General features: G+C 44.3%; 1 long non-coding RNA gene across 1 annotated transcript; it reads right to left on the bottom strand.

The window, feature by feature from the left end:
- Positions 1–16,611: 16,611 nt before the first annotated feature.
- LOC112547416 (uncharacterized) lies at positions 16,612–61,632 on the bottom strand. The gene is made up of 3 exons (XR_012906598.1): positions 61,477–61,632; positions 58,083–58,187; positions 16,612–17,008 (listed from the first exon to the last, which is right to left on the bottom strand). It is a non-coding gene; the product is annotated as an uncharacterized LOC112547416 (long non-coding RNA).
- Between the last annotated feature and the right edge of the window lie 7,846 nt (positions 61,633–69,478).

Here is a 69,478-nt window from a genome sequence, read left to right as displayed (position 1 = left end):
TGGAGCTTTTTTGGGGAGGGGTGGAGGGGACTTGTCCTTCTGCTTTAGGGATTCTGAGCAGCAAGAAAAAGATACCTTATGAGCAAAACCAATTCACAGCTTTATAAAGATGTTGTCACCACTAATCTAAGAATCTGTCAACATTGTTTGCAGTCTAATAGACAACATGGCCCAAGATCTATATTGCAAAGAAATTTGATTCAAGTATCATCAGGCTACTTTACTATAACTGAGCAGGCCTATTTCTTACCCCAAGTAATAAAGAAAACCCCTCAAAATCAGCAGAGACTCTAGCACAGACTAAATTCATAGGGTAAGTGACTTTCAGAAAAGTGTTATAGCTTTTCAGAAATCTGTGGAATGTTGGGTTAGGGTATTAAGAGCCATCAGTTATTTCAGAGAACTGCTTGTTACAGAGCAATAAACATCTAATAACATACAATTTAGGTGTAAGTTCACTCAACCACAGGCCTAATCCAAAGCCTGTAGAAGACAATGGCCAGTGTCCTAACCTCCATTTGTATCTTTAGTATAAAGATCCTCAGCTGGTGTAAATCTAGCCCTCTGTGTTCCTTAGCCCTCACCCCACATTGTTTAGTTTCCTTAGCTTGGTAAATTATCTGTCCCTTTGCTTTTCTAGTGTACTGCTTGCTTAATATGAGGCTTATGGGCTTCTCACTTTAAACCAGGAGGGAAAGGAGGGATGTTCAGTCTGTTTAAATTGTAAGCTCATTTCCAACCAGATTTTATATATTTGAATTATTCTTTTAAAATCCTGCCACTGTTAGGGTATGTCTACACTACCCTCCTAGTTCGAACTACCGTTACTCCTCGTGAAATGAGGAGTAACGGTAGTTCGAACTAGGAAGCCTAGTTCAAACTACCTAGTTCGTGCCCCGTGTAGCCGCGCTCCACGGGGTTCGAACCAGCGGGGTTTTAAAAATGGCGGCTCCCCGCTTATGCAAATGAAGCCCAGGAAATTCAAATCCCGGGCTTCATTTGCAAGTGCGGTATGCCTACATTACCCTCCTAGTTCGAACTAGAAGGGTAGTGTAGACATTCCCTTACTGAGGGTAAAATCCTGGTCCTTGAGGTAGCTACGCAAGTGAAAAATGTATAAAGGATATAAATCCCCATGCTTCATGATATAAACTATCCATTCTAGTGAAGTTAGGAAGCGATCTTTGTGACAGTCTCCTTGGGACAGGGGACTCTTTGTCCTGCAAACAGCTCTCACCGCAGACTTGACCAATGCACTACACCAAACACATGTCACAGGACATTTATTCATAAAGAGTAAAATGTAAGAGCTATAGAAAGCTCGTGATATGTGAAGATTCATGGCCATTGTGAGATGTATACACAGGAGATAAGGGAGTCACCAGGGATTAATGGCTCAGTGGTGGTGCATCTAACAAAGTGGAGTCGTCACTCTATCCTGGTAAGCTGGTGATGCAACACAAGGGTAAATTGTTTAGACTTGCCCAATGCTAAAACTTTCCATTGAAAACCATCAGAGGCAACTGCACCCAATCAAAACCACCAGAAGGTTTTAGAAAAAGGAATATTCCAGGAAGATGGGTTTGCCAAGTCTGTGAAGATAAATTAAAGTATAATCCCAAGGAGGGAGAAACATACTCTATCTACTAACAAAGCACCTTGGGGAGTGGGGGTGGCTTCATGAATGTCTGGATCCTGCTGGATCTTGTAAAATCACGAGCTCTGCAATGGACTGAAAGTTAGGGAAGAAACCTACTTTGACAGACAAAGGTAGCTATTGATAAAAGTAGGTAACCCAGGTTTGCGTTTTGTGCCTTTTGCTGTTGTGTTACAATCAGTTGTTTCCACTTCCGTTGGTATTGTAACCATTTATAGTTAAATCAGATTTATCACGAAACAGAAGGGGATCGTTAAGTGCCCCCAAATGCTGTGGTTTACAGGAGCAGTGGTTTAGTGCATTCCTAGTAATCTGGGGTTCACTGCACCTGTGGGGGAAGAGGATCCTGGACTACTGTGCGGCTGTATATTGCAAAAGTAGGCAGGGACTGTGCATAATGCAAAAAGATGCAAGGACTGGGATGCACCTATTAATCTGCAAAGCCACGCTGAGCTGGCATAGCCCTGAGGAGGGTGCTTGAGTCATTGATGGAAAGCTGCACCAGCCAGGCATGGGCAAGACTCTCCCACTCTGGAGCCAGGGTAACAAAATGACTTTCAGTTCCGGCTGCCCCAAGAACTGTCACAATCTCCATGGGCAGCTTATTGCCCCTTTCTCTGAAGCATCATTATTGACCACTGTTGGAAAGCAGGATCCTGGCCTAAATGGACCATTTCTTCTGATACAGCCATTCCTGAGCATGTGAACTCTGCAGAGAGGAACCACACAGAGCTGAGGTGTAAGATGGTATAGCTTCCTTGAAGTGAATGACATTTGTGTTAATTTTCACCAGCTGAAGATCTGCCCGCCAAATCTCCTCCTTTCATTCCCTCTATTTGGGATTTTGTCACAAAGTAGTGGATTATCCTTTGGACTGCAGTAGCATGTGGACCATGCTGCATCTCCTGCACAAGGGGCTAGGATAGCAGAGCCATTTAGCTCTTCAGCCGTGGGCCAGGCTCCCAACCTCCCGCTCTGTAGTCCATGGTGGAGATCACGGCTGGTGATCACAGCCCTGAGCAAGTTCTGTGGTGGAAGCACTATAAATACCATTGACAGTCATGTTCCCTGGGGGCTATGGAGGCTCCTATCGTAACTTATCTACACCCAGCTCCTCAACATGCAGCAAACAGTCAGAACACTCTCTACTGTTAGAATGTCCCTGCACTATTTTTTCTCTTTGCTGCTGCAGCCAGCCAGGGAACAACCTCTATGCTTTACCACAAAAGGCAGGGAAGCAATACTGCAGAGATTTGGGGGCTTCTGTCTAAAGAGCTGGAATGGGGAACAGGGAAAGGATGGGGAAAGAAGCATGAAAAGGAGACTGTTCTAAAAAAGGGAAGGTCAGAAACCCAAATGACCTATAACAGAGCAGATGACCATCACGCCCCAGCAACGCAAGAGCAATCAATAAAATAGCCTCTCTGGAAACAAGTGGGTGGCTGTGGATTTTATAGTTGAGTCAAGTTCAGCATGAAGTGCAGCATTTCCATGCCCAACATGGTAAATTTCATAACTTCTTTTGGTCATCCTGTCAGCTGCTTCCTCCAAATCCCCATTAAGTTACCCTCATTTAACAAGCCATGCACCATTGTGCCTAGCTCTGCTCAAAAGGAGCAAGGAGACTGCCCCAGGGGAGTGAGAAGGGGATAGACAAGACTGAGCTGGCAACACAGGGAGGGAATTTTACACTGCAACCTGAAAAGGGGAGCCGCAGGATCATCTCCCATCTATACTAGAACTATCTGTATGCTGGGACAGCCACGTGCACAATGCTTCTGGGAAGAGCTGCCAGTCTGTAGCCCCCCTCGCAATGTGAACAGTGGTTTAAACCTACAGTTTGGATGTACATTAGCTTACTTTTCTGAGGGGGCAGTGGGTTTCCCCCTTGAGAGGATATTAGAAATATTTTCCGATCCCTCCAGCCAAGGATTCTCCAAGATTCTACTCAAACCAAGTTCCAACCACTTCCGTGAATACCAGATTAGCTCATGGAAAAACTAACAATTTTATATTCCATTTGGTGTGGAACAGATTTTATTTCATCCTAGAGGTAAATAGAATTTCATTTGTTCACTTAAGATGTGTCAGGTAAACATAAGACTTAAGCTTTTGGAGCTATATAAGGCTTTAAATCTGATGTTCTGGGGGAATGGCTGTGCAGCTAGGATTATGCCATGTGTCTTCCACAGGCAGCTCCATGTGGTACTGAAACATTACATGTGGCAGCTGGAAAGAGACTTCGTTTTTGGCACAGATCAGTCTTCATTTTCAAGGTGTGCTCTCTGCATTCATGAGCAAGGTAATTGTGAGCTCCAGCCTCAGAGAAAGCTCTGGTCAAGGCTCTAGAGGCACTGATACAGTCGGAAATCTGTGGAGGATCTGTTCACACACTATGCATTCAGTGCTGTTCCCTGGGCTTCTGGTTCTTTTGTGTAGCAGACTACATCGATTTTAATCAAAATTGGAAGGCCCCTGGAAAGATTAACGGGCCAAATTCTTCTTTGTAATGCTCCCTGTGTAGTCATTTTCACTAGCAGAAAATGAATGTGAAAGGGGTATAAAATGCCATTGAAAGGAAATGGTCATGCCTTATGGTCACATTGCACATGGGTAAATGACTAAGGCTATGTCTAGACTGCAGGCTTCTTTCGAAAGAGGCTCTTTCGAAAGCATCTTTTGGAAGAGCCTCTTTCGAAAGATCGCGTCTAGACTGCAGGCGGATCTTTCGAAAGAGAAATCCGCTTTTTCGAAAGAGAGCACCCAGCGAGTCTGGATGCTCTCTTTCGAAGACGGCCTATTTACATTGAAGAACGCCTTCTTTCGAAAGAGGAACTTTCGAAAGAAGGCGTTCTTCCTTGTAAATTGAGGTTTACCGCCATCGAAAGAAAAGCTGCGTTCTTTCGAAATAATTTCGAAAGAACGCGGCTTGAGTCTGGACGCAGGGGAAGTTTTTTCGGGAAAAGGCTACTTTTCCCGAAAAAAACCCTGAGTCTGGACACGGCCAAAGTTGCAGGTCCATGGAGACTTAGACCCTAGTGTCTTTATGCCCTGTCTCCCAATTTGGGTACTGGCCGTAACCAGAGCAACAAAACCTGACAAGTGACACCACTGTGGAATTAAAGTAATAATTTTACTAATCAGTAAATTAAAGAGAGGGCCATGGGGGAAGATGGAGGAGGAATTGCATCTGTTTCAGACAGGCCTTTATAAAAGTAAAACACAACAGACACATTGTTTAAAAAATTCAGCTGAGCTGCTAGCTTCTAGCTCCGCTATCCTGATAAGCCACTGAAGTCAAGCATGCCTTCCAAATTAAAAAGCTGATGATGTTTTTGTCATGTGTCTGAAGGCTTCAGTAATTCTGAATGGATTTTCTAATCTCACCTTGATATAGCATTTTTGCCCCTTTCAGTTCATCACCTTTTCTCAATCATTTTATCCTAGTTATCCAGACCTCCTGAGAGCTTTCAAAGTAACTAGATTGTAGGAGTTTTTTTTTTCAAAGTAGTAGTTAGCTGCTATATTTTCTTCTTAGCCTGGCTTTGCAAGCAGATTTGTTGTTCTTAGCCAGTGGAAATGTTAGGTGCTGAGGGAAGCTAAATCCTGACCTGATGCAAAACAGCCAATTGAAGTCAGTGGATCTACCATGATTTCTCCCAGCTAAGGATCTGATCTATGAGCTTTTAATTCTATATCAATATTGATTTGTAGCATAAACATTGCTGAGCAATTTATTGGTCCTATTTTTGCACACAGCCCAACCCCTCATCTCTGGATTTCATTTCCCTGATGTTTTAATGTGATCCCGCTTTCCAAATGGCATCTGTCATGTCACCTTTCCTGTGGGTCAGGACAATGGAAAATGTGACCATCTGTCAGGCATTAAACTAATCTACCAAGTCACCAACAGAAGGTGCTGCATAGCTGCCCAGGCAACATGGCTCCCTTTCTCTCTGACATGTCAAGTAACCCAGATGTGAGCTACGTTTCCTGGCTCGCTCTGAGCTCCCATCACAATACCCAGGAAGGAGGGGCTGGGACCTTATGAGTTCTGGAACCCATGTGGTGAGAGTGTGCAGTGTGACAAATGGCACGCTGAGGAGAAGACAACAGGAATCCTTCTCTCCTGGCCCCGGCTAGGCCCCTGTAAGCTGATCTGGCGTTGACACAGAGAATGGCCTTGTACAAAGAAGTCCCTTGATACACAGGGGTTTGAGAGGAGTGAATTGGCCAGCAGCCAGTGAATGCAGCAGGCAACGGGGCACCAGCAGTGCCCACTTGCACTTGGAAATGTTCTTTATGCTGCACTAGAAGGGGTATGGCATCAGGACGGACTGGCAATCAAAATAGGCCCAGGACATGGGTTGAAAATGGCCCATGTTTTCACATCAAAGAATTTTTTTTAAATTTACTCTTTGACCCCCATTAGCCACACCCCCTGAGTCCCATTAGCCAGGCCTCTAGAGGTAACACTCTCGGGGCAAGATGGAAATACGACCAGAAGTAAAAGGTGTCATGTGACCCCTCTCTAAGGACTTTTCCCACCATCCTCCTACCAATAGGGATTCGTTTGGCCTCCACCAAGCCCCCCTCATGCAACATAAAGAAGGACTAGAGGACACCAAAGGAAAGGAATGGGTAGCAGGCTTCAAACTAGTAACAGAAAGTTGTTCTTCACAAAGCAAAGAGTCAACCTGTGGAACTCCTTGCTGCAGGAGGCTGTGAAGGCTAGAACTAGAACAGAGTTTAAAGGGAAGTGAGATCAAATCATGGAGGTTGGGTCCATGGAGTGCTATTAGCCAGGGGGTAGGAGTGGTGTCGCTGCCCAAGGTTTGTGGAAGGCTGGAGAGGGATGGCACGAGACAAATGGCTTGGTCACTGTCTTCGGTCCATCCCCTCCAGGGTCCCTAGGGTTGGCCGCTGTCAGCAGACAGGCTACTGGGCTAGATGGACCTTTGGTCTGACCCAGTATGGCCATTGTAAGCTCAGGGCTCAGGGTCGGGGGTCTCAGTGGACCACCTTGATTTTCATGCACACCTGCTCCTGGGTGGCCAGGCTGGCAGCTCTCCTGCCCTAGACAGCCACTTTCCTGTGCCTAGTGTGGAGGCCGTGGATGAGGTCCACGATGTCCGCACTAGTCCAGGCGGGTGCCTGCCTCTTGCGGTCCCGGGCAAGCTCCCGGGAGCCGCCAGCCTGGTCCCGGGAAGAGGGGGAAGGCTGGGGGGCATCGGGTGGGTGGCTTGATCCGTGCCAGGTGCAGGGTCTTCTGGCTGGGTGCTGGCAGGCTTGCACCTGGCACGGGCACCATAGCCAGCCCGTGCCCCTTTAAAGTGTCTGGGGCCGGGAGGGGTGCAGATGAGTTTCCCTGGTGTTGGCCAGAGTGGCCACCAGGGAAACCTGGGGAGGGCTAGCCTCCCACTAGTTCGAATTAAGGGGCTACACACCCCTTAATTCAAACTAGCTAGTTCGAACTAGGCTTAATCCTCGTAAAATGAGGTTTTCCTAGTTTGAACTAAGCGCTCCGCTAGTTCGAATTAAATTCGAACTAGCAGAGCGCTAGTGTAGCACCTATGAAAGTTAGTTCGAACTAACGTCCGTTAGTTTGAACTAACTTTGTAGTGTAGACATACCCTCCAAGAGTTTCCTCCCATAAGCAAAATGAATTTTGTGTTGTGCACCAGTAATGAGTTCAAGTGGCTTGTTTGGATGTGCCACTGTGGCACTCAAGTTATCAATAAATATCTTATAACATTCTACATTTCCCTCTGCTGCCAAGTCTGCTCCCCTTACTCCATCAGCTCCCCTGATGCCTGCTGCCCCCCAACCCCTCACCCTTCTCTGCTGTCCTGACTCCTCCCCTTCTCACTGCCCTCAGCCCTCCTGCAACCTGCCCCCCTTCACCAGCCCTTCTCTCCCCCAGTGCCCACTCCTCCAGTAGCCCCTCTCTGATCATGTGAGCTACCCCTCCTCATCCCCTCTTCTAACACCTCCCTCTACACACCTACCCTGCCTCTCTCCTCTGGTGCTGGTCCCTCCCCTGCAGGTGCTTGCCCTTCTGCTTCACCCCCCACAATCTCCTGGCACCTGCACCTTCCCTTACACCTGCACCCTCCTGGTGCCCCCCTTCCCTCACTGCCCCTTTCCCCTTTGCCCTCTTTTTCCCCGATGCCCACTCCCTCACCACCCTCATGCACCTGTGCCCTCACACATGACTTGCTCCATCCCCACCTTCCTCATGCCCACCCCTTCTTTCAAGCCTTCTCCCAGCACCTCCCCTTCCCCCCTCTAGCTCCCAATGCCCTTACCCTCTCCTCTCCCAGCATAACCCTGTCCCCCCTCCCACTGACACCCTCCCGCCGCCCTTTTCCTCATTGTCTCCACTTGGCCCCCTGGGATTTGTCTCTCCTCCACTCTGTCCCTTGGTGCCTTCCCCTTTCTTTTCCTGACCTGCCCCCCTACCCTTGGCACAAGCCCCTTCCCCCTATTTTCATCCCTCTTCCCCTTTCCCTCCCCCCGACTTTCTGCCTTCAGTTTGCGGCACTTGAGTCTGTGATTGGGCCCCAGAAGTCTCCACAGCCCTGGCCCCAGCTGCTTCCAGGGCTCCAGACCACTTGCCGGACCTGGAGCTGGGTCACACGGTGCAACTCTGGGCTGGGCAGTTTTAAAGTCCTGGGCCATGACATCACGCCACACCTGGGTGTCTCCCCTTTCAGCTGTTGCGTGGCATTTGAGCATGCCGCTCATGCACTCCCTCGGCCCCTCCATGCCCTGTATGGGGTCAGCACTGGGGAATTTAAAGTGCAGGGCTGCAGCGCCCCGTCACAATCCCCCTCCTCCTCCAGCAGCTGTCAGCCAGCACTTTGGCTGGCCCTTCAGAGGATGGCCTACCAGGAAATTCCCGGTATCCCGCCGGGCCAGTCCATCCCTGTATGGCATAGCGCTAGTACACTGGCACTACACTGCCACTAATTCTCATTAGCCTGCTCCCAGGGAATCTGTCTGGCCAAGATGGTTTCTGGCTGTTTTGGTCCCAAGAATCAGGCACAGACTGAGGGTATGTCTACACTACCCCGCTAATTCGAACTAGCGGGGTAATGTAGGCATACCGCACTTGCAAATGAAGCCCGGGATTTGAATTTCCCGGGCTTCATTTGCATAAGCGGGGAGCCGCCATTTTTAAAACCCCGCTGGTTCGAACCCCATGCAGCGCGGCTACACGGGGCACGAACTAGGTAGTTCGAACTAGGCTTCCTAGTTCGAACTACCGTTACTCCTCGTGGTGTACCGGTAGTTCGGAATAGGTGTTCCACGAGGTGTTCCACGAGGTGTACCGGTAGTTCGGAATAGGTGTTCCACGAGGTGTTCCACGAGGTGTACCGGTAGTTCGGAATAGGAATCCTAGTTCGAACTACCTAGTTCGTGCCCCGTGTAGCCGCGCTGCAAGGTGGTTCGAACCAGCGGGGTTTTAAAAATGGCGGCTCCCCGCTTATGCAAATGAAGCCCGAGAAATTCAAATCCCGGGCTTCATTTGCAAGTGCGGTATGCCTACATTACCCCGCTAGTTCGAACTAGGAGGGTAGTGTAGACATACCCATAATGTGTCAGTTCAAAGACAATGTGATGAACTGTTCAGGGAAGGGTGAGGAAGGAAGTATTTTTCATTTATCATTAATAAAATAAGTGACCAGGTATAGCTTAAATAAAGGGATCCCCTTACAGAGAGCAGCTCTAAGGGACAGGATCCTGCCTTCCTGGTGAACGTCTGAGCAGAGACCCGCTAGTGGTGTAAAATGAGTAGCTCCATTGATTACAATGGATCATTTGATTACAATGTAGCTATGCCAGTGTATACCAGCTGAGAATCGGACCCTTTCCAGTGACTTCTTGAAAAGGGGTGTTTTATATTTAAACAATGCCAAAGGACTTTTGTTTTGTTAGCAATACTTTTGCTATCTTACCTGTGTCAGATAGTCTTTTTCATATATTAATTTGTTGTATCAATCTGCCTTTGCTGCATTAAATTTTCTTCTGAAATCAGAGGGTTTCCTTGATGGAGCCCGCTGGGCAGCAGCAAAGCTGCTTGGTGCAGCGTGAAGCCCCAGGTGGCAGCAGGGTTCTGGGGGGGAGCGACAAGATGCTAGGCAGCAGCAGAGCCATAGGGGAGAAAGTGAAGGCACCAGCAGGAGCACAGAGCTCCAGGCAGCAGCGAAACTAATAGGGAGCGTGAAGCTCCAGACTGCAGTGGAGTTTCTGGCCACTGTGGGAAGAGGGGAGCAAAGAAGAGGGGGCGGGGAGTAGAGCTCCGCCTTCCCCCACACTGTGGGGAGAGCAGAGTTCTGGTGGCAGTGGAGCTGTCTGGGGGAAAAGTGGAGTCCCCGGGCAGCCAGTGGAAAAGCAGATCCCCTGGTCCAGGACCACTCAGGTCCCGAAGATGCCGGATGAGGGAGGTACAACCTGTACTTGGTTTAGCCCTGTGGAACCCCTCTGGAGTTGCACAGGGAATTGCCTGCCGACAAGGGGTGGGGAGCAGAGGCGAAGGAGGCAACTGTCCTCAGCTGTCCTCGGCTGTTCCTGTCACTACTTCAGCAGCTGGAGCCCTGGGCCCTTTAAATTGCCACTAGAGAACCATGTGACATGCTCCACATGGCTCTGAGTGCTGCCCGGGGTGGGGCACAGTGGAGCAATAAGGGCTGGCTGGCTGTCCCATCCCTGCCCCTTCTGTCTGAGGTTCCACCCTTTCTGGGAGCATGGAGCCTCACCTTGCCCAAAGGTGCGGCAATTCTGATGCCACTTCTGATTTTAAAATTTAAGGGACATATACCATGAAACATCAACCGCTGGCTGCCTGGGTTTAGGAAGAAACTTCTCCCTGGGCCGATTATTGAAAAATTGTTCATAGTGCATTATTGGCCACTGCTGAAGATGGGCTACTGAACTAGATTGACTGTTGGTCTGAATTGAGATTACATTATTCCCCTAGGAACTACTATGTATCAGTTGCTAAGGAAACAGCTCTTCTTTTATTGAACTGTAGAATAAAAAGTAATTGTCACTGTGAAATAAATGTGCAGCCTGCCGGGGTGGGGGTGCATGCGACTCTCACTAAAATGGAGCAAAGAGTAAGTGATTTGCCCAAATTCGCATGTCCTTTCAGTAGAAGAGTTGAGAACAGAATCCAGGAGTCCATTCCCTGCTCTAATAGCTCAGTGTGGCAGAATCACAAACACCTGTGCTTTTCTACTTATACATATTATCTATGTGACATTGTTTCCATCTGTAAGCTGGAGAGAAATAGCCATCTTAGATATTTATAGAATATCATTCATTGTAGGTGGTGTAAATTATCACTGATCAAAAACACTAGCTTTCTATTTCTTGAAATTATTGCATAGTTTCATTGAAACATCGGGGGAACCATCTCAAAATGGCAGCAAGACTGGGTTTTCTCACTGGAGTCTCATTTTATTTTTCTTACCCTGGTGAAGATCAGAAGTAACTCCAGGAAAATCTGAAATTGTTTAAGTTGCATTCCCCTTCTAATTTGTCTCCCTGACCAGTCCCAATCAAGGAGCAATGAAGAAGACTTGTCAGGCACAGTTCATAAACAGCTTCCACTTTCTCTGATACATGGGGCAATGGCATCAAAACCATAAATGTGCAGGTTTCAGAATGTAAATTGGTCTTAATTGGTCCTATAGGCAGGGGTGAGAGGGTCTTCCTTCTCCAGGATGTTGCATTGCACAATTATCCAGGTTCATCTTTGTTGTCATGGAAGGGTGGCTCCACCTTTTTTTCCTCTTTTTTTAAACTATTTTATTTGTGCAGCATCAGCAAGAGGCAGGATTCTAGACCAGTTGGTTTCTATCCAATACAAACTAAAACACTTATGGACCTAGTTACCTATGAAATCAATTCATGCAAACCTGTCCCAATGCAGTCATAAGCAGAAGCTGCATAACAGGGCCCCTGTGCAACAGGTATGCCTCGCTATATAAGCGTCACTGCGGAGTCACCAGCAGAATGTGACACATCCCATTTGTCTTCCTTTCAGGTACATCAGACAATTGGGAAATAATGAATATCTAGCTGGGAAGGGCAAATCTTTTGAGATGGGGGAAAGAGCTCGTCTTCCATTGTTACTCTTCTAGCCTCAGACTCTGTCCATGGTGCTGAATGCTCATGCAGCTACGTGGTTCAAACCCTGGCACTAGGATTTTGGTTTTGTTTCATGGCTCCTGGACATGATGCCTGACCCACACTTCTCTAGGGTAGCCGCTTACTTAAGTCAGGTGACTGAATTGACTATGAGTATTTGGGAGTTAACCCAAGCATGGTGTGGATTAAGACTAAATGGACCCTGGCCAATACAACAGGAGGGTTTTGTCTTCTGTAGAGTCTTTCTAATTCTTGCCCTATCCCATACAGAAAACAATTCAAAGGGCCTCCAAAATTCTATACAGACAAAAGTGGTTCTCTGGATAAATACAGAAGAATCCTGTTTTACTAAATGTTTTCTGCATCCTTTCCCCACTATTTATAACTGAAGGATCACCACTTCCAGACCCATAAAATCATGAGCTTACTCTATCCTGCATGGGCATACAAGTAAAATCTCTACCTTACAAGGACAAAGTGAGCTCTGGTAGATATTTTAATGCCAAGGCTATATGCCATACAGTCCTTTGCTACTGAGCTGCCATCAAATTAGTGGGAAAATCTTTCTTTCCTTTGAAAATAAAGAAAATCACGGTACTACGTTGTCTCAGAAGTGAGGTTGAGTGTATTGTCCTTCCAGAGAGAGAACTGCAAGTCTAAAATGTTGTTCCCTCACTCGAAGAACTCCCTCAGTGGGATATGGAGAACAGGGCTTGGGGCAAATGGGTTTGGAGCCAGGGACCAAATGGACGCTGTGGTCCCCTCTCCGCCCCCCTGCCTCCCCGCGTAGCTCAGATAGTGGAAATCTCAATAGGAGTCAATGCTGCTTGTCTAGCCATGCCCCTAACAAGCGGAAGGGGTGGATTCATTGGAATCTTTTACTAAGCGACCCATGTAGAGTTTCTTGATGCCTTAGGAGGAGAGTGTCTGAGTACCTCTTGCTTACAACCAGTGTGAGGAGGGGGCAAACACATCATCGCATATCAGGAAACCCAAAAGGCTTGGGGAACATGATTACTGACTGATGCCACTGAACAGTCCCTGTAAACTCTGGTGTCTAATCCTGAATCCAACTCCTGTCAGTGTGACTCAAAAACAAAAGCCCAACAGAGGTCCTAATTGTGACTGTGTAACTGTCAGTTGCTGCCTCGCTCTTCAGAGGCAACAGGAATGATACAACCTAGTTCAATAGCTGCCAGCCTGAGAGTTTTGGACACTTTCATGTTTGCAAAGCTACTAGCTTAATATCTTGAATTCCTTGAAACTAATAGAAAACCCTTTGAGGAAACTTAATATAGGCAGAGAGTAGATATTCTGGCTTGGGTAATGAACAGGACTGGTACTGAATGAGATGAGGGCATTAATTTATGAGCAAGGAAGCTCTTAATAGAATTACTGAGCAAATTCCACATGGCGTGCAAACAAATCCCCTTAACAATTTACATCCATAAAGAGCAGAGAAAGCTATTGTATTTGGAAATGAAGGGGGAAAAAACTTCCATACAGTCCTGAACTACATTTATTTATACTCCCTTTCAGCAACATGTCACTTACATCAGCTAAACTGATTTAAAGTTTAATGAGAAAGCAAAACCAAGGCATTATGACATTAATCCCAGATATCAGTTCGCTGACAGACTTTTCAATGCTAAACAGCATATTATGAAGTCAGCACTTGACAGGATTAATTGTATACTTAAGAGTCAGTTTAACTCACAGTTTGTTCCTTCTGGGGTAGCAGCAGCTCAGAATTAAAGATCTCAGCGGATCTCACTGTAATGTTTCTTTATTCTGTAATTAACTCTGCCATGTTTATGCAAAGTCATTTTTATAGGATTCCAGAAAATGGAGCTGTGATTACACTTACACACACACACACACACACACACACACACACACACACACACACACACACACACACACAAAGTGGTCATCTTCAGAAAGGACATCTGTATTTGGATGGCAGAAAAGATTGTAGAGGGATTTGTAGATCATATTATTTGTAGAGGAATGGTAGATTATAGAAGGATTTGACTTCTAAATTACTAGCAGGCATACCCAGCATTGCTTGGGTCCTTCAGGGAAGGGGGCTGGCAGTGTCGGGTGGTGCAGGCGTCAGCACAGGGAGGACGGAGGCATCGGGGGGGGGGGGGGCTGAGGGCTGGGAGGTACAGGGGTCTCAGACCAGGATGCTGAAAGATCTGGAGGGGACGGAGTTGCCATGCCCAGCCCTGGCTGCTATCTTTTTCAGGAGAGAGATGGTCAGAGGGTTGGCCCCATGGTGCCCGGCGGGGTGGGACTCCTCGGGGGGGGAAGAGGGAGAACTGGAGGCCATGGCTCCACAGACTAATAACTGGCAGTGCTCCTCAGGGGAGGAGGTGCTGTGTGGCACAGCCCCAGCCCTTAGCAGAGCTCCTGGGGAACAGCGAGGCTGCATTCGGAGGGAAGGGCTGCATAGCCAGGGCTGTCCAACCCTCCCATCAGTTCTCCTTGCAGGAGGGTGGAGCCACTGGCTGGCGGACTCCCTTCTGTCCTGTGGTGTGGCTGAAAGCTGGGGGGCAGGGGTTTGGAGCAAGGGGGCCATTTACCTGGGTCAGTGACTGGCAACATGGAAATCCTTGGCCCCCTCTGGCCACTCTGTTACTGGTACAGCTGCCCCCTGTGGTCACTCTGCAGTACAGCTGTCCCTCCTATCAGCCCACTCCCTTTCCGTGCTATGGAAAACAATCGGATTCCAGGCACATCCCATTTTCTTGGGACAACCAAATTCTAACCTTGCTTTAAGTGAGGATCAGAGGAAGCTACATACCAAATTGGGTGGTTCTAGCTGTTGCCATTTAGGAGGAGTTCTTAAACAAATGGTCTCTCAGATGGACTCACGGACAGTCAGACTCATACATTCTCTAAAACAGATAGATAGAAAAGGCAGGTTTCCTGCTTGCCTGTAAGTAGCAAACAGGTCGGATTTTCTGATGCATACCATTTGTCTCCTATAAGTCTGGGTTGCTATGCTGGATGTTTCTATTTCCTTTAAATTGCGCACTCTTTACAAGTATCATGTATTAGCTGATTTCTTTTGCGCTACTTTAAGTAATTTGGATTAATTATTTTGCCCTTGATGCCAGCATACCCTAATTATCCTGGCAGAGAGCCAAGGATGGGAGCAGAGAGAAGAAAACAGATTTTTTTTTCTCTCTCTCTCTCTATATATATATAAAACAAAACTTTCCTGTGGGACGACAGAGTGATGTCATCATGTCATCTGCATCCTCATGCTGCTGTTGCCGCCCACCTCCACCTCTGCCTCCAACCTTGGCCTCTTGCTGTGGCCAGCCTTGGCACCATCCCCTCTGGGCATGGTCTGCTCTAGCTTTGGCTCCCACTTCATGCCCTGGGGGGCTGCACCACCAGGAAGGAGCATCTGGGACTGGGTCCCCTCCACCATCTGAGACTAACCCCTTCCCCACCCCTGGGTCAGGCCATGTCCACTCCACCGTCCAAACCCAACGTCTCCCCCAGCTCTCTTACCCCTTCTGCCAAGACCCCGCACCCCCAGCCTTCTCCTGTCCCTTCCCTCCTGGCCAGATGCCTACCCCCAGTCTGCTCCTGCACCCTCCCCCTGACCAGGGAGAATGGGGTTGGCAATCCTAGCAAGCAGGGAGCGCAGCCCCCTAGTAATATTGTAGAGGGATTTGTAGATTATATTATTTGTAGAGGAATGGTAGATTATAGAAGGATTTGCCTTCTAAATTACTAGCAGGCATACCCAGCATTGCTTGGGTCCTTCAGGGAAGGGGGCTGGCAGTGTCGGGTCGTGCTTTTTTCAAAAGCATCTAGCACTGACTTAATATTGGATTTCTTATCCAATATTTGCTTTCTTAATGGTAACATTGAAACTACCATCGACTTCAATGGAACAGTGTGGTCTAAACTGAGCACTTTTGATGATCTCACGCTATGTTCCCTAGCTAAGTACTTCTCCAAATGTCATTGGATGTGAGTAAAATCTCAGGATACACTTGTACACCTTCAAACACTGTGTTTAGCCTATTCAGAAATCCTGACTTCAAGGCTAAAGAGCTCTTGGAATGGTATTACACATCCTTGACTGTCAGATGAGGGGTAAAGGACTCAATGGAAATGTGTCTGAGAGACAATGAATGTAAAATGATTAAGGAGCGCAGGCTACGGGCCTTCAGATCTCTTCAAGACTGACTGTAGGATGACTTGCTCTTGAAAATTGGGCAGCTCTTTCATGGCAGCTTTTAAAATTAAATTAAAGAGGCATTTGTTTGTTGCTGCTTTCAGTGGCTGTCAACTGCTATTAATTTGTACCAAATATTCAAAATAGTGTCCTAAGCCCTGGCTAAAGGATGTAGTTTAAATGGGTTTTGTTGTTGCAGTTGCTATATGCACTTATGTCTGGTTATCCACCTGGATCCAATAAGAAAGAGAAATGGGGCTAATGAGAGAATCAGACAAGCAGACCAGCTGCTCTTGTGCCTGAATATGTACATAGGAGTAATTAAGCTAAGTTTGGTTTAAAAGAAGTGCAAGCAGCAGGTCATGCTTATAACGGGGCCTGAGGATAGGGTCCAATTCTGGAGGCACAGGTTTCAGGTACCAATGATATCAGATGCTGGGACTGATATATTAATCACCAATAACATTTATTACACATGTAACCCCTTTTTATGGTTAGTGATTTGTCCATTAAATTATCCTAAGTAGTCACTGGTCTATTTGGCCCAATTCTTTTTGCTTTGCTTATTCATCACTCGTGGTCCATACTGTGAGGTTCACCACCCTAAAATGAATGTTAATTGCTATTAATATTGTTCATTTGTATTGCAAAGGTGCCTGCGGGCTCCAATCAAGGGTCAGAACCCAGTTGTTCTAGGGTGCTGTATGCAAGAGTAAAACAAAGGTAGACCTTGCCTGTTAGAGTTTGCAATCTAGGATTATAACAAGATGAAAAAGGTGGATGAAACAGACAGGGCAAGCGCGGTGGCAAAATAATAGTAAACTGTTTAAAGTTTTGCATAAATGTGTCATTTCAGAGGGCTCACTAGTCCCACGTCACAATCTGCTTCATCAGTGACAGATGGAACTGCATCCTAGGTGTTGAACAGAGGCAGGTTTTAAGGAGGTGTCCAAACTTCGACTGAGAATTCTTCCTATCCATAAGGGAAGCTGTGGGAGAAAATACAAAGTGAACAAGTAGGCCTCATCAGTAAAGTGAAGGCAGCTTTCTGCTCTGATTGTATGTCTGACACATTTAATGCAGGTTCACAGTGAACAGAGTTGCACACTTTTCAGGACGAGTTTTCAGACAATAATCATTTGTATTAAAATATGTGAAACTATCAAGATTTGTCAACACTTTAAAATAAATTCTAATCTACCTATCTATAGATCTGGCTTCTATTAACTTATTATTTGATCGTGTGTCTACTCTAGAATAGCAAATAATATAGCCATGCAAATGGCAGAATCACACATTCAGGTTTTATTGTCAAAATATTTGAATACCAGTATGTTTCTTACTATTTGATCAACTTTAAATAATAGGCATCTAACTATAGGCTCTCTGAGTACTACAAATAATTGTTAAGCCTCTGAATACTTTTTAATTTATGCCCATAATTAATGGTACCTGCACAAATGATTGTTGTTTTAAAAATCAACCTTCCACTATGGTAAGATGGAGGAGTCATTAATTGTCTGGGATAGCACTAATCTTAGATAAGCAACAATACAATGTTATTAGCGTTATGTTGGCACATGTATATACAAAATGTGTCTGTAAGAAGGCTTTTAGCAAGAGAGGGTCAGTGGGTCTTTCTATTAAAACAGTACCTTCTCTGAGGGGTTGAGTTAATTATCTGGCTAATGCGATCAGAGTTTTCACATGTACATTTAATTTAGAACGGCCCTCAAGCTCTCCATTCCCTATAATTTGGATAGTGGTCACCACACAACAAAGAGACGTGAGGGGCCTTCTAAAAACCCAACCCTTTGTGCAGGTAAGGCACAATTTCTTCCTGAATTGCTATGTGAGAGACCTTTACCTCATTTACATCTTCATCATAATTTCCCGAGGCTACATAATAACAATAGGTTTTTTCTATTGATGGCTCTTATGTGGGGCATGAACAAAATTAACAGAAAAGGAAGGGGACACTCAGCTGTTATTTGAAAATAGAGATTATAATGAAGCCTCTTTTCATCAGTCAAATATTTACATTACATTCAACAGCCTGACCCTCTGAGAAGGGGAAGGTGGGCATGTGACCGTCAAGTCCGGCCGAGGAGACCCTAAGTCCAGGAATGTATTTATTGTTGGGTTTTTAGAAACGTGCAGTAACGATGGCGGTGAGATATGTATGGGCTCCTTGGGACTTCACAGCAGTCCCTGCGATGCACACTTTGAAGCTGTCTTTTAAAAAGCTCGGTTACAAAACTAAATGCATTGACAGGCAAGGGTTGAGCTCTGGCTTTTCCTTTTGGATGCCTGTGGGAAGGCAAAGGAGGGAAAAAAACTGTTGCAGCTGCGTAGAGATTGTTCAAGGTATTCTGCATACATCCATCTTCAATCCCTGCTTCGGTTGGAAGGGCCCTGGGACATTGGCTTCTCTCATGGTCATAGTGCCCACAACTGACGGGTGCTAACCTTGAATACAAAAGCTTCAGAGGATAGTTGAGTTAGTCTGTAACTAGAAAAACTTAAAAAACAACGAATAGCCTAGCAGAACCTTAAAGACTCATAAAACATGTAGATGGTCTTCTGAAGAAGTGGGCTGTGCCCATGAAAGCTCATGATTCCATCTACATGTGTTGTGAGTCTTTAAGGTGCTGCTGGACTATTCATTGTTTTTTAAGTTTTTTTGAATACAAAGACAGAGTTGAGCCTCATAAGAGAGGTTTAGCGATGCAAACTCGTGCAGCTGTGTAAAGCAGTAAGCTGGTGGCAATAGTCAGTTGATTAGTACAGGGGCTGAGAATCAGGAGCTGTAGGTTCTATTCCCTGCTCTCCAGTGACTGAATTCTGTGACTTTGAACAGCGTGTTAAGGAGGCAAACCAACCACCACATCAGTGGGAGCCTTCTCACCAACTTAAAAGAAAAATAGAGCAGGCCTGTAAGTTCTGAGTTTTGTGATCTCTCTAAGGCTGTATCTAGATTGGCATGATTTTCCGGAAATGCTTTTAACGGAAAAGTTTTCCGTAAAAAGCATTTTTGGAACAGAGTGTCTAGATTGGCAAGGATGCTTTTCCGCAAAAGTACTTTTTGCGGAAAAGTGTCCATGCCAATCTAGACACACTTTTTGCAAAAAAGCCCCGATCGCCATTTTCGCGATCAGGGCTTTTTTGCGGAAAACAAATCTCAGCTGTCTACACTGGCCCTTTTGTGCAAAAGCTTTGCACAAAAGGGACTTTTGCATGAACAGGAGCAGAATAGTATTTCTGCAAGAAGCACTGATTTCTTACAGTAGGAAGTCAGTGCTTTTGCGGAAATTCAAGCGGCCAGTGTAGACAGCTGGCAAGTTTTTCCGGAAAAGCGGCTGATTTTCCAGAAAAACTGGCCAGTCTAGACACAGCCTAACTGTAAAAGAAGAATAATTAGACCTATCTGATGGAGTTGTGATTAGATCTATGTCTGTAAAGTGTTTTGAAATCTTCAGATGGAATCTAGAGAAGTATAAAGCATTATTTATTGTATTCAAGGTAGAGCGTGAATGTATATCAGAAGCACAGGCTATATCTATACTGCAGAGCTTTTCCAGAATTCCGAAGGTATCCTGGAAAAGCTCTGCTGCGTCCAAAGAACGCTTCCGCTTTTTCAGGACAGTTTCCAAAAAAGCAGACACGTTTTTTCAGCATGTTCAGGGATGTTCTGAAAGAGGAGGTTTTTCCGACATTTGGCCCCATGTAGATGGGTCAAATTTAAGAAAAGCCTCTTCTGAAGAAAAAAAAAAGTGGAAATAGATATGCAAATTGCAGTTCACAATTTGCATATCTTTTTCTGAAAAATCCTGCAGTGTAGACATAACCACACAGGGGTTAGGTTTCAAGTTTGATTTAAGAAGAGCACAGAAAACATTTATAGTTAATTATACTCAAATTCAGCCTACCCTGAATTGTATAACAATCTTGGCCTATGAGGAATCATCTGAATTCCTATGGAATGGTTTCAGAGAGTTATGACCAATCTAACATGATTCTTGTTATAAATACAGCAGAACAGTACAGGTAGATTTCCACTGGCACTGTACCGATCTAAAGTCCTATAAGTGAGTCACAATTACAGTAACTTTAATTTGCAAAGCACCTGTTGACAGGTCAACTAAGATATTACAAAGGTAGACTCTGTTACCCATACACCTCATGAGTATTGCCTTACTCCAGAAGTAGTCTAGTTAGGACTGTGTATGGACCCTCAGGGCCTAGAAAGAATGATGGATAATGAACATTATAATGGGGAATCTGCCCAAATCCACAGGTTTTAATCACCCTATTGCATGTCGTCTGTGTTTAAACCAACTATTTCTTGGCCCGCAAGAATAAAATGTTGCATGCTTTCTTTTGTGTTGGTAGTGCCCATTATAACCCGACCCAGTCTCTCACTAGGCATCAGGCTTAGCATGCTCATTCATGGTACAGTGCAAACTAAAAGCAAGTACCTGGGAATTCTAGAAATACAGCCTAGAAAGGCCACCAGGCAGTGTGTTGAGCTTAAAATTTCGGTACCTATTGCTGAAAAATGAAACATGACACTTTTGCCTTTTGAGAGAAAATGCCTCATCAGAAACAGGAAATTGATAGATGGTTTTTTAAACCCATCTGGAAGCTCTCACCAATAATCTGTGATTATTTCTGAGCCTTTCCTTGTTTAAGTTGAATATGTGGAGCACAAATCTTATTGTGTGGGGAAATTATGGAAATGCTGCGGATTACCTAATAAACAGGTGACGTTAGTACTTCATTAACACCACTACATAGACAAAGTATCTCTCTCCTTTGAATAAAAAATTCTCTCTGAGACAAAGCCAGAGTAAATTCTACTGCCCTTACAGGATTGCTCACGCTTCTTTTATTGAAAAGCAATAACTCCATCTTCATTAGAATCACATTCAGTTTGGTATAGGGAGCCAGCTGCTGAGCTTCTGTATCAGCAAAGATTTGCATAGATGGGCAGGAAGGTCTTTCGGGGAGCTGCCCAAGGAAATCTGGATTTTCTATTTGCTGCTTCTTTCAATTAATAGAAAAAAAATGTGTATGGTTTAAGACACAAGCTGGGAAAATTTCTGTGGAAGGTTCTAAAGTTAAAGGCAAAATAGTCTACCCACTAGATATCTTTTCTTCTAAGCTCTTGGTGTGACATAAGAGCCATATTGGCTCCCAAGTATGTAATTTAATGTAGATGCCCATTAACCCTAGTGTCCATGGCTACCCTGAAAAGTGAACTGTAATTGGAAATTTTTACTGCCATATAAGCTAGGAAGGAGTATCATACAATCATAGAATACTAGGACTGAAAGGGACCTCGAGAGGTCATCGAGTCCAGTCCCTTGACCTCATGGCAGGACCCAGTACTATCTAGACCATCCCTGATAGACATTTATCTAACCTACTCTTAAATATCTCCAGAGATGGAGATTCCACAACCTCCCTAGGCAATTTATTCCAGTGTTTAACCACCCTGACAGTTAGGAACTTTTACCTAATGTCCAACCTAAACCTCTCTTGCTGCAGTTTGAGCCCATTGCTTCTTGTTCTACCATCAGAGGCCAGGAAGAACAATTTTTCTCCATCCTCCTTGTGTCCCGCTTTTAGATATCTCAAAACCACTATCATGTCCCCTCTCAGTCGTCTCTTTTCCAAACTAAACAAGCCCAATTCTTTCAGTCTTCCTTCATAGATCAGTATACTTCCACTTTCCTTCTTAATGAGTGGAAAACAGAGAGTATGTCCATTGTACAACAGGTTCCTAAAGCTGAAGAAGTTTGGTTGAAATGTGGATGACTCATTAGACCAAAAGCCCAGAAGGAGGATCCTGGGCTTTGCTAGGGGCCATTGCTGAAGGCAGGGGCATTTATTGGGGGTGGGCAGTGAGGTGGCTAGGTTGCAACCAATGAACAGTGCAGTATAACAGAGAGTTTACAACACACACACTCCTCCAAAAGATGTTTTAAGTGACTTAATCACAAAGGAGAAGTAAAGAATGGTTGCAGCTCTTCAGCAGTGCTAGAAATTTCAGCTGAACCTGGGTACCAAAAACCCAATCCTCTCATTTTCCCTTTCTAAATTTCTTCTCGTTACTCCAAGTTTCATATATTGTTCAGGGTAAAGAAGGTTCTCTCAATCCTTGGTATTTACACTCTTCTAAATTTGAAGACTGTTCTTAGGTTTTGTTCAGCACACACACAAAATAGTTCAATATCTTTCTAGTAAACTGAACACAGTATTCCAGGTGCTGTCTCAGGTGACTATTTCTTCCCTGCTTAGTGCTGCAGTGCCCCTTTCTGTGTGGCTTTAAAATGAGATGGCTTATTGGCTGCCTTGTTGCACAGCAAATACACAGGCTTCAAGTTTTGGATTTTCCCTGGTCTCGTTATGTTTAGCTGGTCTAACGGGGCATTGTATTGTGACCATCCAGAATTTTTCTGGTGGGTTTTTTTTTGTTTTGTTTTTTCCTCAGAGGGTCAAAAGCTGGCAGAATGAACTCCAGCAGAGGGACCTGACAGGATTGTACCTGGGTGAAATGAGGGAGGCAGTGTGGCCTAGTAAACAATAACCTCAGGATAGACACCTGGGTTCTAGTCCCAGCATTGACAGTGGTCTACTTGTGTGTCCTTAGACAGATCACTGCCCAGCTCTGTGCTGGTTTCCCCAACTATAAGATGGGGACAGTAATACTGACTTCCTTCGTAAAGCACATTGTGATCTCCTGATGAAAAGCACCATAAAATTAAATATTCTTATTAAATGAGAATGGTTTGAGTCCCTTGTGCTCTAGCCAGTCTAAATCACCCACACACACCACCTAAGAGCTTTCAAGTACTACGTGTGGTCAAGAGCACCTTGGCTTTATATTTCTCTATAAGACTGATGCTGAAAGTGACATCAAAATTAAACCTAAATAGCCCTGATGTTTTGCGCACCAAGTCAAATGAGCTGTTTATTTCTTAAAAATGTCATCTGGCAACATTGCACGAGAGATTAAGTAACTAGATTATCTCCAAAGATACACAGGTGATATAATTGTTCATTCAAGGTTATGCTTATTGAAAAAGATAGTTGTGTTGTATGATTTCCCATCCACAAAGTGAGTCAAGCTTCTGTCACAAAATACAGAAAGAGCCAACCAGCAAGCTTAGAATTTGTTGCAGTCCAATAACATGTAAAATACAGCGCAAGCCTGAGAGAAGCTCTGATTTTTATTGGTGGGAAAAGATGTTTACAGATGTGAAAGGGTTGTTTTTAATGCATTATTTTGCCACCCACTTGAAAAACAGGCCTCCCTTTTTACACTATAAGAAGAGCTTTCTTGGGGTTTATTGTAAAATAGCAAATTACAGAGCATAAAGGCTTTAATTTGTATGGGATATTATACTGACAACCACTGCCGCAATGTTTTCCCTTCTGAGAGTAGTGGCTTGACAATGCTGCAGGCTGATAGTTTTGGGGGTTTGGCAACCATACAGGAGAATAAACTGCAGTGTGTGCAAAAGTTGAACATCCTTAATTATACCATTGTATGGATATATTGAAGTTAGAGGGCAAATTCATGCAACCCAATTGACTTCCTCAGGGGAGTTCATGATTTTAGCCCAACATCTCCTTAATAAATGGTCCTTTGGAAAGCCCATTAAACGCACAAGGAGATTGCGAGGAGAATTTCACACAGGAAATGTATGAAACTCATTAAAGTAAAGGGAATGTGAATTTTGCAGTCACCACATCCGGAGCCTTTAGAAGTGTCAGGCTGTTCTGTAGTCTCATGGTGGATACAGGAGATTTCAACCACAGGTTGAATCTCCCTGGTCTGCCACCCATGGGACCTGAAGCAGGGAATCTGCTGGACCAGGAGAGGTGGTGGTCCCGCTGCTGCCAGCTGTGAGGCTCCGCTCCAGTGGCAGCAGAGGGGTGGCATTGACAGAGCAGGGATGGGAACAGGGTTTTCAGGAAAGATGTGGGATGGCTACAGAGCTCTACAGCTGGGCTTTGGAAGCACAGCTGATGACTGCGAGGCTCCACTGCTGGACTCTGCCACCTCCCTGCCTCATCCCCCAAACACCACTCCCCATTCCCACTCCACTCTCTCCCTCCAAATGAGCTGTTTGTGATACTCCGGATGGAGGAGGAGATGCTGAACATAGTGCTCCTGGCTTTTCCCTGAGTGTTCCAGCCCCTGAGCACCTCCAGATGCCAGACCACAGATGTTGCCAGATGCAGGGAGTTCAGATTATAAAGGTCTTACCTGTATTACAAAGTAAATATTAGGGTGTTTTTACTTCTAGGCCTGGATCCTTGTTACATGTTTCTTTTTGGACCTACTGTGTATAATACTAAGTTATCTGCAGTAATTTATCAATACTATGTGCCAAACTAACTCTAGTGGTACATAGTCAGCCAGGCCCATGAAAAGTAATGGTACTTCCCGATACCCTACTCCTGCTTAGCCTCCCTACCACCATGAAATCTGCCTCACAGCAGTAGATTTTTCCAAAGATCTCCATTCCAATTTAAGCATGGCAATAAGTAGCCAGATTTTCAAAATACTGCTCACCTTGGTTGCTTAGCTCTTGAAAATCTGGACAAAGGAATGAAATGGTAGGAAAGGCCTTTTCAAATATCTGCCTCTGTTATACTGAGTCAAATTCTGCCCTTGCATTCATGTAAATTCAGAGTAACTTCATTGGCTTCTATACAACTAATTTATGGAAGCTCAAGTGGAAAAATAAATGTGCATTAAAAAACTAAGCTACAATGTCTTAGTACTATGGAAATGGGACCTGTAAAATGGTGAACTTCCTGTACTATTCCACTTCAGTGGGTACCTAAAACTATGGGGTTGCTAAAGGTATTTGCTTATTTCACTTCCCTGCTACATAAAAATATCTTAATCTCCTTGCTACCCTCCATGCTTCAAATGTATGAAGATAAACCAATGACTCATGAAGTGACTGCCTACTCTTTTTTAAATGTTATCTTTGCTGTGAAATGAAAAAAGAAATCCAAGGAAGTTGGTTTCTTTTAATAAAAGAATCTTTCTCTGTAATGCTACTGAGAAAAATACCAAAAGGTTTTGGAACGCCACTGGGCTTCTGAAATAAATCTGTTTACAAAGACAACTCATTTAGACCCGTACAATATACCAAAGTGGATTTTGGGTGGTAATAAGTCCCATCTCATTCAGATTGACTCCAGTAACATTTAGGAACCCCATAGGACACCAAATCCTTCCCTGTGGTAAGTCCATTGATTTCAGATTCAAGAATGAGTCTCAACCATCCCATGTTGTTGTTGGTGAAATGGCCCTTGTGAGCCACCCACCCATGCAGCACCATGGAGAACTACCCCTTGCAGAGCATGTACTCCTTTACAATGTGCCAAGATGTGGATGTGTATTCCATCTGTCACCCCACTGCAGCATTTCCCAGAGTCACCACCCTCCATAGCAGAAGGATATTGATTGCCCCACTCCAGATAGGTTCCCTACTCACTGGAAGCTGTCTGACAGTGGAGAAGTGAGTGACAATTGCCCTGTGGAAGCTTGCAACGCCAAAGTGGTGGTATGCTTGTGCTTTATGACTGGGGAAAGTAATTGATAAACTTCCATGAAAGTAGCCTTATGCATGCAAAAGTTTTGCAGCCACTGCTGATTAGCCACATTGTTATGAGGGTATGGGACAAATCCTCTAGCCCCCTCCCTCCCATTAAAGGACCACCAACAAAAGTCTTCAACATCCTTCATGGGGGGATAACTAGGGTTGTTTTTGGAGGTGGAGTTTGGTCTTCAGGGAGGATCTTGAACTTAAGTCATCCATCTGCTGCTTACACTCACCAGTCAGCTTGGATGACAACAACCAGCTGAGGAAAATTCATTGAGACAATGGGCCAGGGAAAGAGGAATAAAAGAGAGATGGTCTCAGCTGTTCAGTGGACAGTGAGTTTCTTTTATCTTCTCAGGACTGGTCTACACTGGACAATTTGATGAACCTAGCTAAGCCGCTCAGGGGAGCGAAAAATGCATACCTCTGAGTGATGTAGATAAATTGACCTATATCCCTGTGCACTAGGCTACTGTGCATGGAAATTTTTTTTCCATCAGCCTAGCTACTGCCCCTTTCAGAGGTAGATTTACCACAGCAACTTGAGAATTTCTAAGTAGAGTGTGGAGAGAGCACCTCAGCCAAGAAACCTTTAAAACAGTGTAACTTGATTGGTCAATATGTGTTTTCTGGAGCTGCAAAGCAGTGTGGGAGTTGTGGGTCTAAATGAAGCTCTCCCCCAAGAAAAGCAAGACACAATGGACATTGTCTTTTGTTTATATGGTTTCCTTAACTATCGGTTTGGCAGATATGGAGGCAAATGGCAGAGAAGGTGACTGCACTTCCAAATCTTTCCCCAAGGTGTTTTACTCTGTGTTTGTAGTTCCCTGAATGGAACATTCTGTATCTCCCTGTATAAGGTCAAAGAGTAGTGATCACCCAAACAATCAGTACATCTTGCACTGAAATTTCCTTTTACAAAAATGTCATGCCATGGGCTACGTGCCTATCCTCTATACCAGGGCTACTCAACTTTGGAAGCCCCGGAGGCCACAATGACACTCACAGCACATGCCGAGGGCTGCAACTTAAGCATGGGTTGCATATACATGCAAATATATATGCAAATAACTTTTTTCACACTGATGGGCATGAATACAATGATTAAGCCTTAAGCCAGGGCGCTGGACCCAAATGTGGCCAGTGTGAGACCAGCCAGCACCTCTCAGGCTCTATCCACAAAGCTAAGCAGCCAGCACTTCCTACAATGCACTGGTGCTCTTGGCACCTCCTCCCTGAGGGCTAGAAACTCCCACACCCTGTACCCGTCTGTTCCAGCCAGCCCATCTGCTTGCATCTTTCAAAGCTCACCCCACCTGGGAGATGCCTCGCTGTTATAGAACATGTTTTCAGTGGAGGCATGTTCAAAGGATCCCACGTGCGAGCCATGTGTTGAGCCCCATGTAAACCCAAACAGCACCGTGAGCTGCAAACAAATGGGTCGTGGGCCACATGCAGCCCACGGACCACGTGTTGAGTATCCCTGCTCTATACTATAGCAAAAGATGACTTGTATAAACATTTGATATGATTAGATGCTGATTTCTGTTGCACTGTAATTAAAATATGCCATGTTTCTCAACTTGAGCTCCACCACCGGGCAGTTTCAAATGAGTCAAACTTGTATGCATACAAACAAATTCTTAAACTTCTTTTTTGAATCTTATATCAGCCAGAAAGTGCATTAGCAAGAAAATAAACATTTTTTGCCAGATCTGTAACAAAAGGCAAGGCACATAATAACAACCATGTAGGATGCATCAGAAACAAAACACACAATCTCCTGATTGAATATCCCAAGATTCAATTATGCCTTTCATTTTAGCTGCCAGAAACACAACCCCTCCAACTACTCTCTGCAAACCCACCATACCACCACCATAGAATCATAGAAAATTAGGGTTGGAAGAGACTTCAGGAGATTATGTAGCCCAGCACCCTGCTCAAAGTTGTACCAACCCCAACTAAATCATTCCAGCCAGAGTTTTGTCAGGCCTGGCCTTAAAAACCTTTAAGGGTGAAGATTCCACCAGCTCCTTGGGATAACTCATTCCATTCTAGCTTTGAATTCAGTGGCTGGCTGCAAAGACTGTATTGGCTAGTCATTTAGCAATGAGAAACTTAACTGAATAAATACAGTATTCCTATTCAACTTTCAATTTTCCAATAGAGACCATGAAGCTGTTTTCTGTTAGGGGAGGAAAGAAGGGAGCCCAACAAAGGCTGCATTGCTTTGTGGAATCATTACATATAATTCAACTTTTTAAATTAGAGTCACAGTATAATAGAAATCTAGAGGAAGAGACTTTAGCACTGATGAAGAAGTATCTGAGACAACTCCAGGGAATCTCTTCTGTATATTATCATGAGCTTTCATGGGGCAAAACCCACTTCCCCAGATGAGCAGAGAGGAGAAAAATGGAGAGAACCTCCAAATATTTAAAAGAAAGAGAGAAAGGAAGGGGGGGAAAAGTATCTATGAGGTGTAGTGCCAGTGTTAATGAGGCTAGCTGGGTGAGCTGGAAGTGTTCCATACTTAGCTGTTGATGTCATGTGAGTGTTGAATATAACGGTCCATCCAATTCATGTCTTTGTTCAAGCCCCGAGAGAATGTCAAATTTGCATATGAAGGCCAGTTCCACAGTTTCTCTCTGTAGTTGGTTTTTCAAATTTCTTTGTAGAAGGATGGCTACTTTTAGATAGGGATGTTAGGGTATGTCTACACTACCCCGCTAGTTCGAACTAGCGGGGTAATGTAGGCATACCGCACTTGCAAACGAAGCCCGGGATTTGAATTTCCCGGGCTTCATTTGCATAAGCCAGGTGCCGCCATTTTTAAATCCCGGCTGGTTCGAACCCCGTGCCACGCGGCTACACGCGGCACGAACTAGGTAGTTCGAACTAGGCTTCCTAGTTCGAACTACCGTTACTCCTCATTCCACGAGGAGTAATGGGTAGTTCGAACTAGGAAGCCTAGTCCGAACTACCTAGTTCGTGCCGCATATAGCCGCGCGGCACGGGGTTCGAACCAGCTGGGATTTAAAAATGGTGGCACCCGGCTTATGCAAATGAAGCCCAGGAAATTCAAATCCCGTGCTTCGTTTGCAAGTGCGGTATGCCTACATTACCCCGCTAGTTCGAACTAGCGGGGTAGTGTAGACATACCCTCTGATATCATGTCATTGAATAGTTGTGTAACCTCATAAAATATTATTAGTTACACAACTATTCTATAGTCTTTGGGGGCGGGGCTGGCAGTCGGTGTGCTCTGCCCCCACTCCCAGGGAGTCCCCTGCTGCTCCACGCTGCTGCCTCTCCATCAGAGGTTTCTCTGTGGAATGCAGAATAACCTCTGTCCAAAGGGACCTTGAAAACCAGCTTCCCACATGTTTTAGCTCCCACCTGCCCCTCTCACCCTCCACACTGCTGCCTCTCTATTAGAGGTAGAAGCATAGGGGTGAGTGGGGCAGGTGGATCTAGTGCTTGTGGGGAACCTGCTTAAAGACAGCTCTTCACGGGCACTGGCTCCCACTCCCTCCCCCCGCTGCCTCTAAACAGCAGCAAGGGGTGAGAGTGTGCATAGTCAATAGGATTAATCAATAAACCTAGGCTTTTTGGTTAATCATTTACTCTACACTAACATCCCTATTTTTAGATCCATTGAGGTCCCAGGTAGGTTAAAATGTGCTTATGCAGGTTTCTGTGCATTACTATTTTTTATATCTGTTTTGTATCCATTTATCCTTTGTTGTAGAGACTGTCCAGTTGGGCCAATATACATGGCAGAAGGGCATTGCTGGCCCTTGGTGGCATAGATCATGTTAGAAGATGTGCAGTTGTGAGCACCTCTGATGTTGTGGCTTATGTGGTTATGTCCTGTGATGGTGTTGCTTGTACAGATGTGTGGACAGAGTTGACAATGGGGTTTATTGTAGGGGTAGGTTCCTGGGTGACTAGGTCTGAGGTATGATGTGATCTATGCCATCAAGTGCCAGCAATGCCCCTTTGCCATATTGTTTGCAGCTGTTCTAGCTCTGGGAGGAAGGGGGGAGGAGCAAGGACAGAGTGCCAATCAGGCAATTCATGGTGCTCCGAAAATGCTGGAGGGGAGGAGTAGGAAGTGTGGGGCTCTGGTGCCCCAGTGCAGAAGAGGCGCATTGGGGAGGGTGACAGACAGGGGGTCTGCAGGCAGCAGGTGGAACCCCAGTGGGCCACAGGCTGCTGCAACCTATGGAGATGGAAGGCCCACTCACTGTTCTTGGTTGCCTATCGCTGGTGTATGGGCTCAATGCTGAGCCCAGCTATATTCCAGGCAAGGAAAATACGTGGCACAAGGAACACACTTCTTATTACTCTATGAGGATCACCTGCATCATCAGAGTCTTGCACTGTGGGAAAAGTGGCTGCCACCACTCTGGACTGACTCTGCCTAGGAAAGGCAGAAGTCACCATAGGGTGACCATTTCTTTAGCTGCAATTGCCTGGTGTCCATTACAAAGTAATTAGATAGCAATTGAATGAGTGTGCTCATTTACAAGAAGAGGAAAAAACTCATGGAAAGGTTACATTGACAAATTATTCATTGTCGAAAAAAGCATGTTTGTAATTATCAGTCGTAACAAAAACATACAAAACTGGCAAGAGGTCAGGATCTCTTGACAAACCTATTAAGCAGGCATTAAGAAATTAATTATTATGTTCATCCAAACAGACAGAATTAAATTTGAATTGATCTGTGAGCAACTATTAAGGTGCTAAATAATATCCCTGGAAAACTAATGAATGCACAAAACCGAGCACGACACACTTCAATATTTGAAACATGTTTCTCAGATTGTTCTGCACTCACACAACCACAATGCTGCATTTTTAATCAGAGCGTCTGAAATGTGAAATGGTTTTCATTACCTAGAGAAAGGCTTTTGCAATGTTGTGTGCTGCATTATAATGTAAGAAGGTAGTAGAAGCATATTAATGCCCAGTAGGCTCAGCAGCATCAGTGGATTCACAGAATGCTGTTTGAATGCTTAATGGCTGTATACTTTGAGTGTGAGCAAAATAAATACATTTAGCACAGATATAGTAAAAGAGAAAGGATGGTCTTAACTTGGATGTAATAATATGATACTTGAGGACTTATCAGTTCAACGGTTGACAGATGTTGACAAATAAAGCTTTCTCGGAACAAAGGAGGGAGCTAAGAACTGTTACATGTTCTACAGATGAGGGGAAAAAGACATGGGAGAGGTGAACTGACTTGCACAACAGCTCAGCAGCAGAGTCAGAATAAGAACCCAGGAATCCTGACTCCCATTTCTGTGCTCCAACCATTAAGCAATGTGCCATTCCTTCCATCTCTTCTCTTAGGGTGTGTCTACACAGCACCCTAAACTCGAAATAAGATATGCAATCTGTGCTACGCAAATTGTGTATCTTATTTCAAATCCATTTTGAAATTTGAAATTTGGCATAATCTACATGGCACCAAATTTCAAAATAACACGCTATTTCGAGCCATCCCGTAACCCTCATGCAACGAGGTTTACAGGGATGACAAAATAGTGCACCCTTTATTTCAAAAAATATTTCAAAATAACAGGTGGCTTGTGTAGATTCGAGGTAGCTATTTTGGGATACCTATGGTATCCCGAAATAGCTGTGCAGTGTAGACATACCCTCAGATATTGCAAGCTGACAATTAACCAGGCTCACTTGAAGCAAAATTCCTTTTTTTCTTTTTTTTTCTTTTTTTAACTGCTGTTTCTTGTCTTCTCCTTTCTGTGAGCTAAGGAAAATACTGAGGTTTGAACCAGTGACCAGAGCACTTGATCTCTCATTCACATGATGATATTGAGAAATATTTCTAAAGTAGTATTTAATGTCTGAATTTCCTTGAAAACACATTAACATTTCAGTACTCCCAAATCCAGAAAAACACATTACATGCTTTCTCCTTCCTTCCTTTTCTAATATGATGGTGCCTGAAAATCAGTCATACTGTAATAAGACAGTAGCAGAGATTTGATTTCTTGAGGAAGGCTGAGGAAGAATTTTGATAAATGAGAATTGACTAAGATTTAGGTGATTTTTGAAAATTGATGTTTCAGGAGCTAGAAACCGTTCGCCTCTTGCATCCTCCAAGATTTCCCAACAGGGAATCTTCAGGAGCATCTAACAAAACCAGTGCTTCCATTTTAGCGGCTGTTAGCCTGTTCTAGGATGTACTGTACTCATTTATCAGACAGCACACATTTGTATGCATTTCTAATGATGTCAGCACAGCTCCCTGTAAGTCGTAACTGAGGGTGGCAATCTTATGGCAAACATAGCAGATGGTATGACTTACTTCCTACTAGCCTAAGAAGACTTCACATCAGGTCATGTCTCCAAATTATAGGTAAGGCCATGTGCACACAGGCTAGATGAGTGTTTTTCCACCACTTTAAAAAAGTAGTTTTCTGGTGTCCAAATCCTTCCAGCAGTGTTTTCTCCTGTTGTGCCTTCAATGTTTTCCACAAAGGCCAGCATCAGGGCTGAGCCTCCAAAGAGGCTGGAGATAATAATATATCTCTGTCTGAATTATTTGCGTGCTCAACACAACTGACATCTCTGTTACTGGAAATTGCAATGTGTCATCCTAGCATCACATATCATGTCAACTGAAATATCTTCAATTGTACCTAATAGATTCTACATTCTAATCCTGTCTCTTCAGCAAGCTATTGACATTTCTGCTTTCCATGTCCCCCCGCATCTCAGCAGTGTTTTTGCTCAAGACAACAGAGTTTGTCATTTTTGACCGAGTCTCTCTAAAAGAGCTTTTTAAACATTTAGCTACTTTTTGTTCAGACTTAACCAGCTTCCATGATGACGCAGGCAGCCCTGAGATCACTGTGCTAGCTGTTTATATGAGAGGTTGGTGTTCTAGAAGAGATTAGATTGGTTTTTTTTTTAATTGGTCCCATTTATAAACATCAAAAATGCTTTTATTTGGGATTTTATGGAGGAAATCAAGTATTACAGTTCAGGCTTGTGGCTTTACAGCCGTTCTTTAAAATGGGACAGAGGAGGGGTAATTCCTCCAAATCACAATAAATTCACAAGGTGATTGATGGGCCACTGCAGAAGTACTCACAACTGAACTTTGTAATAGCCAATGGTGCACCCAGAAGTATCGTACCCTCTCAAGGACAGTTGTGAGGCATCATTTCCTAAAGTCTCCGGGTGAGGTTTTGCTCTGCCTTCCGTTAGGAGAAACCCAAGTTCCCACAGTAGGAAGTCCAACAATGTCCAATTTCGTTGAATTGGAATGTGGATCCAATCTTCCCTCTGCTGACGAACCTGCAGGAGGCCCACCTCCCCCAACCGGGGAGAGTGCTTGCTGGAAGGATGAATGGCAACCCCCTAGTATGAGCAACCATGATATCTCCACTGGTTTTTGTTTCTTCACATCCATATCAAAGCTAAATCAGCTGGCAAAGGGAGATGGCATTTATATCTTCCTGTGCCAACTTTGTTGAGACGTGTCCACGTGTTTTCAATTATGATCTGGATTTTTTTGAAGGGCCAGTATCTTCATAGATCAGTGTTGATAAAGCTTAAGATTAGAGGTTCTGGAGGTGCTGCAGCTCCTCCTAGCATGAAGTGGTTTCTATGATATTCAGGGTTCAAGTCTGGATCAATGGCTGTCAGCACCCCCCAACTATACAAATGGTTCGGGCATCCTGGGCTAAGACAAGAGTCATCAACTCTCATGTTTCATCCCACGTACAACATAATTGCCAGCACTATCCTAGAATCTGTGAAATGTAGGACTAGAAGGGACCTAGAGACATCAACCTTCTGCCCCCTGGACTAAGGCAGAATGAAGTAAACCTAGACCATCCCTACTAACTGGTGTTTGTCCAGCCTGGTCTTTTAAAAGCTTGAGGCTATGTCTACACTGCCTCTTTTCTGAGCAAAAAAATATGCAAATGAGTCCAACTGTGGAATATTACTGTGCCTTATTTGCATAATTAATGAGCCAAAATGGAGCCTCGTTAATTATGCAAATGAGGCACAGCGATCTTCCACATTTTGCCTAATTTGCATATTTTTTGCGTAAAATGGGGGCAGTGTAGACATAGCCTGAATGGATTGGGATTCCACAACCTCCCATGAAAGACTGTTCTACTTTTTAATTACCCTTGTAGTTGGAAAGGTTTTCTTAATATCTAACCTAAATTTTCCTTGTTGCAGATTTAGTCCATTACTTCTTGTGCTACCTCCAGTGAACCTGGAGTACAGTTTATCAAGTCCTCTTTATAACAACCCTTAAGCATTTGAAGAACCACCATTCTTCTTTCTCAAGACTTACCAGGGCCTTTTTTTTTAACCTTTCCTCATAGGTCAGGTTTTCTAAACCTTTTATCATATTTGTTGCTAGGAGAGGTGGTATAAGAGGCAGGGGGAGGCAATGCCTTTGCAAATGGATCAGGCACTGTCCTGCCACGCTCCACCCCCAGAATGCCTACTGCTTCAGTATGGCTCCCAACAGGCATTTTGACTGTGTATGGAGTGTTGCTGCCCATGTGCTTCAGCTAGGTGCTGGGGCAGTGCGCCTGCCCCATGCTCCAGAGCTGGGGAGGCTCAGGCCGCAAGCCACCTGCCCTCCCTGTTCTCCAGGCCCAGGAAGGCTGGGGCCGTGTACTGCCCATCCTCCCCATGCGCCGGGGCCACACACCGCCAACTCTCCTCTTCGTGTTCCGGGGTTGAGGAGGCTCCATGAGGGGCTAAAGGCTTGTCCATGTGATGGTGAAGGCTTGGCTCCTGTGGAGGGGGGAGGTCCTTGGGCAGAAGGAACAAGCCCCCAGCCCTGCATTCGCCCATCGCCCATGTTTGCTGCTTTCCTCTAGACTCTTTCCAATTGTCCACATCTTTCTTAAAGTCTGGCACCCAGAACTAGACATTTCTCCAGATGAGGCCTCACCAGTGCAAACAGAGCAAGACAACTGCCTCCCATATCTTACATATGACACTTCTGTTAATACACCCCAAAATCATATCAGCCTGTTTTGCAACTGTATCACATTGTTGACTCATATTCATTTGTGAGTCACTACAACCCTCAGATCCTTTTCAGTATTATGGCCGAGCCAGTTATTCCCCATCTTGTATCTGTGCATTTTATTTTTCCATCTTCAGTGTAGTATTGAATTTCATCTTGTTGATGAACTAATTCAGGTCATTTTGACTTCTAATACCGGCCTCCAAAATGCTTGCAAACCCACCAATCTTGGTTTCATCTGCAAATTTTATATGCATATTCCTCACTATGTAATCAGAACCATGAGTAAAAATGTTGAATAGTATCAGACTCAGAATCAACCCCTGCACAACCCCACTAGATATGCCCTCCTGGTTTGACAACAAACCATTAATAACTACACTTTGAGTGTGGTCCTTCAACCAATTATACCCTCTCCATACAGTAATCTTATCTAGACCACATTTCCCTAGTTTGCTTATGAAAATATCATGTGGGATTGTGTCAAAAGCCTTACTAAAATCAAGTTATACCATGCCTACTTCATCCACTAGGCCAGAACTTTGTCAAAGAAGGATATTAGGTGGATGTCACATGATTTGTTCTTGAATAGTCAGCATGAATTTGTCCTTATAACTGTATAGCCCTACTGTAGGATTTAATTTCCTGTTTTTAAATATCAGGCAGAAACTGGACATGACAACCAAATGGTCTGATCTGTCATGGAAAAACTCTAACTCTTCTGTTCCATTGTCGAGGAGAAATGTCATAATGCCAGCCAATCCAGGTCACAGACACTAAAAGAAAGAGACCCTCAGACAATTCTCCAAGTGGATCTTTAGAAAGCTGTGAATTAGGGCTAGAAGAGCATAGAATAACCCAGTAGCTTGGGAATCTATCATTATTGTTTGATTTAGTTTTATTAATGTAATGTCGCCAATATCTAAGGTGATTTACAGATTTGTTGAGAGATATGGCCCCTGGCCAGAAGAACTTACATACAAGGTAGTAATGTGAGTCACTCCAAAGCCAATATTGTGAATACAAGGTACAAGACTGTAAAGAATGAGTCATCCAACAAGACTCTGTAGGTAGGGCTGTCATTAGGATTTATGGAGCCCTACGCAGTACAATTATATTTGTGCCCCCTATGACTGATGGCAGCGGGGGTGTATAATTTTTTAGAGATGTGATTTTGTAATCTGCAGCAACACATTAATGAAATATTTTAAATGAAAATTTTAAACTAAGGTCCCATAGACCAACACAGTAAATTCAGAAACTGGCAATAAATACCTGGGGATGGCAAATACCTGTTAAATGGTTTCATTACCACTTGAGCATCTCTTTCACAGGTTCCATGTTTTGCTAATAGGTCTGGCAGGCTTTTTCACTTTTAAGTAACTCCAGAGGAAGAGAAGTCACGGAACAAGAATAGAAAGAGGCTCAGGGTGGACATTAAGACCCAATGGTGCCCCAGATTTTCAGGAGCCCTACACATTCTGCATATGGCTAAGAACGACCTTATCCCTAGGCCAGTGTTTCCCAATTGGTGCTCCGCAAGGGTTCCACGAAAAGCTGGCACTCTCCTGCCCCTCTTAAAGAGAGCCATGGCAGGAATCACAGCGCCAGGGCTCTTTTTTTTTTTTTTTTAGCTTGACGAAACACAGTGGGGGCCTCTTTTTTTTTAAGGCAAGCCTAGGGGTTCCATGGCCAAATAAAATTGGGAAACACTGCTCTAGGTGCTTACGGAGGTACCAATAAATCCTTTTCTGAGGACTATGAGAAAGAGAAACTTGTCTCCAAATAATTGGTCACGTGGTTCCGAGAGTTGAATCTAAGTTGTACAGGTGGATCTAGTTCTGTGTCCAAACACTTGGACTCTGGCTGCACAGCTGCTCAGACACAGGAGCAGGATTCTCACAGTACAGGGAAGAGGAGCAATGCAGCGAGCATCACCCTGCAACCACAGGGATTTAATTGTTGCAAATCATGTCAGCTTTCAGTAGCCAGCATGGTCAAAACCTTTTATCCTTCATGCAGCTCTGTCTCTTCTGTAACCCCTTCTTCATTTGCACGTACCAGGAGGAAAAGGCAAGAAGAGGAGACCTAAAACCAAAAAGCCTTCCCCTCTTTACAAACTAAGCAGAATAGAGAACCTGTTGGTCTATTCTGCCTTGGGGTCTGTTTTTTTTTTTTTTTTTTTTTTTTTTTTTTTTTTTTTTCCAAGCCCATGCCTGGAATCTGTCACAGATCTCAGTAATAAAATCAATTGTGGGCATCAGTTCTCTTGGGCAAAGCGACAACGAGAAACAATGAGAATTTGGTTTAGCCCTGATAGAAGATAATAGGTTATCGACCCATCTCTGGTTTAAATGACAAACACTTTCGGTGACCTCAGCAATCAATTCCCCAGTTGTCATAAAGGTACAAAAAAAAAACAAAAAAAACTTTGCTCCTTTGAATGCTAGAGCTTCACAGAGTCATCCAGTTACATAGCAGATGTCATTAAGGGCCAAGGTGTCTGAGTCACACATGTAAGGCTCCTATATTAAGCACCAGCTTCCAGGTCTAGAAGTCTATCTTTCCAATTTATGCCCTTGAGCTAGCTTCAGTCCTTTAATCTCATTTCATTTGGTTTGATTTTTCTCTGTGAGCGTTGCTATGGATGGGCCTCAAGTGACTTACCCAGCTTGAAGCAGAGCCAGCAGAGACAACTTTTTCATTGCTTTAATATGCTCAGGTAGACTTTAAAAATGACTGAAACTGTTGTGTCCCTTTAGCTGTGCTGAACGTTTTTTTCAAACATAAGGTAATAACTGTCACCAGTTACATGATAAATTTAGGATGCGGGTGATGGAGTGGAGACATGGGCCCACTAAAATTAATGAGGCGTGATTTTAAAAGTTAACAAAAATAGCATTCGGACTTTTCCAGGTGTATAGTAACATATATTTATCATACTCCTAATGCTGTCATTGGAGCAGTAGAATTTCATGACTCTAATCGGGCATCCAGGTCCCATGGTACTATGCACTATACAAACAAATATCTCAAAGGAGTCCCTGCCACAGAGAGCTCACAATCTTGGGCAAACAACAAACAGAACAATAGAACAGAGACAACCCTGAAGAACTTACATTCAAGGGAGTATATGGGTACGTCTAGACTACAGGCTTTTGTCAACAGAAGTTTTGTCGACAGATACTGTTGACAAAGCTTCTGTCGACAAAGAGCATCTAGACTGCATCCAGTTCTGTCAACAAAGCAAGCCGCTTTGTCGACATGACAGTGTAGGCGCAAAGGACAGTGTAGATGCAATAATGTCTTCTGTCGACAGAATTCTGTCGACAAAAGGCATTATTCCTTGTAGAATGAGGTTTACAGCCGTCGACAAAATGGCAGTGTAGACACAGGTATAGTTTTGTCGACAAAAGTCCACTTTTGTGGACAAAACCCTGTAGTCTAGACACACCCTATAAGTCTCAAGGGCTTTGTAGTAACAGGTGGTCACCAGTCTAGCTAAGCTAGAAAGACACGGATCCAGATCTTGGTTTCATTCCTGTGTAAATCCACTGCAGTTAAGGGAGTATTCCAGATTTATACCGATAGGAATATGAGCCATCTCTTTCATTGTTTGTGTGACTCTTGAGATTCTGCTTTAATATAGCAATGTGTGATTTGCCTACCTTCGTCTTGTGTGCTACAATGTTTTCATTTATTCTGCAAGGATGTTATATCACAGGCTGCATAACCACGAATATTTTAGTTCCCAGGATTTGACATGCATCATATTGCGCAGGTTTAAATGACTAATGGCTAGCTTGTGCCAGTTGGTCCTAAGAAGGATCACTCATAAGATGCGCTATCCCAGGCATAACTCAGGGTATGTCTTTCTGCAATACAATACCTGCAGCTGGCCAGGGTTGGCTTGCTTGGGTTTGGGTAGTGTGGCTATAAAATTGCAGTGTAGTTAATCAAGCCCCTCCTGGAATTGGGTGGTGGGGGTGGGGGTAGGGAAATCCGAGAGCTGGATTTTAGCCTAAGCCCAAATAGCTACACTGCAATTATATGAAAAGCCCCATAGCCTAAGCCTGCTGACACAAGCCAGCCACTGGCATTCTACTGCAGTGCAGACATGCCCTCAAAGATAGTTAGGACCATCATGAGGCCTTGATTTAGGATTAGCATTGGGGCTGGCTGGGAGCCCCAGGTGAGAGTTAGGGTCAGAGCTGGCTGGGGGCCCTGAGCAAGGGTGAGGGCTGGGACCTGTGCGAAGCCCTGAGCAAGGACGAGAGTGGGGCCTGGGTGGGACACTGGGTTAGGATTGGGGCCACCTGGCTGGTACTTTTATGGCTCTGCCACTTGCTGGGAGGGGCAGTATGTGGATCCAACGAGTGACACTATTATCATTGTACACTGGGATACCTAATGTTAACAGTTTCTGTGCCCACCTAACGATGCATAGCTGAAATAAGAAAATAATGTTATCCATCTTGCCTCTATGTGGTATCTCTAGATACTGCAAGTGGCTGTTGAAGGAAGTGGGGGCCATGGCATTGCTTTGCGGTTGGTAGCTGGGGTTGAGGCAGGCTTGCCCTGTAGAGGAAGATGTTGGGGGGGGGGTTGTATTTCAAAGGTGATAACCCTAGGTGCAGTCCTCGGGCCAGGGTTCAGGCTGGGGCCAGTGGGGGGACCCAGGACTAGGATTACGGATGGGTGTGGGCTGTAGGTTTAGGTTAGGGTTGGGGCTCGGTGTGGGCTGTAGGTTTAGGTTAGGGTTGGGGCTTGGTGTGGGCTGTAGGTTTAGGTTAGGGTTGGGGCTTGGTGTGGGCTGTAGGTTTAGGTTAGGGTTGGGGCTTGGTGACCTTGGGTTGTAGTTAGGGTCAGGGCTGAGTGGGGCTCCCAGGCTAGGATTAGGGTTGGGTAGAGGCTATGGACTAGAGCCTAATTGGGGTCCTGGGATGGGGTTAAGTTTGAGGTCAGATGTTAGCTCTAGGCTGAGATTAAGAGTTAGGATTCTCCTTGTTCCCCTAGTTAGAGTTAGGGCTGGCATCCTGTATTCACCCCATAGGTGGGAATAGTGCAGTACAGCTCTGGATGGTGACCATGTTTTAGAGTTCGGTGAAAGTTGTTACAGGACCTGAGTGGTCCCCAACCAGCGAGTTTGCCAGACCCGGGGAGGTCAAGGCTCCACTCACAACTATCAGCCCCACTCCCGGGCACCAGCCCCTGCCACTGGGTTCCACTTCAGGCTCCAGCCCATGCTGCTCTCCCAGTTGCCAGACTGGTCTGTGCTCCCAGCCCTACCCAGGGCTGCGTTCCCCACTGCCGGTCCCATTGCCATCAGGGCTGCACTCCTGGCCACTGACCTAGGATAAGCTCCCTGCTGCCAGCCTGGGTTGTGCTTCTCATCCTGGCTGCCCCTATTCCCAGCCAGGCTCTCTGGTCCAGCAATATCCATGGTCCTACCAGATTTTTGAATGTCAGCGTGTACAATATTTAAAATATTTTTCATTGAAATCGCATCATGCAAAATTCCTCTTTCATTTTGTTTTCAGTTTTTATTTCTTTGGTGCTATTCCACGTTCGTTGTGTTTTTCGGTTGCCTTCTTAAACTAGTAAAAGTTTGAAAAAAACAAGTCAGGAAGGTGGAATTATATTCTGTATTTGCTATTACATTCCATGCTGCTAAAATGTATGTGCTGGATGCTTAGCCTGCTGAAGTGTAGGCTGCTAACCTTGTGTTTCCACATTAATACAAATCCCTGTGTAATTTATACACTTGGGAGAAGTCAAAGGAGCAAAACATACAGAAGAGGGAGCAGAATTCTCATTGACATTCACACTGTGCCCAATGTTAATCTGTTACTTGGTGCACCTCCCAGTTTGCATAGTTATTCCAATGGATAACTACCATGTCAGATCAGTGCACCGTGAAGGGCCTTGGGGCCTTGTTAATCTTAACAAAGCATGGAAATATCTCATACATTTGAACCTAGGTTCCTTTGTTCAGTATTCTTATGCTAATCCAATTTCATTGGCATTGTAGATGGTTTCATTAAGAATTCTTTGGCCTTTTCCCTTTTCTGGATGATCTTCCAAATTAGATAGTGGGGGCCTTAATTTGAAAATTAAAACCATAGACAACTCATACTTTATCAAGAAATCATTCCTATTCTCTCACTTATTGCATACTTTCCAACGGCATTGTTAATGGTTAGAAGACCAGGGACTAAATTCTGCTCTCGGCTATGCTGGTGTAAATATGGAATAACTCTGCCAAACTGGGTTTTTTTCTTTGCATGTCTGTGCCATGTCTGTGCTGCATGGTCAGTGTTCAAGTTTAGTTAAGCTTTCCTGAAACAACTCCTACTCATACACGACATCCTTTACTTGGCTGCTTCTAAAGTTGACGAAATAGCAGTTCACTCGTGATACCTGTTCAGCCATAGGCCTCATTGCTGACACTGGCAATATAGTAGACTTCCGATAATCCGGAGCCCATGGGACCTAGGTGGTGCCAGATTATCAGATATGCTGGACTATCAGGAGGTACTATAAGATGGTTATATATATACTGTATACATTATATACTGTATATAAAGTGTTCTTAACCCTTTTTATTGTACATACTGTATACAGTATACTGTAATGTTTTAGTTTTTTTAACCCTTTTTTACCCATTTTGCTCAGTTCAGCTGCTGCCGCTGTTACCTTGTGACTCATTTTTTGCTGAAGTTCACTTACTAGGCTCTTGCCATTTTGATGCCGGACTATCAGGAGTGCTGGACTATTGGATGCCGGACTATTGGAGTTTTACTGTAAATGGTATTAATTGGAGTGGTGATTTTGGGGGGTTATGAAAAAATTCACTGAGTCACTGGAATTGGTGGCTTGCTCCATTAAGGGCCAGGAGGTTCGAGAGCAGTCAATCCTGTTCAGTTTGCCCTGCCCTGTTCCACTTGTGATAGGTGTTGGACTTCAGAGGAAGGAAGATCAGCCTTGCAGGGCTGACCGAGGAGGAGTACAGACAGGATGCTCCTATGCCGGGGCAGGAAGCCTGGTTGAGGCCAGGAACTGTCTGAGGACCGTGACTGGCTGGAGTCCTTTGTAGGAGGGTGGGCCAGGACCAGACCAATGGGAGGTGCCTGTTACGTGGGCTGTGAGACCGGCCATTGCAACTAGGACCCTCCTATAAAGACGGAGAGCTGAAAATGGAGCCCAGCTGGTTTGAGAAGTCCTTTTATTTAGGGCTTTTGTGGGACTTAATCTACACGACTCTGTTACTCTGGAAGGGCATGAACTCTCTGAGGCAGCTCAGCTAGAGGACCAAGTCATATCTGCAGCTGGAGTAGGGCAAAGAGCATGGTGTGGAAACTCAGGCAGAGCAGCTCCAATATGCTGTGCTGGGATGGCGGGTCTTGTAACAGTCCCTCCCTCCCTGCCAACTCATTTCAGCCAGGCCACAGAGCCGTGCTGGAGCTCTTTCATTCACGACCTGCCCATTGGGACCCCCAGCCTTAGAGTGAAAGATGTTCTGTCCCACCATGCCTCCGTGTTACTCATCTCACACAGATTGCTTTGCATACTGCAGCTCAGTCTTCTCTAACATGTTATTTAAATGAAGTTTGGATCCATCATAATTTTTCATGTCTCTTTTTTTAAAACCCCCCACCAGCCGAACATTCTGGGTTTAGGCTTTACAGAAAAGGCAGGCACCTTGGAACTAATCCCAGTGACTTCCCAGAAGTGAGGTCTGATCTAATACCTTCCACCCCAACCAGGGCCCCAGGGGGGACGCCTCAGAAAAGAGAGAACTCATACTTCAAAAGTGATCCATTTCTTTCCATGTTCATCCTCTTTCCCTTCTATGCTTTTCAAACACTTGAGTGATGTTTTGCTGTACTGGATTTATCATTCTGCATGTATTTATCCCAACTGTGTCAAAGAACCTCCCTACCTGTTCTGGTGCTATAAGCATCAATATGATTGCCCTCTGCTCTCAGAAATTCCCAAATGTTGGAGACTACGTTTGGTTCTACCCTGGCTCATGATACATGGATGTATTTTACAATTATTTGATCTGTCTTGGCCTTTGAAAGCTCAGCTGTGTAATCCATTTCTTAGCGGGTCAGGTAAAGAGGTATCCAAGGAATAAACTGATGAATAAAATGACTGGCACGGCCATGCAGGCTTATTTGACAGCATTCACACTGAAAGATGTCTGGCCTGATGTTGAAATGATTGATTTGTGGTTACAAGGTTTTGTATAATTTTCCTTCAAGAGAGATCAGTGGTGAAAACCTTCAACCAAACATCAGGCTGCAAATGAATAGCCAAGCTTAATGTCCTAAAGATACTCATATGAAACAGGCCTTTCCATCTTTACCACCATATTAAATATCTGTCCCCAATTCCTCTGCTGTCCAGAGAATGTAGAATGAAGAAGGTGATATAGTGAATACTGTGCCAAAAGGGCAAAGTGGGATTGTTTCCAGGTCTGTATAGGACAGGACAAACAATTGTTGTCAACTATGTGCCAACAGTATAAGAGTCTAATGTAGACGTGGCCTTCTTGGCTGGTAGATGCTACACCAGGAAACTGAGACAGATGGGCTATCTACAGATATCCCATGAGAAAGTCACCAAAGCAAACTTCGACTGCATAATGCCCATGGTCCTGCCCATGGATCACCAGGTACAGTCACACCACTTACAGCCATATTGCTGAGCCCCAAGTGAGCCCATTCTCATCCAGACTTGTCAGGATCCTGGACAAAGGTAAACAGGACAAGTGGCAGGAGTTTGGGAGACAGGAAATGAAGGCAGGAGGCAGAAACAGTATCAGGGTCAGAAGTCAAGCTGAGGGTAAAACCAGCATCAGAGTCATGAATTAAGACAAGAGTCAGAGCTGGATACAGAGTAAGGAATCCGGCTGAGGGTCAATACCAGGTATAGGGATTCCAGGGGTCAATTGGAAGTCAGACTTCAAGGTCAGTACTGGGAATTGAGAAGCAGGGCTATCATGGCAACTAATTAGGGATACTTCCTAATACACCCCATTGTTTTATATGAGATTTAGCAGCCAATCAGGCATCGCTAAGACCACTGTCAGTCAGAATATTTGAGGTGAGATTTCCTGTGCCTTTCATCCTCTGTGGATTGTGGGTGTGGCTAGGTTAGAGCTGCTGCCAGGTGGCAGTGTGGGGCTGCTGATTGCCATGTAGTCCTCAGTTTACGACCAAGTCCTGCCACTCCCTAAAGACTGTAGGAGGGAAACCACTCTATCCTTGAGATATGTAATGTCAGACTGTGTTTGATTTCTGTTCATCTAAAATCAATAATGTGAGGTGTCCCAGCCAAGCAATTTCATTACCTGGCATATAAATTTTACATAAGAACATAAGAACGGCTGTACTAGGTCAGACCGAAGGTCCATCTAGCCCAGTATCCTGTCTTCCGACAGTAGCCAACACCAGGTGCCCCAGAGAGGGTGGACCGAAGACAATGATCAAGCAATTTGTCTCCTGCCATCCCTCTCTAGCCTCTGACAAACAGAGGCCAAGGACACCATTTTATCCCCTGGCTAATAGCCTTTTATGGACCTAACCTCCATTAAATTATCTAGCTTCTCTTTAAACTCTATTATAGTCCTAGCCTTCACAGCCTCTTCTGGCAAGGAGTTCCACAGGTTGACTACACGCTGTGTGAAGAAGAACTTTCTTTTATTAGTTTTAAACCTGCTACCCATTAATTTCATTTGGTGTCCTCTACTTCTTCTATTATGGGAACTATTAAATAACTTTTCTTTATCGGCCCTCTCCACACCACTCATGATTTTATATACCTCTATCATATCCCCTCTCAGTCTCCTCTTTTCTAGACTGAAAAGTCCCAGTCTCTTTAACCTCTCCTCATATGGGACCCGTTCCAAACCCCTAATCATTTTAGTTGCCCTTTTCTGAACCCTTTCCAAGGCCAAAATATCTTTTTTGAGGTGAAGAGACCACATCTGTACACAGTATTCAAGATGTGGGCATACCATAGTTTTATACAGGGGCAGTAAGCTATTCTGGGTCTTATTTTCTATCCCTTTCTTAATAATTCCTAGCATCCTATTTGCCTTTTTGACCGCCGCTGCACACTGTGTGGAAGTTTTCAGAGAACTGTCCATGATAACTCCAAGATCTCTTTCCTGATTTGTCGTAGCCAAATTAGCCCCCATCGTACTGTACATATACCGCTTGGTTTACCCTACTTCACTAGCTCAGACTAACATGGCGCTACTTTCTACAAGAAAAATGCTGGCAGGTTTCCTGAAGCCTGCCCACAATGAAACACTAGGTTTATTCACCGTGAATATGTTATCTGAAAAACATCAGAGATATGGGGCTTTATTCACATTTATTCTAAGCCCCGTTTACAACATTCTACTGTGCCTTAAAATGGTGTTAAATTGTACTTGCACACATTAGACACCTTTGTGCTCATGAGCCTGGGGGTCTACAGTGAAAAATTAAGCTGACGGTGCTACATTACTGAGAATTGTACACAAAAAATCCACACCCCCAGTGTACCATACTTAAGCTGATCTAGCTCTGGGAGTAAACTATGCTAGCCTGTCAGAAGAATTCTTCCATTAACCTAGTTACTGTCTCTAGGAGAGAGAGATTACCCACGCCCATGGGAGAATCATTCCTGTTGAAGTAGGTAGAGTCTACACTGCAGCATTATAGCTGTGTTGCTGCTGTGGTGTTTCAAGTGCAGAGAAGATCCTAAAAAGGTGTAAATGAGACCTAATGTAACTGAGATTCAGGCTTATCCTTGTTGATTCTTGCTCTCTGGACCCATTCTGATCTCTTACATCATTATTCAGTGCAGTTGTTATTGGTTTACACTGGTCTAAATAAGAGTTAGCTAACTGAGAGGGGATGTCTACACTGGGAAGTAAGCTAGGGTGTGAAATTAAAGTGTGCGAGCTATTTGCACTAACTCCTTGTGCGGACACTCTCTAGACTTTCTCTAGGTGGGTTAACTTAATGCGGTGTATTTTGGTAAAGCATATAAATGGCACTCATAGAATCATAGGAGGTCATCGCGTCCAGCCTCTTGCTCAAAGCAGGACCAACTCCAACTAAATCAACCCAGCCAGGGCTTTGTCAAGCTGGGACTTAAAAACCTCTAGGGATGGAGACTCCACCACCTATCTGGGGAACCCATTCCAGTGCTTCACCACCATCCTAGTGAAATAGTTTTTCCTAATATCCAACCGAGACCTTCCCCACTGTAACCTGAGACCACTGCTCCTTGTTCTGCCATCCGTCACTACTTAGAACAGCCTCTCTTCATCCTCTTTGGAACCTCCCTTCAGGAAATTGAAGGCTGCTATCAAATCCCCCCTCACTCTTCTCTTCTGCAGAGTAAATAAGCCCAAATCCCTCAGTCTCTCCTGGGAGGTCATGTGCTCCAGCCCCCTACTCATTTTGGTCGCCCTCCGCTGGACCCTCTCCAATGCATCCACATCCTTTCTATAGTGGGGAGAGTGAGAGGGTTCTAGTGCATGGCAAGCGAGGATGTCAGCATACAATGTGCTAGCCTGCTACATGGCAATTTAGCACACAGCAAGCTATTGCAGAATTTTTTCCCACCCAGAGAAACCCCTATATGACCATTATCACCAGAGTATCTGAGTGCCTTCCAAACATCTTAAAATAGAAATAACTCTTTCCTCCTTCCCAGCCTGCTGGAGAAAAGAACTTGATTACTTTCTGTTTTTATTTTGTATTTGTTTTTGTATGTATAAGTGAGTGGGAGGCGTGGGTTTGTTGACAGACAGCTAAATCAAAAATATTTGGTCAAATAGTTTTCAATCTACACTTTGCTTGCATGCTGTTTTCTTCAGCTATTTGACCTATATGGTGGTCACTTCAATTACGCTGAGTTATCTCTGATCACTGCCTAGATGACTGAAACCTAGTGGATACGTGAATGACAAATAGTGGGTAATGCACTTTTTGGTACAACCTTTTGAACTAATAGTCATTTGTGCTAAACATTTTCATATTTCAGTAAAACCCCAATTTTTTGCCTGACAATGAAATTTTCCTATCTTCTGTTGCTGAAAACTTAAGCATTTTCAATATTGTTGGTTGTCAGCTGCCACAAACTGAAGAATTTTCATTTTCAAGATTTTGACTAAAAATTAATTGCAAATGGACTCTTCTCACAGGAATTTCCATTTTGACAAATATAGGTTAAATTTTTTTTATAGCAAACTTTCCCCCAGCTTTATTCAGCAGAGCCTGTGGCTGGGATTAGAGCATTCTGAGACATTAATTTACTTCCATCGCTTAATGAGTCATGCTGGAACTCAATTCAAGTACTGATTATGCATGCCTGGATTGATTACCCAATGTTGCAATCCTGATGCAGTACTATTGATTAGCTAATGAGATAAAATAAAACTAGAACATAAAGTGACTGGAGCCAACTACTTCTCTAATAACTGTGTTATGTTGAATTCATGAATTTCTCACTTTTTCAGCAGCAGAGACAGGCTCTGAATTCCTCCTCGGGCAGTCTGCTGAGAGACAGTGAACAACAGCATAACACAAGCCCTGGATTTTTAAATTTATCATAAGTTATGTCTAAACTACCCCCAAAAAATCTCCTCACACATGTTACACGAGGTGTAATAGTTAACTCGAACTAAAGACTTAGTTCAAGTTAAAGTTTGACTGCCGCGTGTAGCCATGGGCAGTTAGTTTGGACTAGGAGGATTTAAAACTGGCGCCCGGATGGGAAGATGCAAATAAAGCCCCGGATATTTAAATCCTGGGCTTCATTTGCAACTTCGAATGCCTACATTAGCCTCCTTAGTTCGAACTAGGGGGCTAATGTAAATACCCTCAGTGTTTTAGCCCGATGGCATGAGTCCTGCAAGCTTGAGTCAGTTGGCCCATACCCTGAGATTCACCACATGGGGGGGAGGAGTCACTGTCATTGCAGGTGTATAGAAACAAATTGTTTCCTCCTGAGGAATATTGAGTCTTCATGCATCCCATTGGCTTTAATAAAATCAGAGACAGAAAATCCCTATTAAGTTGTATTCTAGACCATCCATCCAGGGCCAGTGTCAGTTTCTTTACTACAGATTTCAGGCTGCAGGGATCTCGCACCATGCGTGTAACCAAGCGCATCCAAATGAGGTACTGGGTTTCAAGTTCTGAAGGCCTCTGTCCAGCAAGTTGGAGGAGGTGCTCCATTATCTTGGCCTGCAGAGAGTCCGTATGCAAAGGCAGGTCTGACACATCCCATGCAGTGAAGAACAGAAGTCCCATAAACCTGTTCCAGTTCACTGTGTCCTCTGCTGTAGCACAATATTTGAACTGTATGTTTGAAGGGACTGGATGGCACAAGGTAGGAAGCAGCAGAGCAGCTTTGCAATCCCAGGAGTGTGGGATCAGTGTTACAGATTCCCCAAATCCTGGGTATTTGTCATAATAACCATTTCTAATACGCCTCATCCAGGCGCCTGGCATTGTCCCAAGGCACACAGCCATGTCAAAGGCAAGAATATATAGAAACATCCTGAATTCCTGGGACTGGCAACTATGCAGTGTTGAGACGTAAATATGGGAAGATACCACAGGGTCCCCCAAAACTGTATTTCTTTTCATGTACCACAACCATGCCTAACCATCCTGACAGGAAGTTTTTCCTAATGTCTAATTTGAAACTCCCTTGCTGCAACTTAGGCCCGTGGCTGCTTGTCCTATCATCAGAAGTTAAGGAGAATAACTTTTCTCCATCCTCCTTGTAACACCCTTTTGGTTCTTGAAAGATGTTATCAGGTTCCCCCCTCAATCCTCTCTTTTACAGACTGAATAAACCCGGTTCTTTCAATCTTCCCTCATAGAAGATTTTCTAGATTTTTAGTAATTTTTTGCTCTTCTCTGGACTTTCTCCACATCTTTCCTGAAATGTGACGCCCAGAACTGGACTCAGTTTTCTTAGTGAGGCCTAATCAGCGTAGAGTAGAGTGGAAGAATTACTTCTCATGTCCTGCTAATACACATTACCATTTTTTGCAAGTGTCATATTGGTGACTGCTTCAGGGGGTAGCCGAGTTAGCCTGTACAGGATAAACTTAAAAAATAACAAATGGTCTGGTAGCACTTTATAGACTAACAAAACATGTAGATGATATCATGAGCTTTCGTGAGCATAGCCCACTTCTTCAGATGACTGGAGTTGACTGATAGCTTGTGGTCCACTGTGACTCCACCTTTCTGAAGTACTCCTTCTTGGGTAGTTGTTTCCCATTTTGTATGTGTGCAACTTATTGTTCCTAAGTGCAGTATTTTGCATTTGTCCTTATTGACTTTCATACTATTCATCTCAAACCAGTTTGTCCAGATCATTTTGAATTATAACCCTGTCCTCCAAAGTGCTTGTAACCCTTCCCAGTTTGGTATAATCCACAAACTTTATACGTGTACTCTCTATGCCATTACTGTATCTAAATCATTGATGAAGACACTGAACAGAACCGGACATAGAACATGTCCCGCACAGCTGTCTCCTATGCTGAGTTTTAAACTGTACATTGATGATAAATGGACGCTGGAAGTGGAAAATCCCACAAACATTCAGTGAAGTTATAGGCAGCTGAGTGCACCATTAAATTTTGCTAACAGTCTCTTTCTCTGTACTGCAATCCTGTTCCTGCTTATGTTTTCTCTGTCATTGCTTTGTGTAATTTTCAACAATTAAGTGTAGATTCATGTTATTTTCAGAGATTAGAAAAACAGATTTAGAGATTGTTAGCGTTAAGCTGTCTATTTAGATCAGAATCTCTTCGGTGCAGAGACCATCTATTTCTATGTGTTTGTACAATGCCTAGCCCACAGGGGCCTTTGAGCACTATAGTAATAAAAATGTATACATTATTAATAATTGGGTGAAGCTTCAGGGGGTAGCCAAGTTAGTCTGTACAGGAAAAAACAACAAATCGCCTGGTAGCACTTTATAGACTAACAAAACATGTAGATGGTATCGTGAGCTTTCGTGAGCACAACCCACTTCTTCAGATGACCGGAGTATTCATGTTTTGTTAGTCTATAAAGTGCTACCAGACCATTTGTTGTTTTTTAATAATTGGATGATAACACTTAATGCTTATATAGACCTATCTGGTCACAGATTTCAAAGTGCCTTCTCTAAGCAGGTGGTAAACATTATAATCCCCATTTTATACATGGGAAAAACTGAAGCACAAGGGTTAGTGACTTGCCCAAAGTTACATAGCAAGTTAATGACAAAGCCAGGAGCAGAATTTAGGAACCATGACTCTCAGCCAATTTACTTGTCATTGGACTATGCTGCCTCATTGAGTGTGACTGCAAGGAAATGTTCTTTTAATTTGCTTTGAACTCTGCGGATGAGAAGTGTTACTACTACTACAACCTCTTATACAAGTGGCATTGGAAATGAGAAGAAGCATTTACCTGTAACAAAGATATTTTTCAACACTAAGTGTGCAATTATCAACTAGAAATTCTCAAGGACTAGCACAGGAATCTTGAATCAAGGCAGGCAGAACGTAAGAACAGCCATACTGGGTCAGACCAAAGGTCCATCTATCCCCGTATCCTGTCTTCTGACAGTGACCAATGCCAGATGCCCCGGAGGGAGAGAACAGAACAGGTAATCATCAAGTGATCCCTCCCCTGTCACCCGTTTCCAGCATCTGACCAACAGAGGCAAGGGACACCATTCCTACCCATCCTGGCTAATAAATATTGATGGACCTATCCTCCATGAATTTATCAGTTTTTGTTTTAACCCTGTTAAAGTTCTGACCTTCACAACATCCTCTGGCAAGGAGTTCCAGAGGTTGACTGTGTGCTACAGGAAGAAATACTTCCTTTTGTATGTTTTAAACCTGCTACCTATTAATTTCTTCTGGTGGCCCCTAGTTCTTATGTTATGGAAACAAGTAAATAACTGTTCCTTATTCACTTTCTCCATACCTGTCATGATTTTATAGACCTCTATCATATCCCCATTAGTCCTCTATTTTCAAAGCTGAAAAGTCCCAGTCTTTTTAATCTCTCTTCATATGGCAACCGTTCCAAACCTCTAATAATTTTTGTTGCCCTTTTTCTGAACCTTTTCCAATCCCAAGATAAGGAGAGAGGATTATAGCAAATTGACCATCACACCTCATTTTTGTGGGGTGGAAGAGCACAGATCTAGGATTTGTTTGTAGCAGCATTAAAGTGATGAAGTAAGCTAAACAGAATGCTGATAATAATCACTTCCTCATCCTAGTGAGAGAAACGCTGTAGATAATCCTGATAAAATAGGCCTTGTGCATAGTAGGCAGGTCTCATAATTGGAGCTCTTGGTGTTACCATACTACGGCATGCAAGGTTCTCAGATGTGATCACCCTGATTTTGTGTGTAGAACTTGAGAAAGCCTTGGCCAGGGTTTTCAAAGGTGCTAATGCCCACAGTGTTCACTACTTATCACTTTCTGAAACTCAGAGTCCTGGTGTCTCAAGTTTGGCACCCAAAATCAGTGGCTACATCTGAAAATGTCTGATGATGTTGCTTAACATTTTCAGATGTAGTCATTGATTTGGGGTGCCATACTTGAGCTTATGGGACTTCCTTTTGCTGTAGTCTCAGTGCTATCTTAGAAGATTCTATGTTCCAGAATCAAAGAAAGGAAGACCTACTAGAGGATTGTTCTCTGCAGCACATAGTCCCTGTTTATTATATTACATTGTCCACTCCGAATTTCATTCCTCCTGCCCTCCCTAAATGAAGAAACACAGGCTACTTCGTCCATGGCTGATCATCTGCCTCCTATGCTGAGAGACAGCAATAAAAGTCTCTTTGATGCATGGAGGAAGATGTGTTGAAACTACTTGAGCCATAGTTATTCCACCCTTACTTCTCTGCTGCATTGTTTCTCTGAGAGGAACATAGAAACTACCAGAAATACTAATATGGAGTAGGTCAGAAGCCCTTGTAGTCTGGCATACTGTCTCTAACAGTGCCCATTGCTGGACACTTCAAAGACATGTCCCACCCAGCTCTGAGCACAACTCCCACTGAGCTCAATTCCAGCTCACTTGCTGTCGCTGTTTTGATTTGGGCCAGTGGAGGCAAAAGTCTGTAGCAATCTTTTTTCCTTTGCTGAAGGGATGTAGTGGAAAAAGGCCAAATAAGCCCATTCTATTGTCCCTCCAAAAAGACAGGACAAACTTTCTTCAGTCTAATCTCCCTAGGAAGATGTTTATTAGATGATCAGGAAATAGCGTGGTTTTGTTATTAGGAAGCAGTAGCTGCTTTGGACTGTGTATGCCAAATGTTCCTCCAAGCTGATTATCTTGCAGAGACAAGACAGGAGGGGACAAGGTAACATCTCCTTCATTTGCGTCAGCCAGAAAAGCAATACGCTAGCTGGCTAATACAGGCTGTTAACCCTTTCAGAGGGAACAGAATTTTTAATACAGATACAACACCTGCTCTCTTTCTTGCTCTGATTGAAACAGCATTTTTGTTCCAGATCTGTCTGTTTTATGAAGCTGCCAGTGGCCAATCTATGATTTGGGGCTTCCACCAACTATTTATCCATCTGCCATTATTGACCTGCCTTCCACAAGCCATGTCAAATAAAACTGGTTTTGGTCTGAACAGTCACCTATGTGTGAAAGCAGAAAGAAGTTTTATAAGTCTGTAGGAAATCATCCAAGCCAGTTTGCAATGCTGTGCGTCTGACACGTCAGTGAGTTAGAAAAAAGGCCATGTCATGGCTGCCCTCTCAGTGTTGTCCCATGCTTCGGCATGATTCTGGCATGTCTGCCCAGTGGAAGCTTTCTTCAGCGTGGGAGATTCTCCAGGGAGCATAGACCGCTTATGACACACCTTTTCCTGGCCCATAGCCTGGGAGACATGACCAGAGATTGTCTCAGTGCCCCAGCTGTTTAAATGACTCCAAAGGCTGTGGGCAGCCAGCCATGATCCATTATCATGCATGGACAGAGTAGGATCATAGGGGTCATAAAGATATTTTACAGCCACATTTGCATATCCCCTTGCCCAACTGAGCTGAAGCCATTTCTGGAATGGCCAATGTTCTGGCCCCAACGCGACTAACTTTAATTCACATACAACTTCCAGAGGGTGTGAATGGAGGTCTTCAAACACCTCCTGTGGGTAATCCTGACTATGAACTAGCAGATAGGCTAGTTCAAGAATGAACAATGGGGTGGAAAATACAGCAGATTGGTAAACATTTTCAGAACCATCTGCTTAATGACTGAGGCAATGAAGATATTTACTGTATTCAACTCATTAAGTTACTTGAGGATGAGAGGTTCATGTGAATTACTTTCTGTAATCGCTGCTTCTCAGTTCAAAATGTAAGAGAAATTAACTAATCTAAGCATGCTCAAAATATTATTGCCTCATACTTCCTTTCTTCACCAACCCCATCAATCTGTTCCAGGCACTTGTTGCATCTTGTCATGAATATGGATTCTCTGTATCCTAGTAAAGAGGAAAGGATAGAAGTTGTTGATGAAGTACAGGTAGGAACTGAAGAGAAAAAGAGCCCCATTCAATTACCTGTACATCACTTGAGGGCAGAAAACTAAAAAGTGTTCAGTTTTATAAATGTTTGTATATAAATGTTAGGAGTCTAAATAATAAGGTAGGTAAACTTGAGTGCCTGCTATTAAATGAGGATATTGGAGTAACATTTAACTTCAAAAAGGAGAGCCACCCACAAAGGAGGAAGCCAGTTATACAGAAATTAAAAAGAACCGTAACAAGAGTGAAATGCCTACAAGCTGCATGGAATCTTTCTAAAAAATCATAATAGATGCTCAAAGTAAATGTATACCCCAAATTAAAAATAGGACTGAAAAATGCCTTAATAGCTGAACAGAGTAAAAACATAAGTTTGAGGCCAAAAGGCCTCCTTTAAAAATTGGAAGCCAAATCCTACGGAGGCAAATAGAAAGGATCATACATTTTGGCAAGTCAAGTGAAAGTATAGAAAATGTCCACCCTTTTTTACTTTGTTTAACTGTTGCCCAATCAGACTTGCACAATAGTATAGTAAGGTAGGCCAAGAAAGTTAGTGTGTCTTTAGTTGTTCTTCAAATTCCAACTGTAAAAAAGAAAAAAAATTAAGTACATCAGAAGCAAGAATCCTGTCAAACAATCAGTGGAGCCAATTGAGGTGCTAAAGGAACACTCAAGGAAAACAGTGTGATTGCAGATAAGCTAAAAGAATTCTTTGCATTGATCTTCACTGCAAACTTTGTGAGGGAGATTCCCACGCCATTCTTTTTAGATGAGAAATCTGAGGAGATGTTTCAGGTATCAGTAGAGGAGCTTTTGGAACAAATTGATAAAGTAAATAGCAATGAATCATCAGGGTCAGATGGTATTCACCCAAGAGTTCTGAAGGATCTGAGGTAGGAAATTGCAGAACAATTAAATATAGTATTAACTTAAATCAGCCTCTGTGCTAGATGACTGAAGGATAGTTAATGTGATACCAGTTTTTAAAAAGGCACCAGAGGTGATCCTGGCAATTACAGGACAGTAAGCCTAAATTGAGTACCAGACAAATTGATTGAAACTTCAGTAAAAAACAGAATTTTCATACAAATGAACAGGATTTGTTGTGGAAGAGTCAACGTGGTTTTTGTACACAGAAATCATGCCTTACTAATCTAGAATTCTTTGAGGGGTCAATGAGTGGACAAGAGTGATCCAATGCACATTGTACATGTGGACTTTCAGAAAGCCTTTGGCAAAGTCCCTCACCAAAGGCTCTTAAGCAAAGCAAGCAGTCCTAGGCAAAGGACTTTCATCAGCTCTTTAAAAGACAGGAAACAAAGTTTATGAATAAATGGTCAGTTTTCAGAATGGAGAAGTGTAAACATAGGTGAGATCTCCCTGTTCCGGCATCCTTAGGACCTGAGTGGTCCTGAACCAGGGAGTTTGCCAGATCAGGGGAGGTCAAGGCTCCCCTCCCAGCCATCAGCCCTGCTCCAGGACACTAGCCCCAGCCACTGAGCTCTGCTCCAGGCTCCAGCTTGGGCTGCTGTCCCAGCCACCAAACCAAGTTGTGCTCTTAGCCCTGGCCCATGCCCCGCTTCTGACCCTGGCCACCCCCACTCCCAGCTGGGCTCTCTGGTCCAGCAATATGCATGAATGTGTATTCAACTCAGAGCAGGAAAATGTGCGGGGCCAGCAGACCTGTAAGCTGCATCATGTGGATGATAAGATGCTGATTTCCTTCCTCAGTGACAGGAAGGAATTTCAACAATTCAGCGCAAATGAATTGCCTTTTGACTTGAGCAGACTTTGCCTGCATGATCTCTGTGTATCCATAGTGCCTTTCTGCAAGGTACTCTGTGTGACATCAGCTTCCCTGCTAAAGGTGGAAGCACATCATGGATTAATGTGATCCATCCTGATTCACTGGAAGCAAAGTTGCTGCATTTCCCAAACTTTTAATTAAGCATGGGAATATGCATTGTAGGAATCTTCATATCATTACTCTCTTGTCACTTTTTCTCTGTCTTCCTTGTGTCTACTTATTCTTACAAGGTTTTACTGCTGTTTAATTTTGTCTCTGCAGTGCTCCATCTCCTGTAACAGTAACTTCCTGAACAGATTGCAGGTGACATCCTACTCCATACTGCACAAGGGTGCTGCAATGGACCCTTCCCCCCAGGTACACAGCAAGCCAGAGTCTTTTTCTGTGTCTCAAGAGGGGATTGGCTTCTGTTCACAGTCTCAAACTGTGAAGAAACATGATTGAAAATCAGAAGAAAACAATTTTCATGTTGTTTAACATACAGGTTGATTTTAAGTGTGTAATGGCTGTTCCGTTTGCTCACACGCTGTCAGGGCACTGTGAGAATCAGAATCATTTCACTCTGAGAAACACAGCACACATACAAAAGTGCCATGTAAAACCATATTCTGTACATTTCTGTCAGCAATCTGGAATATCCGTGATTGTGTTAAAAAGATACTGAAAATGTGAGAGCTGAGATTCACGTGAAAGTCTGGCAAAGAAATCAAGGACAAGAAGTTCTTCTGGTGGATTATACTGAAATCTGTTTGAATATGAGAAGAACACATGGGCACAACTGTGTGACACAACAACTGGTGGTCCTCTTTGATCACTCTAGACAGGAATCAAAACCAAAGGTCCAGATCCTACTTCTTCTAGATTTAAGGGTGGTTAGAGATTGAGCCATACTCTATGGTTGGCCTCATATTTATAATCAGGCCCTCCGAAACCCTGAATATAGCCACCTCCTGGAAAAGATATAAGGGATTAAGTAAGGATCCCCAAACTTGCCATTAGTGTTTCAAGTAAAAAGCCTGGGAACGTGTTTTTATTTTATATATTGCCGAAAATGAAGACTAGGTCTAAGGTGATTCTTAAACACCCATTAGAGTAGCAATTGTGGCCTGCAGGTGTAAGTAGAGATTTGGGAATAAAAAGGACTTGGAGGTCTACTCCTGGCTGGGCTTTTTTTTTTTTTTTTTTTTTTTTTTTCCTTTCCACCATCTGGGAAAATAATACCCATTTACTTCCCAGGCTGTTAGTGAATATCTTTTAAACTAATCACAACTTCATAGTTAAGGCTGAGATGTATTCTGCACTCAAAGCACTGGTAAATGCCAAGGTCCCACTTCTGCCCTGATAACCACATGAGCTCTTCAGCATTAAACAGATTCAGTTAGTTCAAAATTCAGCATCTCATCTCTTCATTAACACCAACCCTTGACAGCACCTCTGCCCACTACATTGGCTCCTTTATAGAACACTCAGTAAGGTCTGTGAAGAGGCTTTCTGTGGAATTGGACCAAGGATACCTTAGAGCACGGCTCTCTCTTTGCAATGACAACTTCCTGTGATAGGATCAAATTGGGCCCTAAATAGTTTTATTAAAGAATTGATGTATCACATTAAGTAAAATCATTTATCCAGGGAGATTGTGCAATATAAGCAAGTGTCAGGAACAAGGAAAAGGGGGAAAATAGTACAGTGAAGTAGTTATGCTCAGAAATCAATAATCTGACCAGTTTCCTTGTCAAGTGCTCTTACCTAGAGTAACAATTATTCTCCACATGTACTGACCTCAACGTTGGGTTTCCCAGAAAGCTGATGTTTCGTTCTTTTGTCTTAAGGAATGAAGTAATGAAGTTTCATTCCTCTTAAACCCTTTAGGTGAACTTAAAGAAACTTTTAAAACTAACAAAAAATCTCACACAAACTGGTTTTCCTTTTCCCGATTCTTTGTTGTTAAATGACTGGCTCAGTATTTACTTGTTTTCCAGACGTCCTCCTTGTTATCTGTGGTTTATTTGTTTGGGGGGTTGTTTTGTTAAATTTGCAATATCAAGGACTCAGTTTCCTCTGTTGGCAAGGTATTTGGAAGATATGAAGAATATCACACAAGCTCATAACCTAAGTAGCTTTGCCTCCTCACACATGAGTGAAAGGATATGCTCATTTTTCCATAGTCCGTTTATGCTCTTTGAGGCACAGAATCGAAGTTGTCTTGTTTTGTAAAGCACCATATGAATAAGCAGATTCTGATACCCTTATTCACACAAAGCAGCAGCAGCACCGTATCCTGCAAGTAGGCTCATTGAAATAAATGGGACGTGTGTATGGAGTAACATGAATCAGGGTTCTAAATTGTTTATAACAGTAGCTGTATCTCCTTGGAGATTGATTGCAAGGATCTTCCCTGTGAGGTGGACACTTGCCCACTGGAGCACCTAACACACTTAATCCAAGCCCACAAAGAACCATTAGATGGTAAGTGTTGATCATTACTAGTCCACGCAGGATTCAGACTAACAATCTCAAGGTAAAAGGGTCTATAATGTATTGCCACATTTCAGTGCCCAATGAGAAGCAGTGTGCTTCTGACAGATCAAAACACTACTGATCACTATTCTTGTCTTGTATGAATGCTGCTAATGTGAAAACAACTGGAAAATTTGGACTGATCTTGACAGTGCATTAGCATGCATCTCTTTTCATACACAAATCATACTGCAAGTTTGAATCTGAGAACTTAATAACGCAGGCACGCTTCCAAAGGGAAGGAAGAGGAAATTATGGTAGATAAAGACGATGAACATCAAAACCTGAAAGAAAAGATTCCATTATCACCTGCCACTTGGAATAGCTTTGCATTCTAAGGACTGTGTTAGCCAAAAACAGACCACTCGTAAAGGCCTAACATTTCTCTAGGACTAAACAAGTACGTTGGTAACAAAGATGAGGATGTTGCACGATAAGAACGTCTGAATATTAAATAACAGAGTTTCACCCACCTTGACATCTCATGCCACATTCGTGAGTAGAGCATCTGCCACTGTTGAGCCATGTGGTAGGGTGAGGCTGCTCAGGTTGAAGGGCAGCTTGTAGGCCTCTGGTCTCTAGAGAGAAGATCAGAAAATGGCAGTTGTAGCTTGTGGCAAGTTGTAGCTTACAGCAGACTCTGGATTCTGGGTAATGACATTATTTATGTGCATTGCGATACTCACTAGGACCCTATGATGTTGGGCACTGTACAGACCCAGAACAAGTGCTTGAATAAAAAGAATAAAATTGTTAAATACAAACCGTCATTTCAAAGAACAACACAGACTGTACCCAGGCCAGAGCAGGTCTGATCACGCGGCTGCAAGTAAAGGCTAGAATTGTGGTGGGTAGCGAGACAGGTGGTTTTGAAATGGAACATTAGCCTGGGGAACAGTCTAGGAAAGAGTAACGACGGAATGCTGAGGTCTAAGAAAAGGGCCTCCTGGGCAGGGTAGAAGTAGTCCTGGACAAACAGCCAAGTAGGAAAACAAGGTCTGGGCAGGTGGCTCTTTCATTAGTCAACTCCTTGGCAGTGGCACTGTAAAAAGTGTACTTTACTTTTTAAATAGTGAGGGTGCTGGAAGCCAGCTCTCTGCCTCTGCCCATATACCCTCTCCCAGATCTGGGGCTGGGAGCAGGGCCATTTCTGGAGGAGCGGGGGACCAGGAGTAAGGAGGCCAAGAGTGGAGTCACAGTGGGAGGTGGGCACAGGGCCAGGAGTGGAGCCTCAGGCACAGTGATGCCTAAAAAGAGAACCTAGGCACTTAAGTACATTCATGATAACAATTTTCAAGTATATAAAAGAATGTTACAAGGAAGAGGGAGAAAAAAATATTCTCCTTAACCTTCGATGATGGGACAAGAAGCACTGGGCTTAAACTGCAAGTGAGCATTACGAAAATCCTCCCCACTGTCAGAGTGGTTAAACACTGGAATAAGTTGCCTAGGGAGGTTGTGGAATCTCCATCATTGGAAAGTTTTAAGAGCAGGTTAGTTTTGGTGGTGGTTGTAGCTTGTCTTTGGTATGCCTTGTCATGGCTCCTTCCCCACTCTGGCAAGATAAATGCAGAAGTGGGGGGCAGCAAAAGTACCCCAAAACCTTATCTACCATGCTTTGGTATAAATCTTCCCCCCAAAATCTTAACAATCTAGATTTTGGGAATAAAATCTCCACTGCCACCACACAAGTATTGATACAAAAAATCAGAAAGATCACTGGGGAAATCTCACTCCTAAAGTACAAACTAGGACACAACCATTAACCAATACCAGGTTAATAAAAAGAAAAGAGAAAGAACTTTTATTATCACCTGTTATATTATATTATATATATTATATATTATATTCCTGTTGCAAGCATAATGACTAGATGGAAGAGTAACAAAATAATATACGCATGGAGGAGAAATTTACCATGGGCCAGGAACTTAGTTACAAAGGAGAGCAAAACCTATTTTTAAATGCACAGACATCAGATCCCATTTCCCAAACCATAAAACAATAAAACCTAATGGATTTATCTAAACTTTATCCTACTTACAGACTGTGAAAAGTATTTTCTTAGAGGGAGACATCCTGTCCCCTTCAATAGCTGGAGAGAAAACTGCCCAGGACAAAGGAGGGGGAAAAAAACCCAAAATTATTTTGTCCCAGTTTGAAATTCCTACCTACATTTCTATTGGCTACCTGCCACCTGGTTTAGGTAAGGGGCATATTTAACCCCTTAGACTTTAACCCCTTAGTATTAGCTATTTATGGAGAACATTGGACAGTATTATGAAAATTGTGTGACTCTGCTCACCCACTTACTTATGTGTTGCTGTCTCCTTGTCTGCACTGCAGGTGCTATGCAGGTACTGGGTAGGATAAGCCTAGCTTAACTAGTCATTTTATCTATAGATCTCAAGGTGCTTTACATAGATGGGTAAATGCCATTGCCCCTAGTTTATAGATGAAGAAACTCAGGCATGGAAAGATGAAGTGAGTTACTTGAGATCAGAAGAGACAAGAATGGAATGGAGATAGCCTGATTCCTTGTCCTGTTACATCATTCACTGGTCCACAATGGCCAGCATGAAAGCTTTTCTTCTACAAACAGCCATTCCTACAACTTGAGTTGGGAGAGGTCCCAAACCCAGCAGTTCAATCCCATTCCTCTTCTGAAACACTTCCAGAATCTAGGGGTTTCTGGTTCTGGGGTGATAGTTTTGTTCCATCATACAGAGAAAAGGTACTTGGTCTCTGATCTGAAGCTAGCTCTCTAGAATTTGATTGTTGGGAACTGAAGCTCTGTCTCTAAAAAGCAAGAACTGCCTTCTAAAACTAAAGACGTGTACAGAAATACATGACTGCCTAGGAACTTTTAAAGGTAATTCCATGAAATGTCTGCGGTCAGTGTGCCTCACCCCAGTTGCCTTACAGTATTCACTACCATTCAGTGCACTCTGAATTTCAGGGAATTATATCCACAATAGCAAAGATGTAGGAAATACATTTTTAATACAGTTCAGTACAAATGAGAAGAGGCGTCCTGTTCCTGCCCTGTTATGTTCTACAGGAAAACATTCTAAAATAATCTGTAATTTCCCTTTCTTTTTTTAAAAAAGCATTACTTCCATATTATAATTTGGGAAATGAATGTGGCTGAGAATGTCAGTGCAAACTTCTAGGCTACGTCTACACTGGCATGATTTTCCGGAAATGCTTAAAACGGAACAGTTTTCCGTTATAAGTATTTCCGGAAAAAGTGCGTCTACATTGGCAGGATGCTTTTCCAGAAAAGCACTTTTTCCGGAAAAGCGTCCGTGCCAATGTAGACGCGCTTTTCCGCAAAAAAGCCCCGATCGTTATTTTCGCCATCGGGGCTTTTTTGCGGAAAAAAAATCTGTGCTGTCTACACTGGCCCTTTTCCGGAACAATTTTCCGGAAAAGGACTTTTGCCCGAACGGGAGCAGCATAGTTTTTCCGGAAAAGCACTGATGATTTTACAGTAGATCGTCAGTGCTTTTCCGGAAATTCAAGGGGCCAGTGTAGACAGCTGGCAAGTTATTCCGGAAAAGCGGCTGATTTTCCGGAATAAGTGGCCAGTGTAGACACAGCCCTAGAGTCTCAGGAGGCCCTTGTTAATCCATCTATTCTTTTAGAGCTAATTTTGGAAGGGATGCTTTGCAGACCTCAACATTTGATCCTGGCCTTGAACTCCCCAAAAATCTTACCATAGTTATCTTTTGCCATCCACAAAAAGCAGCCAGATAATTCCATTCTGAGGGGCCTATGCTGTAGGCTGGGAATAACAAAATAAGATCAGAAGGTTCCATATGAGAAAGCAGATACAGGGCATGATTCTCCCACCTTGGAACTTACTAAATGACTGCACCTGCTACTCCTTTCTCATACATAGGTTTGACACCGGGATTCAATGGCGATACTCCTCTCTTACATCAGTGTGAGAGAGAGTTCAGGCCCAGCCTCTTCAGTCTCGTGTGTTCTACCCTAGTACGTCTGATGCACATGCTGCTTCTGCTCTGGGAATGAAAGAACACACACAATTAATGTTTCCTGCCTTCTAAAGCAACACACACAAACCTTCACACTGGAAAAAAATCAATGACCACTTAGCTACTCCTGACAGTACGAGATGTCTCTAAATTAAGTCTCTCTTCTTCCATTGCAGGCTTTGAAAACAAGAGCTCGCTGCCTTTCTAATTTATTCCGCTAATCAGGTGAAGTGGAAAGTGGTTTTGTTCTGTCGCCTGGCCAGACAGCAGATCTGTGATCCTGGCCAGGGTACTCTGATTAGCTTGGGAAGCATAGCTTGGGAGATCTTTTCCTTTGACTGTCTCTTATGGATGAACGAATCTTTTCATCCTGGAGTAGCAATAATAAATTTACAATAACAAATTATTAACCTTGAGCAGTACACATGCTGAGGACTTTCTGGACTGATTATGCCACATCTGGGTAGGCACAATGAAGTACCATGAAGCTGTAGGGAGAGGGGTTAAAATGTAGACGCCATCAAGGGATGTAAAATCCTATTTAATTGATTAACCGGTTAAACCTAATGGATAACCGGCTAACTGTTTAAAGAAGGGGCAGGTGGAGGATGGGAGTGCAGGCGGGGGATGGGAGCGCAGGCAGGAGCTGTTCCAGCCACCACCAGTTAAATGGAACCAATAAGCATTACCTATTAACCATGACAACATCCCTAACCATGACAACATGCACAGCTCCTACCAAATCTGCAGGGTCAGATTCTGCAGTATTAGCTATTTATGGAGAACATTGGACAGTATTATGAAAATTGTGTGACTCTACTCACCCACTTACTTATGTGTTGCTGTCTCCTTGTCTGCACTGCAGGTGCTATGCCACTGTGATGCTGTAGTGTAGTGGAATTATTAAACATTGGAATAAGTTGTCTAGGGAGGCTGTGGAATCTCCATCATTTGAAAGTTTTAAGAGCAGGTTAATTTTGGTGGTGGTTGTTGCTGATCTTTGTTATGCCTGGAAAAGGAAACCTTTACTGGATGGAATTACCTGTTCATGTAGGTAATTCACTTCTCTGAGTGGCAATAGTTAGAATGATGTAAGAATTCTTATGTTGACTTAGTTGCATCTCCGCCAGAGTTTAGGTTGACTTAACTATGGCACCTTGGAGTGTGAATTTTTCACGCTTCTGAGCAACGTAGTTATGTCAAGTTAAATTAAGGGTAGACCAGGACTTGGTCTCAAAAGATTAACTTTTTTCCAGAGACACATACTGGGAAGCAGAGGAATTAGTGCTGAGTGGCCTGGATGTGGATCACAGAGATGTGTCCAGCTTGATATGATTAAATATCAAGAAGTGTCAAGCAGTGAATAACACTCCCTTGGAGATACAATGGAGACAGCAACTAGCCCATTAACTTCAAATCCTTCGTAGCCTATGTGCAACGTGACCAGGATTCATTGCCAAATTTGGTCTGTTGGTTGGATTATTGGCTTCTTCCCCAGCTCAGGTCAGGTATTTCGGGTGAGGAGGGAGCACATGAGTGCTAATTGGTATCTGCCATTAACTTTTAAGAACCACCAGCCAAGAGCACTTTTGGAAATATGACTTGGCAGTGACCTGTCTGACCTCAACCCTGCCCCTATCTGAAGGGGGCAGAACCTGTGAGGGCAGTGTGATTGGTACTGGAAATAAAGGAGGAAGGTGTAAGGGCTTGTATAAGAAAAGTACGGAAGAATCCTATTACCAATGTGGACTGCTGAGCTGGGCTTAGGAGGCTGGTTGCAGGCATGCAGTCTGGCTGCCAATAGATGGAATGTGACTGTTGGCTCTTAAAGCAGAATAGAGGTGGGGAAGGTGGCTTTACTCCTCCTTTGTGTTCCCTCTCTTCTGGGGCCAGCCAGAGGCCACACTAACACTTCTTTCTCCCCTCCTGCCTCCGACCTTGCTCTAACTCATCACCAGCAGCCTGTGGCTCCCAGGAATTGTTCTGGGAAATAGCAGAGTGCAGCAGCAGTGTCCCAGCCATACATCCTTCCCTCTGGCCATGAGCCCTGTGCCAGAGGTGAGGAAGAGCCTACATAGGCTCTGTGCCACCCATGTATTCTCATTACCCTGGGGAATTCCCCAGTTACCAGTTTGCTCCCACTTTCCTCTGGCCCAAAGGAGCTGCAGTGGGAAATACTCAGAACTAGTGATGGGATAGGGTTACAGCCCCTGTGCACGGGTGTAAAGGATGGCAGGAGCAGGTCTGGAGCACCAACACAATGGATTTGTTCTGCTTTTACCCAGGCATTGTTGAGACCAGACTAGCCTAATAGTTTCAGGCTTTCAGTGAATTGCATTTTTCCTTTATTAATAAGTGCGAGAGCCATGGATTGTTATTTGCTGATTAAAAGACACTTCCAACTGTTTATTTAATTAACTGCGGCTGGTGTGTCTTGCAGAACCATTGGGAGAAGGGGCAGCTTTGCCGTGTTCTTAGCATGCCGGTTGCAGTTACAGTCAGAACGTAACTCAATTATATTTAACCATGGGAAGGTGATGAAGTGTGTAACAAATATTATTGTTTCATTAGCGATTCTGTGTTTAATTTAGATAAGTTTAATGTCTCACAAATGGGAAAGCTTTGCTCTCTTTGCTTCTTTACCCATAGCTTCATGACAGCATTTGTTCAATTCAAGTTACTTTCGCTTACAGCACCCACACTTGTATATTGCTTAGGTGTATCTAATGTGGCAGACCCTGGTCATCTGTGGGTGGAATCGAACCTGCCCCCTCTGGAGCTTAGTGCATGAGCCTCTACTGCAGGGCTGGCCAACCCGTTAAAGGCAAAGAGCTTTAATAGTTGGGGATATAGCACAAAGGACTGAGGGAAAAATGTTATTGAGAAAAAAAAGACGCTGCCCCTTTAAACAAAACTCCGGGTGGCTTTTTGGCCACATCAGGCACCTGTCGGCCTGTGCCATTTTGCTTCACCGTGCCAGAAGGTGAGTACAGGGAACCAGGGGCCATGGAGCTATTTTTAGGGGCACAGGGGTGGCTTTGCGAGCCATGGGGGAGGCTTTATGAGCCTCAATTTAAGGGGGAAGAGCTGCATGTGGCTCGCGAGCTGTGGGTTGACCAGCCCTGCTCTACTGTATGAGCTAAAAACTAACTAGCTGTTAGCTAAAGCTGTAGAACAGACTCATTATTCTCTCTTTATAAATGGTCTCAGTGTCACGAGGTGGGATAGTACACCACACCCAGAAGGTGTGTGGGATACACCTGTATGCTTGCATCAACACTGTATATACTCACCAGGAGTGGCAGTATCCATGTACAAAATAGTATGCAACAGGTAGGTACCCTAATGTGTTTCATCCTGCCACCTGGCTCAATGTCTTCCGGGAGATTTTTGCAGTTTTGAGGGATAACAGCAATTTATTCAGGAATTTCTGGAAGTTAGGGGTCAAGTTCTCCATCCCATAGTATTTTCAACAACCCATCATTTTTTCACGCCATTTTTTAAAACTTCCACAGTTCAGATGGTGCTTTATAGTCTCCAGCATCTCTCTGACACAAGAGGGGATCCTGCAGGACTCATAGGTAATGCTAATAGAGGACAAATGCTTGTCTGCGGAGAATATGGCAATCACTCTCTAGAAACTTGCAATGTCAGATTGCTTTCAGTCAATGGACAATCAGTTTGGAGTTGAAAAATCCATAGCAGGAGGCAGGGGGGGAATGTTATCCAACTGTGTATGGGCATTACACGTCTCCTGCTATTCAGGACTGCGATTCTGTAATGTACAAGAAATAGCGAATGGATTTGGAGCAGTGGGGTTCCCAAATTGCAGGGGCATGATAGACAGAAGGGATGTCCTACTGGGGCACCAGCCTACCTTGCCACTCAGTGCACCAACAGCAGCATGGTTACACAAGCACTAGTGCAGGTCCGTATGTAGTGGGGGGGGTTAAGGGCGCGAACGCACCCCCCCCATGGTCCCCTATGTCAGCAAAGGGGGCTCTGCAGCTGCCTTGCAGGTGGTCCATGGCTCCCCCTCCCCTGTCTCCCACAGCTGGGAGCCCCTGCTGGCACTGCAGCCTTGCCCTCCCTCACGAGGTTGGAGCACCAGCGCCGTCTTAGGGTGAGGCTGCAGCACCGGCACGGACTCCCCACTGGAGGGGTGGGGAAAAAGCCCCAAGACGCGCTGAGTGATCGGGCTTGCGGCGAAGAAGCACTCCCTCTCCCCCTCCTTGTGGGGCGCTGTTGCTGCTGCTCTTGCTGCTGGACCCCGCCTGTGAAGTGCAAGCTGCTGGAGCCCAGGCAGTGGCCGGTGCACTGCGCTCTGCAGGAGCGTCTCTCTCTTTTTTTTTTTTCTTCTCCACACACATTGGACAGAAAATCCAGACAGAAGGGAGGTAGGCTCAGCCTGTGGGCCCGCCCCCGGGGTCTAACAGGAGATGGAGAACAGGATGCCCAAGACGGCAGCAGCAGCACCTGTGAACCAGGGGGACAGCGTAGACCTGGCAGCAGACCCAGGGACGCCGCCCAGCTTTCACTCAGGGGCAGAAGGCAACACCCCTCCCCACGGCCAAGGAAATGCTGATGCCGTAACTGCTGGAGGCAGGTGAAGTGCTCCCCCTTCTGCCTCCCCAGCCAAGCAGAGCTCTAGGACAGGGCACCAAAGCCTGGGGGAGGTGCTCCTGGCAGGGGGCAGCCTGGGGCTCAGGGCACGGGCCCCCAGCAGGGCTAGACAAAGGCTGGCTGAATTCCTGGCAGCAGGATGGGTGCCCAGCGTGGTCCTGAAGCTGATGGCATGTGCCAGCTGGGCACTGGCAGGACTTCACCCCACAGCCCTTGTTTTGCCTTTCGTCTCCAGCTCCATTTTAAAAGCAGTTCTGGTCTCCACACCCAGTTCTGGCCCTGCTCCAGCCATGCAGGGCCCCAGGCTCAGAAGCAGGTGGTGGCCTGGCCCCTCGGGGCTGGTGTAGCCCCTCCAGCTGATCAAGTGTCTGGGAGAGGTGGGGCCACTCCTGAGGGTTCACCACCATCATGGAGGAGAGCAGGTGCTCCAGGGCAGCAGAATACCAGCATCTCAGTTTACATGCTGCTTTAAATAGTCACCACCTGCACCACATGCCCCGGGACACCGCTCAAGCTTTGCCTGGACATGCTGCCAGGAGGCTTTCCCCGCTGCTCCCATTGGCCAGAACCACTGTGTTAGGGGGATGAGAGAGAGCTGTGCTGCAGGGGGATGGGCAGGCCCAGCTGGTGGAAGCATGGCATGACCAGGGGAATGGCACAACCCATGAGGAGCGGCCCGGGCTCGGCCCCGCTGGCTGGAAGCCCCGTCCGCACTCACCTGGTGCTGGCCTTGCCGAGCAGGTAGAGCAGCAGCAAGCCAGGACAGCCAAGAGAGCCGGGGCCCTGGCAGCTGTGCTGCCCGCCATGATCCCAGAAGGCAATTTCTAAAAAGCCTTTACGACTGTATAAATGTTTAGGATGTTATAACAAAATCATTTTACCAATCAGTGTTTCCACTCACATTTTCCATTAACCTCTCTTATGCACACTCACTGCGTGACTATTTTGAACTCCTTTATATTTACAAAAATTGTGGTCCACGTTTACAAAATAAACACCGCCCCCACCCCCACACACAGAAATTCCTGCGTACACGTACAGGCCTGCAGTGGGTCATCAGGGATGATCAATGTGGGCTGAGAAGGGAACGTACATAAAGCTTAGGACTTCCCAAAAAGCTGCAAGCAGAAATATTCTTTCTCTGAGCAGCAGGTTACCACTGGCCATGTATAAATACCACTCGTGATTCTGAGTGACCCAGATCATGACTCCATATACTGGCCTCTTCAACAGTGACAAGAAAAGATTCACCTGCACCCTCAGCAGGAGCAGAATAAGGGTTGAATGTGCTTTTGGTAGACTGAAGGGATCTCAGTGAAAAAATATACCCCCTTGACTATAGCTGCATGATGTGTACTGCATAATATCTGTGAGACAAAAGGGTGGAAAGCTGTAGCCAGGGTTGAGGGGCAAAGTGGGTCATCTGAATTTGAAGAACAGCCTGACAAAAGGGCTTTTAAAAGAGTCTGATGTGGAGCTATGTGGGTGAGAAAAGCTTTAAAAGACTATATGAACAGTCAGCTCCAGTGCTAGTGTCTGATGCTTTTATGGAAGTGTCTTCCACATGTGCTTACTGAGATTAAATATTTGTGGATTTTTGCCTCTTTTTATAAACTCTGTAATGCTTGGTGAAAATTAATAAGGACACTGAGTCTAAAAAAAATTCAAAGAAACAGGCAACAACTATACCAGGTTAAAAAACTTTTACCACAGTAGAACAGGCTGAACCAGACTTTAAAACCCCAAGTAAAAATGTAAGTCAACAGTGTCCATTGATATCCATGCTGAAACAAAAGACAGGACTATGTAGCACTTTAAAGACTAACAAGATGGTTTATTAGGTGATGAGCTTTCGTGGGCCAGACTCACTTCCTCAGATCAAATTGTGGAATTTGTGATCTGAGGAAGTGGGTCTGGCCCACAAAAGCTCATCATCTAATAAACCATCTTGTTAGTCTTTAAGGTGCTGCATAGTCCTGTCTTTTGTTTCAGCAAGACCAGACTAACACGGCTGCATCTCTATTACATTCATATCCATGAACCTAAAACCTACTATAATTAGGGATGTTAAAATGGTTAACTGTTAAGTATGTCAGTAAATATGAGGCTCACTGGTATGTTTAATGGTTAACTGGTTAACTCACCTCTGCCGGTGATTTCCCCCCCGGCAGCCAGCCATGCCAGGCTGGGGTAGCCCTAGATGTGGGGGGCTGACCAAGAGGAGAGCCTGGAGTTAAAATGGTCAAATGAATAATTTTTTAACATCCTGAACTATAATTTTATAGGCTGTTCCTACATATACAGCAACCTGTGATTTTCATAGGCTGGTGATGTGTAGCTATTGTTCTCTCTGCTGACAGTCATGGAGTGGTAAGTCTGTACACCATGCTGCATCTGGGATGCTGGGGGTTGTAGGAAGCAGCGATCATGAAGCTCTCCAAGGATGGGCGAGGCTGGTGAGTCGAAGGTCCTTGGGTGTGTAGTTAATAATGCTCTGAAGTATCTGAGTTAATTGCCTGAAAAACTCATGATGTCCTAGGACATTTCCCATCACACTTAGTCCTTTTACCTTCCTTGCAGCAATTGCTTTCCACATTCTCAGTCTCTATGGTCACATTCAGGTAGCCCATCTAAACACAGCGTTCGCAATCCGAGGCCATGGAGGATTGGAGGATGACACAGAACATATCCTCCCTAGTGATTGTCCTTCCTCTCCTAATCAGGGTCAGGCATGGAAGGTGCACCGCTCTAGGCAACTCCATCAGAGGCTGGTGATAAAAACAGACAACTGCACCATTACATTTCTAGTCGCAGGGAAAGGGAAAGATAAGTCTCCAAACTTCCTTTTTATCCTCCTAAATACCTTTAATAAGAAATGTCACTTGTCCCTCTAGCTTTGAAGCACCGCGTGACAGCACGTGCTAATGCTTCATTAGCAATTTCGATGTGCTTAATCTACATCTCTCTGTCGACACAGAGGTGTAGTCTAGACGCAACCTAACATTGCTTAGAGGTGTTTTTTTGCTAGATGATGCACTCCCATGATCATGAGGAAACACATAACATCATGAGGACCCTTCTTTTTGCTTTTCATGTAAATACACTTGAATCTCTCTGGATGTTTCTGGACCTGATGGACCTGAGATCCTTGATGGCTGGGAGTTTGGTGTCAGAGGAGCCAATGGCTGGGGAGGGGCAAAAGCTAGGCCAGCATTAGGAGAGCTGGGAGCCCAGCTGGAGCCAAG

The sequence above is a fragment of the Pelodiscus sinensis genome, chromosome 11 (assembly GCF_049634645.1).
Source record: "Pelodiscus sinensis isolate JC-2024 chromosome 11, ASM4963464v1, whole genome shotgun sequence".
Classification (NCBI taxonomy): Eukaryota; Metazoa; Chordata; order Testudines; family Trionychidae; genus Pelodiscus; species Pelodiscus sinensis.
This window is presented reverse-complemented; position numbering and strand designations above follow the sequence as displayed.